At 37.5% G+C, this 66,761-nt stretch overlaps 1 protein-coding gene across 1 annotated transcript; it reads right to left on the bottom strand.

The window, feature by feature from the left end:
- Positions 1-6,555: 6,555 nt before the first annotated feature.
- Positions 6,556-60,934, bottom strand: DHX15 (DEAH-box helicase 15). Its single transcript, XM_020913309.2, has 14 exons — positions 60,685-60,934; positions 53,411-53,846; positions 48,436-48,629; positions 32,831-32,990; positions 30,964-31,182; positions 25,515-25,682; positions 17,237-17,323; positions 16,165-16,314; positions 15,663-15,771; positions 14,959-15,150; positions 11,909-12,031; positions 10,296-10,486; positions 8,305-8,474; positions 6,556-7,123 (listed from the first exon to the last, which is right to left on the bottom strand). Exons 1-14 carry the CDS (start codon positions 60,753-60,755, stop codon positions 7,006-7,008), a joined length of 2,388 nt encoding a protein of 795 aa, XP_020768968.1. The 5' UTR covers positions 60,756-60,934; the 3' UTR covers positions 6,556-7,005.
- Between the last annotated feature and the right edge of the window lie 5,827 nt (positions 60,935-66,761).

Raw genomic sequence — 66,761 nt, 5'->3', positions numbered from 1 at the left:
TGTTTCAGGCCCTGCAAACATCCTCTGGCATGTACGAAGAGAACATTCATGTTACTTACATCTTCTCGTTATATTCACAGTAGTATCAATGTTCACACAGGGGAATCTCTTTCTAGGTGATTTTAAGAATCCTGAGTCAGGGCCTAAGCAAGACAGACCTCTGGAAGGTTATCACAATAAATATTTCAGAGTTCAAGTAAAGAATGGAGCTTTACTCAGGACCCACAAAATATCCAATTATAGTTACATTAACAGCAATGGAATAGGAAAAGCTGCTCCTTACAGGCATTTCATTTAATCAACCCACCCCTTTGGCGAAGTATTATAACCAGTTCTCCCCTGATAAATGAGGGAGCAGTTTACGTAAAGTCACACCCAGTTATTTCAAATCCAATCAGCTCATTGCACATTCCTCAGCCCATATTCCTTGGACAACTGGATTTCTAGTCTGGTGATTAAAAAAGGACAAGGCAGTCTAGGAAGTTCTCCCACCACCAGTGAGGAAGGAACAATGCAAATATGAGAAAGCCACAGCAGTTAGATTTTTAAAATATCTGCTAATATCTTACTGCATACCAGGCCTAGAGTTAGGTAGGGACAGTGACATGTGACAAGGCCCTCGACCTTAAGGAACTCACATCACAACAGAGAAAAACAAGCCTTAAAATACTTGAGACTCCAAGGAGAGAAATGGGAAAGACAATCATCATAATGGCTCTAAATGATGGGGAAAAGCAGTTTGCTGTGAATATGTAGGAGGGAATATGATTCATTTCGGTTTGGAAATAATTCTTAATTCAAAAACTCTCTCATTCAACAATGACTAACAGGCCAGGTGGGGCGTGCAAATGACAGAAAATGTGTCATCCTACATGGAATATCCACAAGCCCATTGCAGATTACTGAGCGCCAGGCTAAACCTCAGGTGGGCCTGTCCTCGCCTCACTTCGGGGTATTTTGAAAAACCTTTCTGAACAATGGCTCTAGCTGGTCTGAAACACTAGGTCACACAAAACAGAGAGCAGGCAGAAATCTGGCTCTTTGGCTACCAGTTTGCAGTCTTTACCTTGAATGTATGTAAACTGGCTAATCCAACAACTTTGTAGATTCGCAATTCTTACCTACCCCTAACTGCACTATCCAACCTGTTTTATTTCTTGGTCTCTCACTCCCCAACTCCTTGATCAAATGCTCTATACTTGCAATCTTGGCCATTTCTCTCTTTAGGTGGCAACTGGGATCTCAATAAAATGACCTGAACGAAGCTTAGATTCACAGTAGGCACACCGGGCCATTTCATTCACTTGTACCCTAAACCAGCATTTCTGGGGGGGAACGGGGGGTGTACCACATGGTATTTGAGATCTTAGTTCCACAAGGGATCAAACTGGAACCCCATGCAGTGGAAGCACATTCAGGGAAGTTCCTAAACCAGCTCTTTTTAATGATTGCTTTATCATTACATTATCTTGTGCCCTCTCACTCTTATTCTTCTGTTTGGGTTCCATCTTCTTTGGTTTCAGTGTCCCCCACCACTTCCAATGTATCCTCTGTAGTGAACTTGGATCCACTTTTAACCTAGCCTTCAAAGCCCTCCCAACCTAAATTCACAGACTCATCTGTCCTCACACTAAAGTACAGACATCATGTCCAGTCAAGATGGAATACTTGCTGTTCCCTTAATATACCATCGAAAATGGCCCCGAATGCCAAGAGCACAAATCATGAAAAGAAGGAAAAAAGAGGATAAATGGTGTGTGTGTGTGTGTGTGGGCTTGACAATATTGACAAGTTCTGATTTTCAAAAGAAACTCTTAAAAACCTAAGATAAGTCAATAGGCTTCAAAAACGTGTAAATTACATACCTCACCAAGAACTTGGATCCAGAGTACATAAAAAACTCAAACTCAACAATAAATTCAGTTATAAAAAGAACTAATGATGTAACCAATCATTTCACCAGAGACATGAAAGGCAAACGTGTGCTCAGTTGCACCCGACGCTTTGAGACCCCACAGATTGTAGCCCACCACGCTCCTCTGTCCATGTCAGTTTTCCAGGCAAGAATACTACTTATCATTCTTACTCCAGAGGATAGTCTCAACCCAAGGACTGCATTTGTCTCCTGCGCTGGCAGGTGGATCTTTACCACTGTACCGCCTGGGAAGACCCATGAATGGCAAACAGGCAAGTAGAAAGATACTCAACTTCTCTAAAAGTTGGTTGCTAGTGGAACGCAAATGGAAACCACAAAGAGGGATTACATACCCACCTAAATGGCTGAAATTTAAAATAGAAATGGGTAGTTACAAAACACAAGATTGCAGAGCAACACACACTGACGGCAGGACAGCAAAGTAGCATAAGCACTTCGAAAAACTGCTTAGCAGTTTCTCATAAAATTAACCATGCACTTACCATACAACCTAGCAATGTCTACTAGGTAAAACATTCCCTGGTGGCGCTAGTGGTAAAGAACCCACCTGCCAATGCAGGAGACCTAAGAGACATGGGTTTGATCCCTGGGTTGGGAAGATCCCCTGGAGGAGGGCATGGCAACCCACTCCAGTATTCTTGCCTGGAGAATCTCCATGGAGAGAGGAGCCTGGTGGGATACAGTTCATGGGGTCGCAAAGAGTTGGACGCGACTGAATCAACTCAGCACACACACACATAGCCATACAAACACCTATATGCTAATAGCTTTACTCATAATACAAAGGCTGGAAATAACCCCAAATTCCAATAACAGGTGAATGCATAAACAAATATGATATATACATAATGGACTACTGAATATACTAATATACTCAACATGGATGAACCTTGAGAGCATGTCCAAAGAAAGTGTTTATGTTGTATACAACTCTGTGACCCCATGGACTGTAGCCTGCCAGGCTCCAACACGGCAACCAGTTTATGACCTTCTGGAAAAGGCTAATAGACTAAAAGGACAGAAAGTTTGTTGGTTCGCAAAACTCTTGGGGAATTGAGTAAGGGGATTAATGAACAAAGGGACAGAGGAACATTTTGGGAGTGATCAAAATGTCGAGTATTGATTGGGGTGATGGTTATACAACTGTATAGTTGTTAAGCTTCATCAAACTACACCTAAAAAAGATAATTTACTGTATGTAAATTTGTCTACAAAATACCCAGTGCCTACTGAAATCCTAGTATTTGATACACAACGAAATGTCCACCACAAAATTTTGATTATTAACCCCAAAGTTGTGAATGGCTGCCTAGAATCCAGCTTTGAGTGAAGAAAATGAAAAGATCTAAAATTTCTAAAAGGGAGATTTAGCATATAAACTTGAATTTCCAGCTTGGTTTAAAATACCATTAGGCACTGTCGCAAGACAGTGATGTGAGCTTATTTATCCCAGACCTTCACCACTTCCAGTGACTTACACTTAACCATTTAACTTACTGGGCTGCTTATTTACCTCTCTTTCCTCAATACTCGACTAATCCTTAAGCCATGTTTCCTTTCTGATACCTATCAGCTCTTTCATCTTTACCATATTCATTATACCTTGGCTTTATATTAGAGGTCTTTGAACACATTTTTAAAACTCCAACCAAACCATAATTCGAGACAACCTCTGAACTACCAATCTATTTTTATAGACTCACACAATGCCTTCCAGAGTTGGTACTTAATAAAATGAACATGATCAGTATTACTAAGCAATTAATAAATTCTCTGAAGGAATACCATGAAAATGTCTATTACAGAGAAATGTAAAAAAAAAAAAGTTATAAATGTAGCTTCCCCATTTTTATCATGAATTCTCAATCTGGTTCCACTTACTACAGTCTATTTTTAATTATAAATGAAGACTCCACCAAAAAAAAAAAAAAAACCTAGCATCTTTTCAAACAGAATAAAATAGGCCCACACATTAAAAGAATGCAAGAAACTTGCCAAATACAAGTAACTCCTAGATTTGGGTTAAATTTAACATATGACTGATAGCAGTATTTAAGAAGCAATTTTTAAAATGTCTAACTTTATAATAACTAGACACTGTAAATTTATAGTGAGATTCACAGAAGCTAGAAGGTTATGGTTGCGTGAAAGGGTAACAGTCTTGAGTTGCAATAACAGAAGAAATGGCATGTTTGGTCCCCTGGAAAATACAGGTCCCATTATACTCTGCACAGTTTAGACCACAGTATTGACTATAATCCAGAAAACTCCTAGCAGAAGTTAAGCAGGAATGTTCAAAGCTGTTCAAAGAAGAAGGCTGACGGGAAACAGGCTATTTAGCCTAAACAATAAAGATGACAGTTAACTCAAATAACTAAATGGCATCATGCAGAACAGCCAGACATCTTTAACTTTACTCTAGTAAGAATTAAAAACAATTGGTTACAGAGAATTGGAGAAAGCTATGGCAACCCACTCCAGTCCTCTTGCCTGGAAAATCCCATGGACGGAGGAGCCTGGGAGGCTGCAGTCCATGGGGTCGCAAAGAGTCAGACACGACTGAGCAATTTCACTTTCACTTTTCACTTGCATGCATTAGAGAAGGACATGGCAACCCACTCCAGTGTTCTTGCCAGGAGAATCCCAGGGATGGGGGAGCCTGGCGGACTGCTGTCTATGGGGTCAACGCAGAGTCATTCATGACTGAAGCAACTTAGCAGCAGCAGCAGTTAGAGAAACAGTATTCAGCTCAGCATTTCTAACAGAACTATTAAGATGTCTTCTAAAGTAACGGTGTCTCTAAAGTATCTGAGCAGAAGGGATGGCCATTAAAATCATTGAGAACAGAAGCACAATTGTTTCCAGGGACCTTACAAACCTAAAAATCCTAGGACTAAGTCATACAGCTTTTATTTTGGGGGATTCTAGCTAAATGGATTGATAACAGAGTGTATTTATTTTATCCTGTCCTATACCCAAGTTGTCATAACTCCCTCACCATTTACAAGCAAAGGCTCCATTTGCTGCTGGTCGTCCTTCCTTATGCTGCACAGTCTGTATCCACTGTTGGGTGAATCCAGGGATGTGGGACCTGGGTTAACAGAGGGCCAACTGCATCATGCCATTTAATACAAGGGACTTGAGCAACCATGGATTTTGGTATCCACAAGGGGCCCTAGAATCAATCCCTAACAGATACTGAGAACTGTATTCACAACAAAAAAAGTTCTATTTTACTATTTTGAGAGAGGAGATCTCTCAAGAAAACTTCAAACAATATTTTTCTGAATATTATGGGGGGATTTTAATATTTTGGTAGGCATGATAATAGGGAATAAAAATTCAGTTTGCTCTAATGACTCCATGTAGCCACTACCAACATATATTCACCACTTATCAGATACAGAGAATACTAGCCATTCCTAGAAACTCTGCCAAATAAATAACCAACAGTTTTACATGCTGCTCTGTAACTTGTCTCTGTAAGAAAACATAATGGTCAAACTCCAGATTTTAAAAAGCACAAGCTTAAACAATACATACACTAGAAAGCTATTTATTATAAAATCAGATAGATTTATAAAGATATGCAACTGATTTACCAACTGTATACTGTGGTATAATTTGATTAACAGACAACATAGGTATATATATGTTGCCAACAGTTAAACTCAGGATAAATTTGTAACTGATTTAAATAAAACCTAAATTATTATTTCAGCTCATAAATTACTCCACAGGAGCAAAACTAGGCACTTAATAGAAGCATCCCAGTAGTGTGAAAAATTCTTAACTTTCCCAATTAATTCCCTTAAACCATACTAAAAATATGTCTCAAAGTAGTATTTAAATTCCAACTATGTACACTTATAATCTACTTTCACATTTAAAATTTTTAATGAGTGGGATAGGTAGAAGAGGTGAGTCGGGCATTAATGAGTACAGTATGCATGCTTTAAGTATAAGGAACTGATACTAGGGACACTTTGATAGGACTCACCCCGAAGAATACACCTGACCCTAAAGATGGGTCACACCTACCCTCTCATGGGTCATCTGTGGATAAAATATTTTTTTTAACACGTCTATGCCTGTCACAGGGAAGGAAATTCACATTTTAACACACTATACTGACTTTGTACACTGCACAAAACATCCAACATTAAGAATTCAATAAACTGACCAAGATCTACAATATCACTTCCTATTGTCTACTTAACACAAACATTTGTTTCAGTGACTAGACTGCATAGAATGTCTAAGTAAAACAAAAAGATCTGCTAAAAATTTGGTAACAAAATAAATAATCAGTCTTATAGAATGAACTTCATGATGAAAACTATCATTATTCTGTCTTTGGGGATCCAATTCTGAGCTAAAAACATAACTTTATCCCATTAGATTAGATCCTAAGTAACCTAACAAAGTGCTACGGTATGTTCTTTAAAACATATGCTTTAATGACTACGTTAAAGAGCAGTCCCTGTGGAAAGATGCTGAATAGGGAATCACAGTACACTTACAGTTTAAGGAAACAAAAAAAAAACCCCACACTTGGGAAGAAAAGAAGCCATACTCAGAGAGACTAGAACAAAAATATTAAAGTGCTGTGGCCGAAATTAGTATAAATAGACTTTATTGAAGTCAGTGCCTCTGTACCGAGACAGAAGATTGTGTCTACATAAGCACAAGTTGTAACATTTCACAACTTCTAAAAGGAATGTCAACAATTACAACGATCATGCATACCATGGTCGATAATCACATTTTAGAAGCATTTTCAACCATTTCTAAAGAAATGCTTATAACATTGTTATATATAGAACTACTTTCAATAAACTGCAAAACATTGATCGACTTTTCCAGTATGAGCTACAGTGTCAACACAAAAGGGAGGCATAAATGTTTAATTTATGAAATCAGAATGGAATATTTACTGTAAAGAAAAATTAAAAAGCTTTCAAATAAAGGCCATTATTGAACCAACATGAAGAGCACAACTTGAACTTTTCAGTTCGTTCATCTTTTAAAGCTGTCCTCTGAATAACTTCAGTTCTAAGCATTGAATTTCAGTACTGTGAATATTCCTTGGATTGCAGTTTGGCAATGATGCGGTCCAACTGTCTCTTTGCTTCACACTGTGGGAAATTGCTCATGTCATAATATTGAGGGGCAATTTTCACCAACCTGTCCAGGAAGGGAAAAACCACCAAATTAACAATTAGAGTACTGGAGCTGCTGATAGGATAGGCATTATTCATTAATACACTGATAAATGCAAACCTATAAATCCAAGCCAATGTTAAAATTACAAACGCCTAATCCTTATAAACAGCACTTTTAGAAATGCGCGCATCTTAGTAAGCTGCACATTTTCTGATGGCGGACTTTTCATAAACTTAACAACAAAACCACTCAAGATAAATTCTTGTAAAGAAATACTCTTTCTTTTACACAGACATTAACATAAGGTCAGAGGTTTCTTCACTCAGGAGCACTATTTTGATCTCTCTCTAAAGTTACAATATTACAAGTTCCATACAAGGAACACCCTGATATTCAAATGACTGGATCTTCTCATTTTCCAAGTTTTAATAACCATAAATGTAACTCTGTACCCCAAAGAATACATCTGACTGAATCTTTTTAAACATTTAGCCATACAATTTTTTTTCTCAACAAAGCATTTAAGATAAAATGCTAATGTCCTACACAATTTAAGTGTCAAAAGTCACTGATGTGGAGGAAAGAAGCCTCAAAATATACAGCAAGTGACATCAACTAAAGTAAGTGCTTTTAGTCCCGCCATTCTTGGCTGACATTTTCTATCTTAAATTACAGAACAGATTCTGGCCCCTGAAAAAAAAGTCACAAAAGGACTGCAGTGGGTGGGTAATTTTGCTTAAAGTCAGTCAGTTCTGATCACATTTTGTGAATCAAATATGCAATGGTACAAAAAGAGGTGCAGTTTTTAATGCTTGCTTTGCTCTTAAAACACCAACATATAAATAAACAATAACTGAGAGCTGAAATACAAAGATGACTGACGACTGGAACCTGGAGACCAAGTTAATCATAACAGCAAGAGAATGGCTTCAAAGGTACTCTTCATGTTAGTCAAGTATAATTTTGTCTCCAAATTTCCCCTGCCCATACTAACAATTCTACCATCCTCTTCACAAAGGAATTATTCTTAAGAGATAATCACACCATTTTGTGCCCCAAATCTATACACAGGAGTATACACCCTAGCTGGGGAACACCTGAGTTTCCCAGAGTGAAAGGAAGAACAAGACAAGACTCTTTTCAGATTCCATTCTGAGCAAAATGATAAAGAAAACTTTTAGAATGAAAGACACTGAGCTTACCATTCGGGCTTGATATCTGTACACGTCCGGATGTAGTTCTTTGTTGTAAGAACAAACTCATTATAAAGCACCCATTCAGGCTTGTGGTCAAGAACAGTGGAGGGATGCAACTGAACCACCTGGTTATCTTTCACAGTTAAGTAATGCCCTGTTCGTTCTAAATGTGCCACCTGAAACCGAAACCCAGTAAATTAATACAATGCTTCTGACGTGCTAGTTACAAAAGTGATGTAAAGCTACCTATATAATCAGGGAAAGGCAAGCCTCACCTATTGCTTTTAATCTGATGGCTAGACTTATTTACCACTGCCCAATAAAAGCAGCAATCAGCAAACTACAGCAGGCTAAATCCAACTCATTGCCTACATCTTTAAGGGGTCTTAGCCAAGAACAGTTTATACACCTTTAAATGGCTGGGGACAAATATCAAGAGAAACACTTGGTGATACTGGAGTGGAAATCTCATGAAATTCAAAATGGTAAGTAAAGTTTTTTGGAACATAGCATGCCCATTTGTCCGAAGTTGCTTTTGCACAACAAGGGGAGGCAGAGCTGAACTGTTTCAATAAGGAACCTAATGAGCCCACAAAGCCTAATATATACTATTTGGTCTTTCTGCCCGAGACTGGTTCTTTAATACCAGGTGGGAACTATGTAGTAGATAAGCAATTACTAAAAGATGAAAATTCATGTTTAAGATAGAAAAATAGAGCAAAAGTGACCCACAATGAGAGCTTTAATAAGAAAAGGAATTGGGGGGTCGGGAGAGGAGAAAGGAGATGCATGTTTCTTGGCCTACATTTCTATATATAATCAAATATATCAATTGGATCAATATCATCTAGTAGTTAACAAATATCAAAGCAGATGACAACATGTGCTTTTCAATTCTAGAACTCTAGTAACAAAGAGCATGTATGAAAAACAGAAATGAGCAATTCATTAATTATTAACATATAATAGAAAATGCTTGAGTAATAGATTTAGGAGTGAAAATCCTAACTCTGATAAGCACTGAAACTTCAGAATAAGATGCCACAATAAACTTTCGGTTATTCTGATCTCAAACACAGACAAGGCATCGATCTCCTTTCATTCTGCCTCCATGCACTTAATGGCCACTCTATGTATTTGGCTCATTTGGCCTTAAGGCAGGCTACACATTACTTATTATACACAGCCAAAGGAAAGAATCAAAGAACAAGTGGGATATTTAAAAGATAACTAAAATCAACCTCATCTCAAATAATGGACTGATGTGCTTTCATTTTTTCACCAGAAACACTTTCATTTTGAAAAACATAATTGGTTTAATGTCCCTTAAACTATAAGAATTACCTGACAAGTTGTAACTTCAGCCTCCAATATAAAACACTTAAAACCAAAAGCAATATTTTAAAATTATTTTTCATCCTAAATCATTATTTCATATCTGACTTTCTTAGCGCCCAAGTGTCTTATAAATACCAAAGATTGCACTACAGGATTGTGCATAAAACAGTTGCTTATTTGAATTTTAGGGTGATTAGTTTCCATAAAGAGAGGAAAGTGAATTGTACTTCTGGATCCATCCAGGAAACTGTTTCCTTTCAGCATTCCAGTACAGTTATACATCTCCAATTAAGATCAAGATTCAAAGAAAGTCTTTGATACATTTATCCAAAGTCAAAATTTGCATTGAAGAAATAACTAATAAAACTCACCTGAAAACAGTCAATATATCTATTTAGTATAAAAAGACTCCATTATTTAAAAAGTGCTTGTAAAACTGATTTCTACATAACTGGATCCCTAACTATGCCATTTGGTAAACTTAGACATGTAAAAACTTCTCAGTATATTAGTTCATTCAAGAATCTGGACCTAAAATTAAAGATTATTTATAGGCATTCTTTAACCGAATTTTGTGTTTAAGTGGATTCCAAGTACTGCTTATAGAAGAGAAATATTAAGTAAGCATTTAATTATGTACTCCTGTACTGTTCACATACCTGCATAAAATACCCAGTAACCAAAGCTTTTCTTATATTAATATAATAGTCCCTGCTTGTAAAGTCAGTACTTCGACGAGGCAAATTAAATCTGTCCATAATTCTTGATAGCTGCTGGCGTACATTATCTGCTGACATCAGGGACCTGTAGTTAATGAAGTTGTCATAACACCACTGAACCGACTCATGATCTACAAAGTTGGAAAGAGGGAAAATAAGAGGGGACATGAATCATCCATATAGGTGTATTATCTAATTAAAAAATCAGTATAAGTAGCAAGTAAAACCAAAAAGGGAACTAAACCACATCATTTTAAAAAATTAATCACAGTCTTAATCAACTTTACTAAAAATGTGGAGTCAAGTTCAAAATTAAAAACAGCACTAAGGTTTTTAGCTACTGAATGACAAAACAATGATTTTGGAAAAACTATTTTTAAGTTATTTTACCCATGAAAATCTGCCTGGCTGTTTTCAATGGATAGTCTTAACAGGAGTGGATTGAGAGAATCTGGAAAAATGCCATGTCTTTCTCATTTTCAAAGAAAAACAGGCTTAGATTAAGACTATCAAATACAACTTCAAAGTTATAAAAATGAACCTCAAGAGACTATTGTCACATTTTCCTCTCATTTAATTTTTATAAATAGTGTATTCCTCATTATCACTGTTTTCCTTGTTTTCAAATAACTTGGAAAATGTTTTTTCATGTTGCTAAATATTCTCTGAAAATATGATATAAAGCTAGAATAATATTTCATCATGTAGCGATAGTATCACATTGAGCCATCTTTCTATTGGTGGGTATTTTAGGTATTTTTCATTTTTCTTTACTATCATAAAAAACTGTGAGATAAAAAACTTGAGTCATATCTCCGTCCAAAGAATACTGAAAGAAAATTTCACAGATTATCTATAGGTCTAAGGATATGAATTTGTTAAGGTTCTTGGTAGCATCAAATCTACTGCTTTTCATAAAGGTAACATGTATTTCTATTCCCGCCTCTGTGTTAAGACTGCTGCACTGCACGAGACCCACTCCTACACAGCTCTGACTATTTTTCTTTAGCCTTTGCCGATTTTATAGGTGAGGAAATGGTACCTCTCAGTAATGCACATTTACTGAACTGCAAGTAATGCTGAATAGCCCCCCACTCGAGTTTATGAACCACTTACAACCTGGTCATTCACATTTGTAGCCTATTTTCCTATTTCGTTAGTTTACTTTTACATAAGAGCTATTTATTAGGAAAAATATTAGACAGTAATAATTACTTAAGTAATACAAAACTATTCACACAAAAGGCAAAGTTTAAAAAAAGAAAACCATATCAAAATCTGTATGTTTGTGGTAAATTTTATACCAGCATTTCATTTTTACTGCTCTGTATTTCCAGCTTTCTAGTGCTTTCCTCCTGATTATAAAAATAAACAATGTTGGAAAAGATGGGCAATTTTTATTTTAAATGATAGTCAGGAGTTTTTTCTGAAGTACCTCTGGGTTTCTAATGTAAAGTTGTCACAGATAATAAATGAAAGTGAGATGAAGAAATACCTTATATGCTGCAAGTGACGTTTAGACAAAGAGTGCCTTCAATCTAATTTATACTTACTTTGTTTGAAAGCATGGTAGACATTCAGCAATGTCAGATGATCTCCATCTATGTGGGCAAATCTCATCTTGGCCTCATCTGCAGCTTTCTTGGCCTCCGTGGGACGAACAAAACACTGTGGGACTAAACAAGGTTGGTATGGGCCCAACACAAACGCCCATATCGATGAGTCACGCATTCACAGACAGAGGAACAAGGCCTAGCTAGGTCAGTTCACAGAGCATAGGGCAGGGCAGGATGGCCTCCAACTGCATCTTGGACTGTTTACTACCTTGATTTGGTACATCAACACCTAACCACATCTGTAAGACAAGAGGGTTTCAAAGCTACAGAGTACCTGATTATTTTTAACTAAATCTAAAAGTAGGCATCAAAAACAGCTATTCTGAAGGCCATCAAGATACTAAAAGCTCAACTTATTGAAAAAACCAGTGCCGATAGCTCTACCAATAACCAGAATTATGGTGTCAATAGCCTTTTAGCTAAACAAAATTTTTGTCATCCATTCAATCAGCTGAATTCCCCACTGCAGGACTAAAAACAACTTTCCAACCAGTCTACGGCCACATTTCTATCGTCATTCTTCCCTAGTGCTGTGGCTATTACCAACTGGTGGGTATCACTATTAGCACTGGTGAGCAGAAGCATATGTAACATAAAAAATACCATGAAATCTTGGGCTTTGATGATAGCAGTAGTGGTGGAAGGTTAAACCGCCTTTGAATTAAGAAAATTCAAAAAGGCTAGGAATATTCAGCCTAGTTTTCCAAATAAAGTCCCAAGTTCTTTTTAAAAATTGTTATTTGACTCGAAGTCCTCATATAAAAGCAGAATCCAATATTTTAAACGTTGACAATTAGTCTGAAACAGTCATTATGTCAGGGTCATCAAAATGAACGACAATATTTTTTTAGAGCCTCAATATTAAATCACATAAAACTTGAAGTTGTTACAAAGTGTGTTCTATATTTTTTGAAATACAACTTTCCTTAATTCACTTTAGCAATTCCATAGTTATAAAAGCAGTATGAAAATAAAAATACTTAACAGCTTGGGACTTTGTCAACACATTTTTAAAGCTCTTAAAACTTTGTCAAAAAAAAAAAATTATAAATCATCAGTTCAGATAGAAGATAATAGGAATAATCAACAAGATCAAATACAGTATCAAATTACTCTTTGCCATCCATACAGTTTCCCCTTTAAAATGATTCCAAAGAAGCCAAATAGAAACAATGACACATGATCACAGTAAATATTAAGTCTTGCTTAATGTAACTGAAGCAAGGTAACAGATATAAATACAGAAATCTCTCATAGCTGTGAACGTTAATGTGAACTAGCTACCAGTTAAATGATTGGGTTTAAGAAGCACTCAATAAGGCCCCTGATTTTTTACTATTTGTATCAGGACCCCCAAACTCCAGAAACTCCTTAAATGGTAAACAAAGCATTACAAACTAAGCAAACTGTTTTAGCTGCATGACTTCTTAACCCTTCAACACCCCCCCCCAACAAATGCCTTGCTTAATAACTAATACACATAAATGTTCACTCTCTTGATGTGCTAAAGACAACTAGTTATCCCCATGCTTTGCAGAACCACTACAAGAGATGTAGGTGGGAGATCTCAAATGCATCATAATGACCAATTTTTTAAAGGGCTAGCTAGTTTTCTAAACTCCAACAATGCTAACCCTATAGTATGCCCGATAAAAGAGAACCTAGAAAAATAAAAACTAGGTAGGTAACAAACACAATCTGTTAACTCTTACCCCACACTCTCTAAAGCTAAAATGTTGGGTTAACTACAACCAAGAGAATCTAACAAAAATCACATATATGAGAAAAGGCAGACAACAACCTACCACCACCTCCGCAAGAAACTACAATTTCATTAAAATGATTCAGTACTGCCCTGCCCATCTGCTCTGAGTCTGATCATAACTGCAAAAAAAAAAACATTTTTGCTAGTTCTTAAATTAAAAATTCACATCATTAAAACATACATCTAAACTAAGTAAAAAATTTTATTTAGAAATTTTAAAAATTTCTTCCTTTAATTTAATGTAAGAGTTTGAATTATTTGAGGTACTTAATTATAAATAAGACCAATAAACCACTCTATGACTGGAAATCAATTTTCCCCAGTACTGAAATTAGTATTATAGAGTACTTTGACAGTCAGTAAAAACTTAATACGCTTTCTATTTTTAGCTGTAAGAATCACTGTACATTTCTATGCTAATAATATTTCTCTGTTTTGGAAAATTTTAATTCCAAGTTACTATTTGTGAATTAAGTGTTACAGCTATTGATAAAAAACAGTAGTATTTGTTCAGCTCAATGTTCCTTCCGATTTTTAAAATTAAGCAATTTTACCTATTAAACGTATTTCTCTTATCAAGTGTTTTCCTGCCACTGTAAAAGAATTACCATCAGATTAGATTTTAAACCTAAAATTATACATTACTACTTCTATTTATTTGATACTAAGTTTAAAATAATTATTTGACTGCCACTGCAATACAATTTATACATGAAGAAAAAGCTTACTTTTTAAATGATAGCTTGGTTTGTCTCAGGCTCACTTAAATAGTGCCAGCTACTAGAACAAAGTTCTTCCTGAGCTTTCAGCAATAAACTGCAAAACTGATGGACCTACCAAAGAACTCTGTTATAGTATCTTCAGACTTAATTTTTTGGCTATAATGTGAGGCTTGCGGGATGGAACCCACACCCCCTTCAGTGGAAGCACAGATTCTTAACTACTGGACCGCCAGGAAATCCTGGACCTATTCTTTTCTTACTGATATTTTAATCTGAGCCAATGTTTTTTTACTACATTTTGTGCACAATGCTTTACTTTACTTTTGTAAACACTATATTATTATGAAGCTATTTTTCAAGATATTTAGCAAACAAAAGGAGTCCTTTAAAAACATCTATAAAATTCACTATCATACTAAGTACTAAAAAACAAACCCAAAAGTGAAGTCCACCCAAACTTTGAAGAGCTGGGTTTTTTTTAGTTCCTTTCCCTCTATTACCTGACAACATAGCAGTAATAGATAGGACCTCATTAGAACAGTTGTAGTCACAACTTGCAATAACCATTTTAGCGAGCTGTGGATCTAGAGGAAACTCGGCCATCATGGATCCCAATTCAGTCAGATCTCCATCATCATTTAAAGCAGCCAGATAATTCAAAAGTTCTAGGGCTCTCATCAGAGTTTCAGGAGCTAGGAAGAAAAGGCAATCTATTAAGACAAGCTGCCTTAAGAAGCAAAAACGTGACAAAGCACAAACTATTAGAGGCAATCTCATTTTTCATTCTACAGTGGACCAAATATAAAACTCAAACTGCCATCAAATTCAATTACAGAGATCTAGCAAACTATGAATCATGTAAAACTGCAAAACTTGCCTGTACAGTAGTTAAATGTTACCTTCTTAAGTACATTAACTGTTAACTCAACAATGTGTTTAACAAATTAATTTCCCTCAAAAAAAGGAGAAAATTTTTCATATTTTCATGCCCTGCCAATAACTCCCAAAATAATTTAGTTACCCTGAAAGATATGGGGAAAAAAGAGAATTTGTTATTTTTCCACTCTTTTAGATTTAATGCCAACACACAAAATTTCTCTTAATGTATTGCAAAGGAAAGGTAAAATGTATTTAATATATAGAAGGAATAGGGTAGTCAATTTTGGTTAAAAAGTTTGATAAAATATGCTTTGAGAATTTATACCTGGTGGATCCATAAAATCAAAATGCACCAAATCATCAATACCAAGTTTCTTCAACTGTAACACAACTGATCCTAAATTAGAACGCAAAATCTCAGGATAGGTATTATCCTAGAAAAATACAAAAACATTTGTTTTGTTAAATATCCCATAATCTTTATGCTCCAGAAAAAAAAAAAACATATCTGTTCTCATCCTTAGCTGTTTACTTTGGCATTTCTTCTAAACAACTGACTTAGACAGGAGAAAAGTATTTGTGGACTAAAAAGGAATCAGATACTTCCTGTAAGCTATCTTTATAGGGTTCGAAAGGTTACCATTGCTGCCCAATTCGACTTGGAACTATAACAAAGGGTTGTATTGGTAGACTACACCATAAATCTCAGGGAAAACCTGAACAGCTTATAGTGCCAAAAAAGACAAAGTAAGTGAAGTACTTTCCCTCTGGTACCAAGTTTAACTTAACCTTCCAAACACAGAGTAAGGACACAGTACAACCCTTACCTGCATCTCTGTCTTGTACGCTTTCTCTGTATAAAGTCGGAAGCACTTCCCAGGTCTGGTCCGTCCTGCTCGACCGGCCCTTTGCTGAGCTGAAGCTTTACTGATGGCTGTCACTAACAGGGACTCAACTCTGATTCGAGGATTATACACCTATTGGAATGTAAATAACACTATAATTCGTCCTCCAGTTAAACACAAAACTGTGATCTAACAGAAGTATCCAAAGCCCAAAGTTAACCCCAAAATAAACAAAGTAGCATTGATGACCAGCATAAATCATGCTGGGGCAGAAACAGAATTCATCATTCCTTAACTTTCTTTCAGGTATTCTGACTCCAGCATTCTGACAGCCTCAAGCTAACATGAAAAGTCACTTAACACAGAGATAGCTCTACTCTTCCTTATTTAAAATACTTTCAGTTTTACCTTACTTTTATATGGTGAATAGTGCTGAAGGCTTTTGCCTGAAAAAAAATTTATGTTCAGTGTGGATATTAAGAAAAACATTTTGAATTCAGTCCAGAGGAAGTCAGTTATATGCTGCCAATTTAGAGAATTGTTTTCCAACAAAAATGTGAATACTATGTACAAATTCTCCCAATTATAAAACATAATCAAATGCAATCAAAGATCTTAGGTAAGAAACAGTTTTATTTAGTAACTGAGTAATCCCTTAATTTGGCTAAAGTGCTTGGGTACTCAGTACTGTTGAACTAGAGGTTAACATAATACTTTTTTTTTCCCCCAAGTACTATGCCTGGCACATAATAGAAACTAATTTAGCTGACTGAGTAACTAATAGGCAAGGATGATAATCCTGTACTTTTTACTACTCCTTCATGAATATACACTCACATATAAAAACAACAAAAAACAAAGCATAGGATTATAAACATGGGCTTAGTATGTGAAAACCAGCTAGAACCAAAGGCTTGAATCACAGACTTCTGAAAATGAAACACAAACTGTAAAATAATTCTAAAAAGTAAACTTCAGGCATGAAACAAGTAAGCAATAAGTACTATTAAATTAATACTAATTTTATAAAGTACTATAGTACTAAAATATGTACCTTTTGTTTCGCAAATCCAGGATCAATTACAAACACCACACCATCTATTGTCAAAGATGTCTCTGCAATGTTAGTTGACACAACTACCTGTTTAGATATAAACAGTATTTAACTTAAACTACAAGCCAAGTACAATTCAAGTAAGATTAGTCATTAACTTATACTAAACAATCAATTACAAACCAGTAAATAAGCAGGAATTAAGTTTAATCTTTAAGAACCAATGCTATATAAAGACAAATTAATATGTAAGAATTCAAAGTTTCATTTAGTTCATCACAGCACCTTCCTTTTACAACAAAAAATCTTCAGGTTATTACTTGACTACATTAGGTTTTAATTATTCAAATAGCAGGACAAAATCAGAAGAAAATGACTGGTAAGGCAATAAGCTTATCTCAGAAAGTTCCCTGAGAAAACACTCCTTGATTAATATTCAAACTGTACAGCATGTCCATGTTTCAATACTTTCAGGCAACATTTACAAAAGATAACTGTTATCATCAAAAGTCAACTAAATATTTTAAATGAAACGGCATGTGGGGGTGAAAAATCTCAACTTAGAATTCAGTAAGAATTGGTGTATCATCAGAATTGATCATAGATGTTCTGAAAATCTCAAAGTGGGTGTCACAGCATACAAGGAATCTTAAGGAATGATTTGAACTTTTTATTGAAAGTGAGTAAGGTTCAAAGCATTTACATACTAACATGGATTGTTTTTTCATGTGGGTGTTTTACTGTATTTTAAATATGCTTTAGAAAATTAGGGACCTGTGACTGACATATCACATAATTTTCTTTTTAAGCAATGGAAAAATGGGATTTTCATTAGTATTTTTCTCAAAGCATCTGATTTGAGGAAGATTAGTGCCATTAAGGTGAAGATGCCTCAATATGCAAGCAGTTGACACAGAAAATGAATCAAGAGTCTGCTCTTAAAGCATTTATAATTTGTAAAGAAAGATTAGAGGTGGAATGGAAGTACAATGACATAAAAACTATGCCATAAAACTTTTAAAGGATTTATTTCCTAAGCAAAGACAAGGAAAACTTACTCAGAAAATGGCATTTAGGAGAGCTGCTGAAGGTAAGGTGGGATCTTCCCTGGTGGTTCAGATGGTAAAGCGTCTGCCTACAATGCGGGAGACCAGGGTTCAATCCCTGGGTCAGGAAGATCTCCTGGAGAAGGAAATGGCAACCCACTCCAGTATTCTTGCCTGGAAAATCCCATGGACAGAGAAGCCTGGTGGGCTACAGTCCAAGGGGTCACAAAGAGTCGGACACAACTGAGCGACTTCACTTCACTTCACTTCACCCACAAAGGAGAAGTGAAGAGCATTAGCAATAGAAGGTTCTGCTTAAACAAGAGCATGTGGATAAGAATGCCCTTAGGCATATATAAGAAAGGACTCACATTGCCAGGTAGTCTTGGAGGTTTAAAAGGCTACTAGAACATCATTAACAGGATGATATCATACAATTATTTACATGTCTAAAACCAAAAGGCTCCCTTTTTGCACTGATCAGCTGAAAAGAATACTAACTAGCAAATGAACAGTGAACTGTAAATGGTCTGATGCTAATGAAATATATTTTCCAAAACATTTCAAAGACATGACATTCAATAATTAGAGCTGAAGCAAGCATAAGGTCAGGAGGTGAACTTCAATAAGTATAACCAGAGTTTAATATTCTTCTACAATGTCAGTGTGTTGCAGTGGAAAGGTAGGTATCAAAGCCAGGAATCAAATCTAAGTAGCTAAGTAAGAGTGGGGAGGTTTTAACACACTCAAACTTCAATTTTCTTTTATAACTCTTGCATACTAGTCAGCTGAGACAGATCCCTTATAAACTATATAGAATCACAAACCACATGCTCGTTATTATATAAGAGGTCTTGTGGCTTCCTGGAATTCTGGGGTAAAAACTGTAGTTCTGGAAAATGTACATCTAAATAGAAGTATAAAACATATATTTTGGGGAAAAAATACACTTCATCTATTTCTTCTAGAACAAAATACAGTGTGATAAAAATGTACTGATGCAGACTCTTTTAAAAATAATTTTTGTACATAAAAATTGGTGTTCACATGTTATCTCTGGGTCTGTGTGACAAATTGTACAACATCTATAAGGAGGTGTGGATCTGTGATTCCACAGATACTAAGAATCAGGTAGTGTTCACACCAACTTTGGCAAGCTCTGTGTCGTTACTGTTGAGTCAACTGCCACCCAAAAGTTAAACTCTGAAATCCGAAGTGTTAACAAAGACTTAGAGAAACACAGCTTTTAGGTTTTTTCCAAATAATAAAATTAATGAGCTAGAAAGCTTTAAAAAGACAACAATTTTTTGAGTGGGACCTCCCTGACCCATGAGAAGTGGCTTTTGGGACAAAAAAGGGAAAAACTCAAACTGTACAACTTTGGGCTGCAGATACAATACTGGCTAAGGCTAAATAAAACATGTACACACGCACACTCAGCAAAAAACAAAACAAAAACAAAAACCAGACAAATAAATGATACAAGTTATCTAGCTGCCTTGGAAGCTTAACAGTTGGGTGAGGCAAGCCCTAAGTATTTTCTAGATGTAGTAAGTGGCACATGATCTATTTAGGAAACAGTCACAACACAAAGTGGTCCTGGAATTTGTCAAAGAATTCATATGCTATAAAGCTTTCTAGACTATAGCTTGGCAACAGTGTTCAAAGAGCCTTAAAGAGTGTTTAAACCTCAACGACAAAGGAATTATTTCAGATAAATAGCCCAATATATAGAATAAACTCTATGCTAAAAAATTAAGACAATGCCAATTCTCATCTTTCTATATTAAATGTGTTAAGAATAAACTCTCATCTAGATTTATCTCCTTCCCCCTCAATAATCTGCTTTTTAATGGAATTCACATTGATTTATTTCAATAATTCCATTTCAAAGTACTTGAGATGCTCTACTTGAATTCTATTTGGACACAATAATGCATTTAGGTTAAAGAAGTGTGGGTTTTTAGTCCCTAGGGAACTCGGTGGGGTCTCTAATTCAGTGAGGACATTAGCTTGTTTGTTTGTAAATATTCCAGCAGTACCACACCAAGTTATCTTCAGATGGTGGATCATTAAGCCTCTCTTTAAAATTAGAGAGACATCGCCACAAGGGCCATTTCTCTTTTTTATTGAGCAATGTATGCTCTGAGCCATGTTAATTAGTAAACTCTGAGATAAGATACAGGAAAATCAGCTATCTGTATGGGCAAAATTAATGAAAATGAAATAAAAATAAAAATCATTGCTGGATTTAATAACACCAAATCTATAAAACAGCAAATATGAGTCTCAGTCAAAAAAATGCATACGTAATTTATTGATGAGTAAATGTTAATGTATGTACAAAGCAACTGCAGCTTTAGCTTAAAGTCAAATATATGAATAAATATCAAAAATGATCAAAACAGGTAAAGTGTCCACCCTCAAAAATTTATGTATTGCATTCTCAACTTTTCTTGACTACTAGAAAGCTTCAAAGTCTACCATTGATTCTATGTGAGAGCACCACACAAAAAGAGCTCAATAACTATTTGTAAAAGGAATGCTAGTTAAGTACCCAATGCCCATAGAAGTTAACCTTTAATATAGCCTACATTTTAAAACTTTAGTACTAAAAGGCTGTTTTGTTAGTTTCATCACAATCAATTAGAAACTACTTTGCATAAAGTAATACAATGAGGAGTAAGACAACAGATGAAGTACTACTGTACAAAATGTGATCCAATATAATTGAACAAAAGTATGAATCAAATAGTATTTTAAGTAATTGGAAGTAGACTGTAAATCGCTAACTCTTCCTACATAATTTTATTTATTTCTGTGCTTCTGGTCAGTTTTTTTTTTTTTTTTGAGGACAGTTGATTTGCAATGTTGTCTTATTTTCTGCTGTACAGCAAAGTGAACCAGTTATAAATAGACATGCTGCTGCTGCTAAGTCGCTTCCGTCAAGTCCGACTGTGCGACCCCACAGATGGCAGCTCACCAGACTCCCCCGTCCCTGGGATTCTCCAGGCAAGAACACTGGAGTGGGTTGCCAATTCCTTCTCCAATGTGTGAAAGGGAAAAGTGACAGTGAAGTCGCTCAGTCAAGTCCGACTCGGTAGCGACCCCGTGAACTGTAGCCTACCAGGCTCCTCCATCCATGGGATTTTCCAGGCAAGAGTACTGGAGTGGGTTACCACTGCCTTCTCCATAATAAACATATATCCGCTCTTTTTAAGATTCTTTTCCAATACGGGTCATTACAGAGCACTGAGTTCCCTGTGCTATTCAGTAGGACATTATTAGTTACTCATTTTATACACAGTAGTGTGTACATGTCAATCCCAATCTCCCAATTTATCCCTTCCTGTAGTTTTAAATTAATGGTGAATATCAATCAGTGACAGCATTCCTGAATGAAAAGTTCCAATCCAGTAACTGGCACAGTAATCTTTAATTAATGAATTCATGATAGAAGAATTAAGCCGTGGCCTTTACAAAGAGGATATTACCAAAGTTATAGCATTTAAAAAAGAGAACAGGAAAGCAGAAACTGAATACCAGTTTTTCCTCTTTTCCATACCCTCATATAACCTGTGTGCATCTTCACTACCTTTCCTCTTTCCCCACAATCCCATCAATCCTTTCTCCTACTTTTAACTGGACCTGCCAGGCCCTGGCTCTGATGGTCACTTACTCATCTTGCCAGCCAGTCAGTGCTTGACCGTAGTGCATTTCAAATGGTCTCAGGTTTTCAACTAGTACTATCTCCCATAACCAGCTTCAAAATATATGACTGGATGAGTAAAACCTTCTCTATAAACTTTTATAAAAATCGTTCATTTCACCTTAAACATGCTGAGCTTCAAAGTGTCTTCCCTCATAGAGTATAATGGACCACTGCCAAGGGAAGCTCCCCCTCCCACTGGAGTCATCCAAGGAGGCTATGAGAGTGCTCCTTCTGACTTCTAAGATAAAGCTGACTCATGCCAGGAGATAACATGATTTCCCAGCAAGAGATCTTATAGCTTTAGCTGAATGAAAAACATAATTAATTAGTGGGTGATGAAGTAGCACTGTGGCTCTTAGTTTTGATTCTGAATTAAAAGCTGGAGATGAGATCCCAAGGTAAGCCAAAGCCTTGAAAACTCCACTGGCCTCAACATCACACACATATACAACTGCGGCTGAATCCCTCTTTTTAGAAAGACAAAATTCTTCTAAATATTCTAGGATTTACAAGAACATGAAAAGCAATAGCTTAAAAAACAAAACAACTAATTCTATTCTGTGGGCTTAAACTGTTGAAGAGTCTACAAAATGTACCGTGTACAGAACTGGCACCAGACTGAACCTAAATTGCCAGTCTGCTAGTATTAAAGCATGAAAGGAGTTCAAATATGAAGTTAAGGTGGACCCCATCAAAGTAACTCAAAATGGAATGAAGAGAATTACATGAAAAGACAACCATGGTAAACCTTGCTGTATTAACTCCAAGATAAATAAAATCACCATTTTAAAATTAAAAGCAGATATATGAAGTACCCATGATTTCAAAAAAAATTAAACCATCTGCATGGAAGATGCACTAACTCCACTTTATTATAATGTTTAAGAAACAAATACTTTTATACACATCCACTGACATAGAATGAAGTTTTAAAAAAAACTAGACAATGAGTACTTTTCTGTCAACAAATCTCCTTTAAAATTATATACTAAAGTTATCAGTTAAAATTTCAAAAGTTTCCCCCAAAATTCGGAATGCAAATAAACAGAAAATATTTTAACATGTTCTAGAGACAGCATTACGACAAAAATAGTTGCAGCATTCAACATAATGAAACTAGGATCAGACTTTATTTTTTTTTAAAGTAATGTTCACAGTTTTTGATTTATGATTAACTCAAAACCTGATTACTACCCCCCATCAATCTCCTGTTAATTTACACTCCATCCACTAGGCTCATGGCTCAGACGGTAAAGCATCTACCTACAATTCTGGAGACGGGGTTCAATCCCTGGTTTGGGAAGATCTCCTGGAGAAGGAAATGGCAACCCACTCCAGTATTCTTGCCTGGAAAATCCCATGGACAGAAGAACCCGGAAGGCTACCATCTATGGGGTCACGAAGAGTCAGATATGACTGAGCGACTTCATTTTCACTTTCAGGCTCATGTTGCCTATCTTTTCAGTAAGTTCTTTCAGTTTGAAAAATGTATCTGGTTCATTTAACTTTTAGACAGTCAAGTAAATAATTAACCATGATATATTTGAATATCTTTTTAATTTTTCAAAATCATCAAAACTATTAAGCAAAGACTGAAAAAATACAGCCAATTAAAAAATTTTGACTCTCCTAGGCCTGTATACAGAAATAAACAATGAATTCCAAATTTGATTGACAAGTAAGTCATAAGAGAGTAATATTTCCCAACATTTTTTTCCTACATTAACAGACTCAAGTGTATAGTGGCTGCTACAAGGGATTACTCTGTTCTAGAAATGTTAGTACCCTGTATATACTCAGTTTAATCCCTGTCAATCATCTCTCAAGGTGATAAAGGTAATCATTTATATCCACTTTAAAATATAGATTTTAAACTTTAAAATCAGATTAAGAATCAGAGCAAAAATTACATGCAACTTTAAATAACCTTATATAAATGGCTGGGATTTTTAAAAACCAAGCTGACCCTTATTGTTCTAGTGGTTTTCAAACCTTTTAGAGCAATGCAATCTTATTTTCAAAGGATCTATCAGAATCCCCATCTCAAAAAATTAAAGCATAGCTGCCTGTATCAAACTCAAATATCCATCATATCCACTGCCCAACAAAGCATGCAGAAACAAGGTTGGAAAACCCCTGGCCTCAGTTCCTGTGCCAGGCAGATCCATACCAGTGGGATCCATAGTTCCTACCCTCAAGAAATCCACGCAATTTATTCAGTGTTATTAGTGCTACTGTTACCAGAAATCTGTGCAGTCAACAGACATGATGCTTCAGTTAGGTTGGTTCCAAATCAGGAAAAGGAGTATGTCAAGGCTATATATTGTCACCCTGCTTATTTAACTTATATGCAGACTACATTATGTGAAATGCTGGGCTGGATGAAGCATAAGCTGGAATCAAGACTGCTGGGAGAAATATCAATAACCTCAGACAGGCAGATGACACCACCCACATGGCAGAAAGCGAAGAACCAAAGAGCCTCTGATCAAAGTAAGATAGGAGAGTGAAAAAGCTGGCCTAAAACTAAGATCATGGTATCTGGTCCCATCACTTCATTGCAAATAAATGGGGAAACAATGGAAAAAGTGAGAGACTTTATTTTGGGTGGCTCCAAATCACTGCAGATGGTGACTGCAGCCATGAAATTAAAAGACACTTGCTCCTTGGAAGAAAAGTATAACCAACCTCGTCAGAATATTAAAAAGCAGAGACACTATTTTCCAACAAAGATCTGTCTGGTCAAAACCATGGTTTTCCCAGTAATCATGTATGGATGTGAGAGTTGAACTATAAAGAGGGCTGAGTGCCAAAGAATAGATGCTTTTGAACTGTGGTGTTGGAGAGGACTCTTGAGAGTCCCTTGGACTGCAAGGAGATCCAACCAGTCAATCCTAAAGGAAATCAATCCTGAATATTCACCGGAAGGACTGATGCTTAAAGTGAAATTCCAATACTTTGGCCACCTGGTGCAAAGAACTGACTCCTTGGAAAAGACCCTGATGCTGGGAAAAATTAAAGGCAGGAGGAGAAGGGGATGACAGAGGATGAGATGGTTGGATGGCATCACCGACTTGATGGACATGAGTCTGAGCACGCTCCAGGAGCTGGTGATGGACAGGGAAGCCAAGCGTGCTGCAGTCCATGGGGTGCAAAGAGCAGGACATGACTGAGCAACTGGACTGACTGAGAGACAGAAATTCTAGAAGCCGAGGAACTGAAGCCAAGTGAGTTAAGGGGAGAAAGACATCTGGCCACCTTCCTCACCCTAAGCAACCTTGCATTTGCTAAGGAAGAATTTCCCAGGGGCAGGGTAGCAGTACCTGTCAAAAGATATGCAGAAGTGTACACAAATACATTTCCTTCTATTTACTTGGAAATACAGATAACTATGTAGCACACAATTCAGGTTACGATCACTGTAACTTACTCCTTGAATCATGATTCAATACAATTTGATATCTCACAGACAAATCTCTCAGTATCAATTCAATGTTTATAGAGAACATTTCAATGTTACCTTTCTTCCAATTGCTCCATTCTGTTTTTTTGGAGGTGGAGGCTCAAAGATGCGTTGCTGCTGCTGAGGTGGGAGTGTGGAATACAATGGAATGATTTTGATGTCACCGACTTCAGGGCCCAAATCATCAACCTCGCGCTTTATTCTCTTACAGGCTTCATCAATTTCCTACAAAATAAAAGTTGAAGTGTGCAAACAAAATGAGTACACACTGAAACATTTTAAGTATTTACCATAATCGTAGTTCTATGCAGCTTATTTTAGTAATCACAATTAATTCGGCAAATTTCATTGGCATTTCAAAAATAATCCAAGAAACTTTGATTTCTCTAGTCACATAAACACACAATTGCCTTATTGGCATTCTACACCCTTTTTCCTTAAGAGTCAATGTCCTAATTAAGTCTCAACAAATTGTACCAAAATTGAAATTTCTCACTCAGGAATATTTAACTGCACTCATAACCTTTTCAATTTTCACAATCTATAAGAAATTGATGTGCAAGATATTTTAAATAAGCCAATTAGGCTTTAATGTCACGTATCACTAATGCAATTATATGGAAGATTTGCTTCATTGTGGCTAATGAGAACACACACCTCAACAGTATCAACATAGATATTTAAGAACTAGGTTAACCCAAGAATCTTAAAGCCTCTTCAAAAATTTCCCTAATAAACAAAACAATTCCAACGCACTTGCATTTAATTCCAGGTTTCAAGAGAGGACACAGTGAATACTGGGAGGGTGTGAGAGAGAGAAGTAGGTGAAGGCTCTAGGGGATGGCAAAGGGACTTTAACATGGGAAGGGAGCTATACTTAAAATTTTACAGAAGCTTTAATTCAGTTAAACTCAGAAGTATGGTAAATGATTTGGCAGTATGGCCAATATCAATCAGAAGTTACCCTTATCAACAAATTATCTTTTATTCAAAAACAGAACAATTTAAAAAAATTTACCAAGTAAACTTATTGTATATTATAATCAAGCTAGAATAATTTTCCTTAAAATGATTTTTTAACTGAAGTGCAACTTTTGTTTCCGTGGTAAAAAAAAATAAACTTAAGAACAAAAAAAAAAAGTTTAGATCAATTTAAAACATATCAGCTTTCTGGAGTATTGATAAGCTCTTAAAAACTGTGACACAGAAAATTACTAAAGAGCTTATATACCAATTTCCTTTGAGTTATACAGTTTCCAAAAGAAATGAAAGCTTGCTATTCATTGAAAAAAAAAATATTTTTACCAAAAAACTGCTTTCAAATGCTGTATCTAGATTAGAATGCCCCCTGCTGGTACACAAAAACAAAATTAGATCTTAAAAAAAACCACAAACACAATATAAACCCAAAACTATATACTTCTCTCTTAAAAAAAAAATATATATATATATACTCTTTTAGGAAAATTGAAGCCAAATTCAGAATATTTTTCAATTCTGTTAATTCAGAAGTCACCAAATACCAGATTTTATATAGAAAATTAAGAGCTCCAAATCATGCATTTGCAGACTCTAGTAACACTGTTATTCCAAATTTATTTGAAACAATCTGCTAAGCATGTATGGAGCTGAAACAAAATCACTACTGCATGTGATATAAAGACAACTCTAAAGAGTGAGGGAAAAAAAATCCCACAGTTTATGTTTTTATGTAGACAAAGTTCTAAACATTATTTTTTTAAACTTGGCAACAAAATTTTCCCTAAATTTAATTGAACTTTCAGAGTCAACACTGACAGTTCGAAAGACAAGAAAGCTCATAGACATTCATCAGCACAATGCAATCTTCTGCCTAGTCATGAACTGAGACAGAAGTTCAAGAGTTTCTCAATTAAGCAAAAGACTTTCAGCTCCAAAAGCATCAACATCTGTTAGCAAATGAAGTTAGACCCTACGAAAGAACTCCTGCATGTTGGACTTACCTGGTGGCTCAGACGGCAAAGCGTCTGCCTGCAATGCGGGAGAGACCTGGGTTTGATCCCTGGGTTGGGAAGACTCCCTAGAGGAGGAAATGGCAACCCACTCCAGTACTCTTGCCTAGAAAATCCCATGGACGGAGAAGCCTGGTGTCCATGGAGTCACAAAGAGTCGGACACGACTGAGCGACTTCACTCACTCACATGTTGAAAAGACTAATTTTACTTAGTGAAATTAAAGAAGAAAAATGTATTGCTTAAAGAATGAAGAGTTCAACATCTTCAAGTATCTACTTAAAACAAGTCATATTTCAATTACAACCATTGTTATCAAACTTGGTAGCACACAGCTCCTCTAGGGAGTTCTACTAGGAACACCTGGTTTAATGGATTAACAACAACAACAACATCAACATTCACGTTTTCCAAACCTTCACTAATTAAACCTGGTCTTCCCCTCCTAAATTAACTCAAGGGACTATAGAAACACTATTGTTTACATGGTCAAAATGGTAATATGGTTGTCATTTTTAAGTTTTGAGATAGCTAAATTTTATGGATACGATTCAAATTTATGGAGATGGGGTACAGAACTCCCAGAATCTATCACTTATCTGACCAAATAAAAATAACAGGCTCACAGACATGAGGAAGAATAGTACTGCTACCTTTTCCTCAAAGGTCTTCAAGTTCCTCAAGACTAGCTAATCATATAAAAGAAACTTAAAAATGCAACAGGATACATGAGATAATTGGGGCTTATTCCTTTCCTTTCCCCAGTTGTGGGAGAGCTGCCAAAATATCAGCCACAGAAATTCAACTCATAGAAAAGCATTTCAGGTCCTCATCAGAAGGCCATCTGATATTTCTTATAGAATTCTAATGTGCTTGACTATCTGAACATAATGATTATTTTGAATAGCCATTTTAAAAAAACATGCTACTCACTCAAGAGAAAATGAGAAACTAGGGACCAGACACCAAAGAACAAAATGAACACAAATGCCTCAACACTGCAAAATATAAAAAAATTCTTCGATTCAAAATGCATAGACTAATAGAGAGGTTTATCTGTAAAAGTGAATTTGCAACACACCGTATTTCCCAAAGAACAAGTATGATTCTTTACTGGAAATGTTTGCAAACTGGGGGAGTGTATCTACATCTAATGGGTAAAGGCCAGAGACACAATAAGCACCTCACTACGCATGGGGTTACCACAGCAAAGAATTAATCAGCCTACAACATAAATAGTGTTGGAAAAAACAGAAATAGTTCTGGGAAAAAATTCAAGAATAAAAAGATTACTAATCATTTATAGTTCTTAAGGCAACAATATTTAATTAAATACTATGTATCAAGCATCCCTGTAGAACCTGAACACCAGTTAAGAGTTCACATTATCCTGGCGGTTAGGCAGTCACATACCAGACCATTGATTTTGGTATGTGAAAAAACTAGGGCAATTTCCCACTATACTGTGTAGGGTGCTGTCACTAATGTACCACGGGCATAATAATAGCTAAAACATTCACCTGGAACAGTGACTTTTAACCTAAGGGAACAGAAAAATGGCCTTCAGAGCTTGTTAAGGATGCAGACTCTTACAGCATTTCATCCGCGAATTTCATCTGTTTCAGCAAGCCTGAAACAGGGTTAAGAACTTGCTTTAACAAATTCCCCTACCCAAGGCAGGCAATCCACTGACCACACTTGAGAAAAAAATGTTCTAGAGCAAGGATCAGATCTCTTACTATAAAGGGCCAAAATTTTTTAAGCTTTGCATCCATATACCACCTCTGAAGCAAATTCTTTGTTTTCATGTACAACCCTTTAAATACGTAAAAACAATTCTTAACTAGCAGACCACACAAAAACTAAAAGAGGATCAAGCACATGTAACTAAATTAATTAAAATTCTATAAAATTAAATTCTAGTTCCTCCTCTCACTAGCTGCAATGCAAATTCTCAAGTCCATTATATTGTTGCGGCTACAAAAACTAAGATTGTGATCTGGTTTCATCACTTCATGGCAAATAGATGGGGAAACAATGAAAACAATGACAGACTTTATTTTGGGGGACTCCAAAATCACTGCAGATGGTGACTGCAGCCATGAAATTAAAAAACGCTTGCTCCTTGGAAGAAAAGCTATGACAAACCTAGACAGCATACTAAAAGGCAGAGACATTACTTTGCTGACAAAGGTCTGTCTAGTCAAAGCTATGGTTTTTCCAATAGTCATGTATGGATGTGAGAATTGGACTATAAAGAAAGCTGAGCGCCAAAGAATTGATGCTTTTGAACTGTGGTGTTGGAGAAGACTCTTGAGAGTCCCTTGGACTGCAAGGAGACCCAACCAGTCAATCCTAAAGGAAATCAATCCTGAATTTTCATTGGAAGAGCTGATGCTGAAGCTCCAACTTTGGCCACCTGATGTGAAGAGGAGCTAACTCATTGGAAAAGATCCTAATGCTTACAAAAGACTGAGAGTAGGAGAAGGGGGCAATAGAGGATGAGATGGTTGGATGTCAACACTGACTCAATGGACATGAGTGTGAGCAAACTCAGGGAGATAGGACAGGGAAGACTGGTGTGCTGCATTCCAATGGGTTGCAAAGAATCAGACATGACTGAGCAACTGAACAGCAACAACTATATTCAACAGTATAGATATAAAACATTTCCAGATGTGAAGCAAGTTCTAATGGAGTAGCACTGTTCTAGAAACTTACTTGGAATAGACTCTCAGATCAGACCCTACACCTGACCTAGCGAATAAAAATCTGCAAGATTTCCAAATGACTGGCATGTATATTAGGTTTGAGAAGGACACTAGAAAATTCACAAAGCCTATTACAACAAATGACAAGCTTTCAGAAAACCTCTGAAAGAGTTTCTTTTATCCAGATAACTCACTGAGCTTATTTAAGCCATCAAGAATTTCATAGCACACCTGTAAACATCCTGATGGAAATGAGTTTAGAAGATGCTGCATGAGAGAATAAAATTCCTATCTTAAAAATGATGTAAATTCTAACTAAAGAATTTCAGTGATTCCTTCCAATTCTCAGTAAACACATGCAGGAAGACAAAAACAAAATACAAACATTTGTTTAGATGGTAGATTGGCACCTGAGTTACCCAAATTCACTTACAGACTAAATTACTGCCCAGAGTAACCAGATTTCATTCATGTCTCAGCAGAATGTCAAATCAGCACAAAAACACTTGCCACTCAGGTCTCTCCAAAGTTGAGACTAAAACTGCTAAATCTTTGAACTTCTAAAAGCATTTAATTTTCTCAGGATATCAACTAGAACACAAAGGCTAATGGCATACAAGGGTATATTCCTAGAGTACATAAATAAAAGGAGCTATATATTTCATATATAAATACAATCATGCTGAAGAAAAACTTTACAGACATTGGGATGAGAAATACATGGTTAATATATGTTGGGTTCTTAAGTTTAAAGTTGTTTCCTAATAGAAATAATATAAATAAGGAAGCAAATAATGACAATACCTCTTGACCAGTTAAGAAAAGCAGCAGATCTCCTTCCTCCTCTTCACACATATGAATCTGAATCACGGTTCGAATTGCCGCTTCAAGATAATCTCTCTCTGGTTCGGGAGTATAAAAGATCTCAACAGGATGTGTACGCCCAGGAATAGTTAAGAGAGGACAGTTATCAAAGTAAATCTGGAATTTTCCTGCATCCAGAGTAGCACTCATAACTATAACCTGAAAAGAAAACAGTGCATTATCTGAAGCTGTCTTCAAAGGCTGTAGAGAGATGAGTCGTGTTTACTGCCCCATATGTATCAACTACTGTGTCTCCAGTGGCTCAGACAGTCAAGAATCGGCCTGCGATGCAGGAGACCGTGGCTCTATCCCTTGGTCAGGAAGATCCCCTGGAGACAAGAAGGGCTACCCACTCCAGTATTGTTTCCTGGAGAATTTCAAGGACAGAGGAGCAAGGTGGGCTACTCTATGGGGTCACAAAGAGTCAAGACATGACTGAGCAACTAACACTTTCACTTTTCATATATCGATTATGCCTTAAAAGTTGTGATAAAAAAATCAAATATAGAAAAGCTGAGCTACAGTAAATTTACATTTTTAAAAAGTAGGAATAAACCTGGTATCCAATAAATAAACTACCATATATTTTTATGAAGCAACACCTTAAAAACCAAAGTTTATAAAATCACATAAAAAGAATTGATAAGACATCAGTATGTAATATGATTGTTTCTATGCTATTTAAAAAAAAAAACATGACAGCCTTGCACACAGGGAAAAAGAAGCAAAAAAAATAAAATAAATCAGTGGTACAAATATTTCTCCATTCTTCCAAATCATCTTTACTAAGTTCTTCAGAAAATTTTCTGAAACAAACAGGTTTTCTATACTACTGAAAAAGCCACATCGACAAAAGTCTGTTCAGGTGCAGGCTGCATGACTGTGCGGTCACCCTCTCTTTATTTAAACTACACATGACAAAACCCATTAAATAGAAAGCTCTCCCATTAAACATTCCATTATAGAGTTCTTAAGTTCTACTTTTGAGTTCCTCCCTCGAAATTTCAATAGCTTATAACATTTAATCAGGAACAGTACTCATAGTTATTCAAATATATTCTTCAAAAGTTTAATTTTTAAAGTCAAATCAAACTCAGTATCAATTTTTTTAAGACCCAGAATCTTTCTCCGCAGTGTACAAACCTCTGTAACACATACAATAACACTCAATACTAAGTTCCAATGAACTGCACACATACAATACAAAAAGGGAACTTCATAAAATTTGGGAGACAAAAATGTCCACACAGTTAGTCAGTTTTAAGCCCTTATCAACACAGTAACACTGGCCAGGGTTTAACTGGTATAATGGATGGTGGGCGGGGGGCTGGGGGCAAGAACCAAGACCCTAGGTTAGGGAAGGCATTTCTGAGGAGCACTATGTTGTGGATACAGTTATTCCACTCTCCGGCATTATGAGTTAGAATGATTGAGTTTGTGTTAGGACAAGAACAAAGATTTGATCCTTAATGAAGGTGTCCCCTGTACTTAATAAAAAGCAGGGTGAGCACAAGGTTTAAAAACACCATGACATAAAATCACTTGAAATGAAACAAAAAACTGGGTGGACTATATAATGAAAATGATTAAAAACATATTGCTAAGAACTGGAAGTATATTTAAAATCTAAAACAAAGACACAGCAAGAGAAATTAAAAAGAATGTATAAACCACTGCTGGTACTCTCCTTATTTGCTTTTTTAGGTGATTATTTTGATAGTTGTAGTGATCAGCATGTACTCCCTTTTAAATATATATATTTTCACATATAGGATTTTTAAAGAACCAAACAAATAAACTAACTCACCTTTAAATCTGATCTCTGTCTAACAACCTCCTTCAGAACACCCATGAGAATATCTGTAGCCAATGTCCTTTCATGAGCCTCATCAAGAATTATTACACCATAACGCTCCAAGAGAGGGTCATTCATTGCTTCACGAAGTAGCATCCCATCAGTCATATACCTATATTGACAAATAACGTGTTGGTTATTTAGTGCATTTAAAGTTCAAGACATAAATATGAAATGCAAAGACATCAGATAAATATAAATTAAACCCTTGTCCAAAACAAATGTTATTATTTCATAATCAATTACAAAATCAAGCTTCCAGAGAAATTTTTTAGTAAATGTATCAAACAAGTTATACATTATCAAATTCTGTCAAATGAAACTATTGTTAATACCAAAATGCACTGAGAAACAATGTTAATCTGATAACAGAATTAAACACATTTCACACAAATGCCAAAGTGAAAATGGTCACTTAAATAAATTTCTTTAAAAAAAAAAATTTTAAATGTTCAACTTGGAAAAAAAAACCCAAGAAACCATTTTAAATTGCTTTATCGCATTACAGCACTAAAATGTTGTATTTCTTTAAAACTGCACTAACTTCCCACTTAAGCTAACAGGTTCAAAAGGGCTGAGAGAGCATGAGTCTACCATCTTTTTTTCCTCAGCTCTGATTCAATAAAATGATGGTAAAGAATCAGAAAAAGGAATCCATTATGCTGTGGAAATGCTGATAAATTATGGAAAAAACAAGGCATACAGCATTATCTGTATCAATGAACCAAAGAGGAAAACTAGGTTAGGGATGGTTTGAGAGAAGACAGCTAATACAGAATCCAGGCACTCAGATGAAGGGTGATTTGAAGAATGATTTGTATGGGTCAGTGAATCTCCTGTCTGTTCCATTCTGGCTGCTACTGTCACTAAAACAAAACATCCTGCATTTGGCACTTGGACAAAATGAAGTCTGCTTGCAAATGCTGAAGTTACAGGCCATCCAGTTAAATACAAATCCATGGTTTTATTTACATAATTAAAACAAGTATAAAAATCTGAAGCCATCATTTATGACTTCACTATTCTGGCTCTATTTTTCACAAATTAATCTAATCTTTCAAGGACCAACTTTGTATTTTTAGCCAAAACCATCTGTTGAAGCACTGAGTTCAACAAAATGACAGTGTATAACCCAAATGAACCCTTCTCTTTATTCTGCCTAAACTTAGTTGTAAATTAAGACTTTTGGCAAAGAAATACATCTTTACTTCATATATTTTATACTTCTTTCTTCTTTGGTCCTATTTTAAAAAGGAAATGATCACATTCTTGACATTGGCACAGCACTACCTGCAAGATTATTTTATATTAAGACCATGAAGGCAAAAACAGAGCCAATTAAACTATGCCTCAATGCCTTACCCACAGTGCATGAATCAACTACTCTAGTCTCTAGATGTTTTGAAATATCTTGATCAATGAGGACACTTGGTAATTTCTCCTGCCTGCAGGTGTTATTACTGACATAAGCTAGGCAGTCCTTGTGCACATTATCTCAGGAGCAGAACATTAACACACTTTCATCTACTTGTGGATAATTTCCTTAGTTTCAGCAATACTCCCATCTTTTGCTTTGCAAGGCAAAAAACATGGATTGGTCACTCTTTGAACAATATCTGCTTTAACACTACCAAATTTATACCCTGTTAGTTTCCAAGCCTACTCAATTCAACATGGAATTTTAGTATACTATTTTTGAAAATACTGTAATTAACAAATGAACTCAACATATCTAGTTCCAGATACACATACTATTTATGTAAAGTGACAAAATGTACAGCTAGATCAAGTTCAATCATTGACAACCACCTAACTTCCACCTGTAAGACCCTCAACACTGTAAAATGCATTCTAATGTCACATATTAAATTGTGATTAAAAAGTCACTAAGTATCAAACTTTCACTTGAAAACCCCTTTAAAAAACCCCTTTATTTTGATTTTTCCTCAACAAGCTTCAGACCACCACGTGATGATGGCATCCAAAAGCAGAGCTGGTCCAAACACTCATCCTTTCACATTTTTCTGAGAAGAGGGCAACGATTAAAAATGGCAGCTTAGAGTTAGAATTAATGAACTATTATTTGCTCTTTTATTAACAATTATGCATTATCACCTGTACCAAGTTAAATGGCCAACTAAATCCAAATCCTCAGACTTCCAGATTCTAAGAATCAGAATTAACATAATTAAATTTGCTGCTTTCCCATGGAGTATTAGCAGTTAACTTTTCCAGGGCTTTAAAATCAGTGGAATAGACCACTAAGACTAGGTATCAGTGTACCGATTCCCGGTCCCAGGCCCCTCAGACACTGACATACTCTCCCCAAAGCCCCACGACTTTCCTGGTGATGCAAGAGCTGAGAATTCGCCTGCCAACGCCGGGAACACAGGCTTGATTCTTGGTCTGGGACGATTCCACACGCCCAGGGGCAAATAAACCCAGGCACAGCTAGTGAGCCTGTGCTCCAGAGCCCAAAGAGCGCAACTACTGAGCCTGAACACCCTAGAGCCCTTGCTCCACAACGAGGAGCCAGAGCACGGCAACAAAGGGCAGCCCTCACTCGCCACGAGAGAAAGCTCTCGTGCACAAAGAAGAAAAATTTTAAACAAGCCCAGAAAAAAAAAAGTAGAAAGCTATCACCTGATGATTTACTAGATACATGAAACCCTTTCCCAAAAAACCAAAGTAACCTGATAGAATACAAAAAGGGCAGAACCAGGTTCTGATAGCCCTATTTTTTTACCCAGATCAAGTTTTTCTACCTTTCATAGTAGCAATTAAATATTTACTCAGACTGAGGGGTGAGCCATAAAAATAGGGCGTCACAATAATAAGCTGTAATTATATAATTTTGAAGTTTCATTAATGGACTGGTAACCAAAATATCCCAGGACAGCCAAACTCTACATTTTACTAGGTATCCTATTATCCACAATGTTTCTCTAACTGTCCTGCTTAAAAAGTCATCAGTATCATCTAGGAACTTGTTAGAAATACAGAACTGGCCTCACTTGGGATCTACTTGATCAAAAAATTTGCATAGATAGCAACCTGTGTTTGCTTTCACATTTTCACATTTTGATGCTTGCTAAACTACAGGAAAGTGTTAGTCACTCAGTCGTGACACTCTGTGACCCCATGAACTACAGCACACCAGGCTCTCCCATCCATGGATTTCTCTAGGCAAAGATACTGGAGTGGGTAGCCATTCCCTTCTCCAGGGGACTTTCCTGACCCCCAGGTATCCAACCCGAGTCTCCTGCACTGCAGGCAGATTTCTTTACCATCTGACTTAGTACTGTTTATTTATATTTACTTTAGACTACAGAAATGAAGTTAGACAAAAAGCAAATTCAAGCAATTTTTTATTCAAGTTCAAAATGGGTTGTAGAGCTGCAAAGACAACTTGCAACATCAACAATGTGTTTCACCCAGGAACCGCTGAAGAACGCATCGTGCAGTAGCAGTTCAAGTAGTTTTGCAAAGGAGACGAAGCCTTGAAGATGAGTAGCACAGGGGCTGGCCATCGGAAGTTGACAACAACCAAATGAGAGTAATCACTGAAGACGATCCTCTCATAACTATGAGATGCTGTCGAAGAACTCAACTATGACCATTCTATGGTCGTTCAGCATTTGAAGCAAACTGGAAAGGTTTGCTGAAAACGCCCGGTATGTGGGTACCTCATGAGCTGACCACAAATCAAGAAAACTGTCGTTCTGAAGTGTTGTCTTCTCTTATTCCATGCAACAACAGCGAACCATTTCTCAATCATATTGCAATGTGTGACAAAAAGTGGATTTTATACTACAACCACCAAAGACTAGCTCAGTGGTTAGACCAAGCAGCAGCTCCAAAGCACTTCCCAAAGCCAAATTTGTACCAAAAAAGGTCACAGGCACTGTTGGGTCTCTGCCCATCTGATCCACTACAGCCTTCTGAATCCTGACGATACCATTACATCTGAGAAGTATGCTTGGCAACTCAATAAGATGCACTGAAAACTGCAATGCCTGCAACCATTAGTCAACAGAAAAGGCCCAATTCTTTGTCACGACAATGCTCGACTGCAGCTGCACAACCAACACTTCGAAAGTCAAACAAACTGGTCTACGAAGTCTTGTCTCATCCGCCATATTCACCTGACTTCTCACCAACCAACCAGCACTTCTTCAAACATCTTGACAACTTTTTTGCAGGGAAAATGCTCCCACAACCAGCAAGGAGGCAAAAAGTGCTTTCCCAGAGTTGAAGCATGGATTTTTGTTTTTACACTACAGGAATAAACAAACTTACTTCTTGTAGGCAAAAATTTATTAATAAAGATGTGTTTGAGACTAGTTGCAATGATTTAAAATTCACTGTTTAAAACTGCAATGGTATTTAAAATATTATTTTTTCCACTCATGATCTTTTAAATTGAAGTATAGTCAATTAAGGGCTTCCCTAGGAGCTCATCGTTTCAGGACAAATAGATGGGGAAACAGTGGAAACTGGCTGACTTCATTTTTGAGGGGCTCCAAAATCACTGCAGATGGTGATTGCAGCCAGGAAATTAAAAGATGCTTACTCCTTGGAAGTAAAGTCATGACCAACCTAGACAGCCTATTAAAAAGCAGAGACATTACTTTCCAACAAAGGTCTGTCTGGTCAAGGCTATCTACGGTTTTTCCAGTAATCATGTATGGATGTGATAGTTGGACTATAAAGAAAGCTGAGTGCCAAAGAATTTATGCTTTTGAATTGTGGTGTTGGAGAAGACTCGAGAGTCCCTTGGACAGTAAGGAGACCCAGCCAGTCCATCCTAAAGGAAATCAGTCCTCGGTATTCACTGGAAGGACTGATGTTGAAACTGAAACTCCAATACTTTGGCCACCTGATGCAAAGAGCTGACTCATTTGAAAAGACCCTGATGTTGGGAAAGACTGAGGCAGAAGAAGGGGATGACAGAGGATGAGATGGTTAGATGGTATCACTGACTCAATGGACATGAGTTTGGGTAAATTCCGGGAGTTGGTGATAGACAGGGAGGCCTGGTGTGCTGCGGTTCATGGGGTCGTAAAGAGTCAAGACACGATTGAGCGACTGAACTGAACTGAAGGAGCTCAGATGGTAAAAGCATCGCGTGCATTGCAGGAGACCCAGGTTCAATCCCTGGATCGGGAAGATCTCCTGAAGAAGGAAATAGTTTCCCACTCCAGTATTCTTGCCTGGAGAATTTAATAGCCAGAGGAGCCTGGCGAGCTACAGTCCATGGGATCGCAAAGAGTCAGACACGACTGAGCAACTGACAGACACATAGCTGATTTACAATGTTATGCTTATTCTGCTGCACAGTTAAGTGATTCACTTATATATACTTTTAAAATAGATATTCTCCATTATGGTTTACCACAGGATATTGAATATAGTTCTCTGTGCTATACAGTAGAACCTTGTTTATGATATGCATTTTAAAACAGCACCATAAAAATGACTGTCAACCAGGTAGCAATGTCTGGAAAGCTGAGAAAAGCATCTAGATTCCAAAAAGAAATACAAATGGCTCATAAGTACATGTAAAGATGCTCAATTTCATATAAAAGAAATGCAAGTTAAAATCATGAGATCTCACTTTTTAACTTACAATATAGACAAAGATAAAAAGGTTCCACAACAAAGTGTTGGCAAGGCCATAGAAACAGATACTCATTTGCTCATCCCTTAGTCAGAGTAGCTAAAATATGGCAACAGCTAATAAAATTCCAACACACCCTTTGACCCAACCAGTTTCATTTTTAAGAAACTCATTTCACAGATATATTCACCTGAATATGTGTGAAAAAATGTGTGTACAAGATTATAAGAGAATACTAAGGACACCAACTGATTTTAATAAAAGAAACTGTAAATTCTGAGTGTCCACCTAAGGAATTAAACTATGCAGCCATTAAAACAAATGAAGCAACTTTACACTGTTGTAGAACAATCTCCAGTAAAAATATAAGTGACATTAGCAGCCATGTGTCTTGAACCAGCCCTACTATTAAAGCTGAAGTTTAATATGTTCTGAAAATCCTAGTTATGAGCTGCTATTCCAATCCTGTTAGGATTTTGGTTACCTTTCAAAGTATAGGCTTTATTTTGGCATGACTAAACATGCAGATAAATCAAAACTGTTTCTAAATGCAAATCAAAACCACAATGAGGTACCATTACACACCAGTCAGGATGGCTGCTATCCAAAAGTCTACAAGCAATAAATGCTGGAGAGGGTGTGGAGAAAAGGGAACCCTCTTACACTGTTGGTGGGAATGCAAATTAGTACAGCCACTATAGAAAACAGTGTGGAGATTTCTTAAAAAGCTGGAAATAGAACTGCCATATGACCCAGCAATCCCACTTCTGGGCATACACACCGAGGAAACCAGATCTGAAAGAGACACGTGCACCCCAGTGTTCATCGCAGCACTGTTTATAATAGCCAGGACATGGAAGCAACCTAGATGCCCATCAGCAGACGAATGGATGAGGAAGCTGTGGGACATATACACCATGGAATATTACTCAGCCATTAAAAAGAATTCATTTGACTCAGTTCTAATGAGATGGATGAAACTGGAGCCCATTATACAGAGCGAAGTAAGCCAGAAAGATAAAGACCATTACAGTATACTAACACATATATATGGAATATAGAAAGATGGTAACGATAACCCTATATGCAAAACAGAGAAAGAGACTCAGATGTATAGAACAGACTTGTGGACTCTGGGAGAAGGCGAGGGTGGGATGTTTCAAGAGAACAGCATCGAAACATGTATATTATCTAGGGTGAAACAGATCACCAGCCCAGGTTGGGTGCATGAGACAAGTGCTCGGGCCTGGTGCACTGGGAAGACCCAGAGGGATCGGGTGGAGAGGGAGGTGGGAGGAGGGAACGGGATGGGGAATACATGTAAATCCATGGCTAATTCATTTCAATGTATGACCAAAACCACTGCAATGATGTAAAGTAATTAGCCTCCAACTAATAAAAATAAATGGAAAAAAAAATAAAGAGATATTTAGGAAAAAAAAAACAACAAACCAAAATTTGCTCAGCATGACCAAAAGAAATACCTGTTATCTATTTCACAGAACTAGTACAACCCAAGTAATTAGATTTACTACCTTACAAATACTTATACATAAATAATTCTATGCAGCTGAAGAATGAGGATAGAGAGGAATTAACAACATACACAGTGGTTAAGGACATATCCTTTTTGCAAGACAAACCTTGGTCAAGTCCCTGCTTTCTTACTGGAACTTTCTTAAACAAGTTCAACTTCTTCTAATGCTCTATTTGAAAAATGAGAATACAATAGCTATCATTCAATTAAATAAAAACAACATATATAAACCACCTAAGTGCACCAACTGCCTGGCACTTGGTAAGTATTCAATACAGTAGAACTGTACACTACACTCTTAACTAACCTTCACCTAATGAATGAATCCTTGGGAAAATCAATTTTACTCTACAAACATATTAGAATATAGCCACACTTCTGCCCCTGCCAACTGGGCCAACACAATCATATATTACACAATGATAACCTTTTAGGGCAGAAAAGAGAGTTGTATGTACATATCCTAAGTTATATGCTTCAGAAAAGCTTGAAAAAGATAAATCACATACAAAAAAACCATCAAATGTGAGGTAACTATAGAGGAGTGAAAGGCGAATTCCAGAAGACTGAACTCTTAAAATTCCAGAAAAGCAACACCCCTGTATTTTGCAAGTGTCTCAGTTTAATCTCACTTTAAGAACTAGACATTTTACTAAGTAATGGAACTACAAAGGGCCCACATTCAAGGAAATGGTGCTAATTCTATATTAACAGATTGATAAATGAATGTGTAAGTTTTAGGTTAAAATAAAATGCTTAAAGTTCACATAAAATTTCTATTTACCATTAAGTTTTTAGACGAATCCACTACAATCCAGTCAAGTGACGTCTCTATTAAAGAAAAGCTACCCACAATAAAGCACCTACACAAACAGGTTTATATGTGGTAATTTCTTCAAACTTATAATGGATCAAGACTTCTGAAAGAGATCATGACCACAAGCAGTACTTAATGCAATTTTCTACATGTAACTTATTTTTGTTTAAAGCCCCTATCATGCCCCTATCAGCAGAATACTTCTCTGAATGACAACAGTAAGGAAGAGACAAATGACAAGGCTAAAACAGCTTGCATTTATCAGGGATAATATTAGAAGACAGAACCACATATAGTCATTTTATAAATGACTTTTCACCACCAAATATGATGAGTCTAAGTACCCTATCCATCCTTCACAGTGTCAACACTATGAAATGGTTGATCATCCCCCCCCAAAAAAACTAACAATTTTTAAACATGTTTAGAGTGAAAGCTATTATACTTTCTGAACAGCTACTGATAAAACTCATCAAATTACCTTCATCCATCAAAATGGCTGTTTTCTTGTATCAATTAGTACTTCCATATGACATGGGATCAAAGAGTTGATCATGTATTTTAAATAGTATATACAGAAGTCAGTTTAAAAAATAAAAGTTGTTTTACCTCTTTCAGAGGGTTTCCCTGGTGGCTCAGACGGTAAAGAATCTGCATGTCACGTGGGAGACCTGGGTTCAATCCTTGGATTGGGAAGATCCCTAAAGAAGGGAATGGCAATCCACTCCAGTATTCTTTTGCCTGGAGAATCTCATGGACAGAGCCTGGGGGACTACAGTCCATGGGATCACAAAGAGCTGGACACGACTGAGCAACTAACACACCTCTTTCAAGTGATCTGGCTATTCCCAGACTCATCTCTAACTTACACAGCTCACATACAATCCCCTAGCGCAATCCAGGTTTACATCACTGTGTAGAAAAATAAAGGTGGCAGCATCCAATCTGATTCGAAGGTGTAAGAAACTGCTGTGTTCCAACAGCAAAGACATCACATTATTAAATAATGGTGAGTAAGAATGAAATCAACTATTCAGCTTTTTCTTTCAATGTCCAATATTTGTTTAATGGGCTATTAAGTTGTTAGAACATAAATTCTTATTAGAATTTTGAGTTATTTCTCTAGGCCTAGAGTGCCATGAGAAACTCCTGACATTAAGCATGCTATAAACCAAAGCAGCATGAGAATGTCTCCTCTACTTAAAATCCAACTTATCCACGTAGTTAACTTGCCTATCTAGGTCTCTCCATCCCTCTCAGCTCAGATGAAGTACATCCTCTTCTGTGAAATCATCTACACAATCCATGTGACATTCAAACTACCTTAATTGCTTCATAGCATACGTCTTCTATCAAGTCAGAGAAGAGTCAACAACACTGACATAGTTCCTTAATATACATAATGCTCCTTTCATTTGTAAAGGGATAAAGATTTATATAGGTTGAAGTCTGACATTCTCAGCAAAAGCATTACCCAGAATGAATAACACTAATCTAACTATAACCACAACACTATATATAGCATTATATTGGTTACAATGAGAACAAACTACTACTAGATGTAAACAGTCACATGGAAAGGTACCATATAGTACTCTGAATAATTTGGAATCTAAAATGTTTTAATGCAATTCTAATACTTAAAAAAAGCCAAACAGAAAACATCATATCTTATTTACCAAATACAAAGCCAGAGACGGGGGAGCCTCGTAGGCTGCCCTCCATGGGGTCACACAGAGTCGGACACGAATGAAGCGACTTAGCAGCAGCAGTTTTAACTTACATGCTGAAGATCAGCAGCCTAAGCATACACCTTTATTTTGGCAAACAGCCAAAATACATTTGGTATGTTTCAGAGTTAGAGATCTAATCAAGCAAAAGAAACACCTAAGAAATTATCGAGAAATAAGGAAACGATATGGCAACCCACTCTACTACCCTTGCCTGGAAAATCCCATGGACGGAGGAGCCTGGCAGGCTACGGTTCACGGGGTTGCAAAGAGTTGGACCCGACTGAGCCACTGAGCACACGAGGAAACTACATCATTTTTTCAGAACACACTGCTCATCCCTCACATGCTCATCCCTTCCTTCCGAAGGAACGATCTCTTGTCTTTACAACAGAATTTACAGAAAGCTAGGATGGACATGCATGTTCTGAGTATTTTCTTAAAAGATGTTGGCATTATAAACAAAGAGAGACTTCTCCAACCAATCCCGTGCTAGTGCTTTAAACATAAACACAAAGGTCAAATGTAATACTGTATGCAGACCTTTAGGAAACCAAGTTAGCTTTGTATTAATTAAAAGTCAACAGAATTTTTTCTACAGTGACAACAGTGATTTTTTTTAGTTTCTATGACAGGAACTGCTGAAGTGGTAAATAACCACATTTATTCTTTACAGCTACTCCTTTCTGAAGATCCAGTAAAACTACCTTTCCCTAATTCAGATACACTTGAATTAGAACAAAGCCCACCATACAACAGATGCTGGATAAATTAGTTTATAATTGATGTTTATATAATCAATAATCTCTAAAGACCAGATCTGCTTCCACATCTTACCTTCAGCCCTAAAAGAATATTTAGATTCATTCATTCATTTCATACTGACAAGTAGTATCAATGTTTAATTCAAGCTAAACCCCCCAAATTGTAGTTCAAATACTGTATTAAAAGGGACTTTATTAAATTAGCTTTGTAAGTCCATTTTAAATTAACCAGTGAGCTGGTTAATAAAATACAATAACTTCTCACAGTGAAAATATACCACCACTATCCGCAGCAGCAAGAGAAGAAATGTTGACTTAACACTTGCTGTGTTACAGGTAACATTCTAAGGGACGCACACAAATTACATATTTGATCTGAGAACAATCCTAAGATGTAGCTGTTATTGTCAGCTCCATCTTCTGAAAAAGCAGTAAGCTCAAGGAGGTTAATTAATGTGGACAAAATCACAGCCTGTATGTGGCAGAACCAGGACACAACTAGGCACTATGATCCTTGAGTCTGTGCTCTACAATCTATTTCCTTTTGATTCTTTTCTCAAGTTTTTAGAACAAGACTGCCTTGTTAGAAACCCACTCTGGAAACTCTCAGTAGTCATGCAGCTGGTCCTTCGAACTGTTTCCTGAGGTCCCAAAGAAGCTGCTATGGCAATGGCTGGTAAATCCTCCCCGAGTAGCAACCTTAGAGGTTCTGTTATACTAGGCTCTTTTATTTGTTATGTACTTTTAGATTCTCTCTCATCTTCTCACCTCGACTGCCTTTTGGAAATTAAAAAATTCCCCAAGTTTCTGAACCATGTTCTCTGAAATAATACTTCTTTAGCTGGTTTGTTCCAAACATCTCTCCCTCAGGTTTTACAAAGGGTTTATCACATCTTAAAACCCAGGCTGTTTATTTCCCTCATCACTCAATTAGATTTAGACTATGTCCTATCTTAATTACTCTCGATTTTCCAGCAGCTTGTCCTTAAGTTATGTAAAAGATAAGCATCTTGAGATGTTTATCTACTCTTACAGAGCTAACATCATGTATCCTCCAAGAAAGAGCTGCAACACTTTCTGCTTCATACACACTATCCCAGATTGAGTTCTTAGCCTTCTGACAAATTCCAAGACTGAAATGAAACTGATACTCAAAACCAAACGATTCAAAATAAAAGGCAAATTACATACATTAAATCAACCTATCACTGTACCTTCTCCACCAAGGCAAGTTTAAACAATCAGGGAAAATGTCTTTCTGTGAAAACTCCACACCCTTTCCACAATTATGTTCACTGACAGTCTACATTGCAGTGACAAATTTTCACACTCCTCTGCTGCCCCTTCCATGTCATATTTAAAAAAAAAAGGATTCATGCACAAGTATACCGTACAAACTCCCATCCCAATGGGTTTAGGTTCCAATCAGGTTAAGAAAAAGAATCAAACCAATCTTTGATTACCCATACTGTCTATAAACCAGTCCTGAACCATCTAAAAACTGATCTGCCTTAGAAATGCTGACTCACGAGTGAAGTAAGCCAGAAAGATAAAGAACAATACAGTATACTAACACATATATATGGAATTTAGAAAGATGGTAATGATAACCCAATATGCAAAACAGAAAAAGAGACACAGATGTACAGAACAGACTTTTGGACTCTGTGGGAGAAGGCGAGGGTGGGCTGTTTCAAGAGAACAGCATCAAAACATGTATATTATCTAGGGTGAAACAGATCACCAGCCCAGGTTGGGTGCATGAGACAAGTGCTCGGGTCTGGTGCACTGGGAAGACCCAGAGGAGTCGGGTGGAGAGGGAGGTGGGAGGGGGGATCGGGATGGGGAATACATGTAAATCCATGACTGATTCATGTCAATGTATGACAAAAACCACTACAATATTGTAAAGTAATTAGCCTCCAACTAATAAAAATAAATGGAAAAAAAAAAAAAGAAATGCTGACTCACACAAATCAGTGTAAGTAACATGAAGACTACAGTGCCTTCAAGCAAAAAGTATGTTTTTTTTTCCCTTCAGAAAAAAGGGTTTTAAAAAATGATGTTCCATGTGCCTAAAAAGTCTGTACCCCTATTGCTACTCCTGGCAAACCATTATTTTTACTTCAGTTCTTGACAGAAATTCTGCATTCTCTTTTCCAGCCTCAAGTGAATTCTCCAATCACGCTTTCAAATACACTCCAAAATTCTTTCAGAGCCTAATCACAATTTGAAATTTGATATTTACTGTGTATTTGCTTTATGTGGACGGGGCCAGTTTTAGTTTTACTACTATACCTAGCACTGCCCAACACACAGAAGGTACTCTGTTATTAGCTGACTAAATAAATAACTAAGCATCACTTGCCTAAGTTAAAGTTACTAGGTTCCCTCAGTATTATGATCTCTCAGTAATTTTGTAGTTTGAGGAAAAAACAAAAAGGAAGCATATCACCTGAAATAATAGTGAAATTAGCTACCAAAATAATAATGTAAACATTAAATATTTTAACTACCTCATTGAGGTACCCCCCCCCCCCCCGCCCCAATAACTTCCATTCCAAGACGGCCAAAGGAACATACATACAAAAGATGGGAGCAGGCAAACACACAACGAATTATAAAAACCAGTTAGCAGTGGTGGTTTTGAAAAGTAACTTGCCTACTGGGACTGGATAGCTATTTAAGGCTAGTCTAACACAGTGTGCACAAATTTACACTAGATCCAATCCTCTAAATAGAGCAATATTAAGACCTAGAATGTAGACACATATGTGTCCCAAACACTGAAGAAACTATCTTTGGACCATTAGCTATATAAGGATGAAGCTAAAGTAGTCTCAAAGAAATTAATTAGTAAACCAGTATTTATGTAGTGCACACAATACATCAGGAAGGACATGGTTAAATTCTTAGCTCCTCAAACAATCTTTAAGAGTTAGTCCTCTTTACCATCCTTCTGTGGTGAAAATTAAAGGCTTCTTCTGGCTACAAAGTAGATCCATAGGCATTTTATATTACACATGAAAACAGTTAATGGAGGGCTCAAATAGTTGTCTGATGTATTCACTCTTCCTACCCAATTAACTATGTAACTAATTCTCATTAAGTTTTTAGCTATTTTGAACATCTGGGTTCTCAAGAAAGGAGTTGATAGATGACTTCACAAAATATATCTAGGGATTCATAAGACACTGCACTTAATAAAGCACTTCCATTAGTTAAAACTACCACTTACTCCATCTAATAGGATGTGATATCACTTAAAGACAATACTAGGTTACCTTCTAGCTCTTCAGAAGATTCCAGGAGAAATTCCCATAAGCTTACCCTATTAAGAATTAAGGTTTCTTTTTAAATTTAAATAAAGCCTCTAGAAACCATTCCATAGAAAACATCACAATGCCAAAGATAGAGCTCTCAAATCTGTTGTCATTCATTTCCTATTAACTGAACCAAAATCTTTCACAAGCATGCGTCTTTTGAAAGCCTACCACTTTCCACTATAAACATTTACACATTTTTGCCCTAACACTGCATGTAACTTTCTCATCTCCCAATTCCTCAATTCTGCTCTCCCTGCTCAACTATGGCTTACTTTAAAAAAAAAAAAAGAAAAATTCAATGCACAGTTAATCAAATGTCATGTTATTGTTTCTCCTAAAGGTGAGCAAAACCTGCACTTTATTATCCTCAATTCCTTGACATTATCTAATTGTAAAGTAATAAAAAATAAGTTCAGATTTTATGTTATGCTTTTGCCAATTATACTGTATTTACAACTAATAAACACCATGACTGTCACTAAAGATTTATTCAATAAAGATTAAGGTTTAAGTCAAAAACACACCTCATAAAGTCATAAAGACAAGCTGACTGAAGTAAACACTTAAGTTCAATTGCTATTAATTGAAACTAATTAATAAAGCAATTATTTGGAAATCATAATAAAATAATAAATTAAAGAAACGGGAAGAAACTGAGATGGAATTTGAAAGGTGACAAGGTTTTGATTATGGAAAAAAATTTTAAGTTGTGATAGCAGTTACATTTAGAGAAATCTTATTTTTGAGACAGATGCACTGAAGTATTTACAGATCAAAAGCATATAATGCCTAGGATCTGCTTCGTATTTGGGGGGACACAGAAATGGGTTGAGATATGGATGAAACAAGATGAGTCAACTTTGAAGATGCAAGACAAATAAATATGAGTTCATTGCAGCATTATTCTACTTTTACACACATTTGAAGTTTTCTGTAAAATACACAGCTTCCCCTGTAACGCTGTATGTACCTCTGCATCAAAGACTCCTGTCACTGTCTGTGTAACATCTCACCCACCACTGTCTTTTAAAAACAACCTCAGGGAGAAGACTGTATCAAGACAAAGAACTCATTTTAAAAAAACAAATGAACTATCATACACATACACACAGAATAAACAAAAGATTTTCAAAAGAATTACCATCAGGCAACAAACATCACACTACTTATGCTGAATTCAAGTGTGAAAGTATTAGAAAGACGCTCAATATGGTTGTCAATCATATTAGAAAGAAGCTCAATACGGTGTAACAAAGAGGTTTTTGGGGAGACTCTTAATAGAGTATATTACAAAAGATTGCTCCTTTTAGTTCAAAACACATCCATGGTTAACACCTGTGTAATTAGTATTAAAAGCCCTCTACCCAATAAATCATATTCCTTCCCACACATCCTTCTTTCTAAAAATATTTTTCCATCGATTCTCGGTCTTTTGGCTAAGATCAAGTGTAGAAATATTTTTCCTTTACTAAGATATATCATCTACCTTTCTGTCATATTTAAATGATACACTTCACCTAAGATATAGCACCAAGTAACTAAAATCTGACCTGTGAACTTCACTGTCTACTGAGCAGCTATATATATTACTAATAAAAAAAAAAAGAATCCATATTAAAAGTCATCTAGTAAGCATAAGAAGGTTTAATCTGGATTATTCTAAATCTGGACAACCTGACACTCCACTAGCAATGTCTGCTATCTGGTGGCAGAAAACTAAAAGCAGAGGGGAAATAGTGTCCATTTTTAAAGACAGTACTTACTTAAGAATGGTTTTTGCACTACTGCAGTCTTCAAATCGAATGGAGTAACCAACTTCCTGGCCCAACATCACATCCATTTCATCAGCAACTCTCTGAGCCACACTCATTGCAGCCACTCTCCTGGGTTGGGTACAGGCAACTCCTCTTTTGGGTCCTGGTAATGATCGCATGTACTCCACACACCACTGTGGAATCTATCAAATAATTTCACATTTAAATTAATTCTACTCTGCCTACACATCGAGTATGTTTAACATGAAGTGTTTTATCTCATTCTAATAATATAAGACAAAATTCAATTCAGGCACACCACAATTATTTACGACTCAAACTTTGAACAGCATGAGCTCTCTGAGGCGGGGAAGGTCCCAGAGAACACGGCTCTGATGTCAACCACACCTCAGTGAGCCAGGTACACTCAGCTGAATATGCTGGATGGGGGTCAATGTTCCACCACCAAGCGTTTTTCTATACACGGGGGAAAAAAGTCAACTTAGGAAAATTCTAAGTTTATAACAAATGTTAGTTCCCAAAAATATTCTAAGAAACCTTTAACTTAAATTCTTAAACAATTTAAGTTACAAAGTAACACACACAAAAGTAGAAATCATATCTATTTGTACTTATAAAGCTGTATCTCTCAATTCAATTCAAATTTGTTATGTTAGGGATTTCCCTGGCAGCCCAGAGGTTAAGACTCCACTCTTCCAATGCAGGGAGCACAGGCTCTATTCCTGGTTGGGGAACTAAGATCCTACATGCTGCAGAGCGCATTCAAAATGTTAAAAAGAAAAAAAAAAAAAAGAGCTAAGTCAAGAGAATCTAACTCTTATCCTTTTCCCCTCAGAAGTACACACAACGGTAACATCCTAAAGGTTAATTTTAGGAAGATCTTAAAAGTTAACTGTCAATCTCAAACTCAACAGAACCTAGAGAAGTAACAACAGCACTTCCCTGAAGGAGCGCAATGAAGGTACAGAAAGGGCGGGGGACCAACAAGTTTAAGCAGCTGGTTGTTGCCATGATGCCAGTGCATTTCCTGGCTGTTTCATTATCAACAGAAGCTCAGAGATCCTCTAATTTAATGGTTCTTTCTCTACGCATTTACCTGAAAAAGAACCATGGGAAAAATCTAAGTGCTTACTACACTAAACTGGAACCCACTGCTACAAAGACACAATGGGTCTCCATCAAAGCCCTCAAGTCTATCTGGTTTTAATGCTACAGGAAACATGGGAGTTTTTCTGGTACAGAATTTGTACAGTGATATTTGAACAACACTGGTTGTTGTACTATTATTGCCTTGTAGACAGGTTTTCTGCAATTTTGGGATAACCGCTGTCATTGACAAGTATCTGAAAGGGGAAAGGAGAGATTATGCTGCTTCTCTAGGAATGTAAATACGCATATCTTTAAAGGACTTAAAACGATCAAAAACACTAAACTAAAATAGAAGGGCATCTCTGGGCCTGTAAACCAACAGATCAAAGTTTATGTGGCTTTCCAGAAAAGTTTTATATGTATCTTCATTTCAGCAAACTGCCTACAAAGGCAAAATGTACTTCAAACGATCAAACAAAATGAAATTCAAGTAAACACCCATTGGTCAATTAAAGTTACTAAAATTAATTCAGAACTCTCAAGGCAAGAACATTCACAGATTTTTAAATTCACTCTACTGAAACAAATAGCTTACTCACACTTTAAAAATAAGATAGGAACAACTCTGGCTAATTCATCAGTTTTTGAACTTTTGATCTCAGGACCTCTTTATACTTTTAAAAACCCAGGATGCCCAACAACTAATACATTCCTTGTGTTTGGAAATTAAAACTGAAAGCTTGTTAAAATATTTATTAATTCCTTAACATTAAAAACCCATTCTATGTTAGCGTTAACAGTTTCTATGAAGAAAGTAAATCCTAAAAAACAAAATTTAGCGAGAGTACATTGTTGTAGATCTGCTTATTGCTAATGTCTAGCTTAAGAGAAGACAGACTCTGCTTCTATTTTGAATGTGCTACAATATTTGTTTTGTTTGAAAAAAAAATCTCAGGAACTTTCAAAGGGTTTCTAGACAATATTTGGACACTGGCTCCATCAATATACCTATCCATATTTCTAAGAGTAGCAGTAAGAAGGGAAGTACATCATAAAATATGCTTCTGACTTGCTCAAGCCAGGTATCAGTTCTAAGCTATTCCTTCCCTCAGCTTCTTCCCATCCTCCATTTGTGACCATCTACCTAAAAACTGATCCACAGCCCTCAGTCTTCTTGTTTTATACATCATCTTGAGTGATTTTATTTATTTATTCTTCTGACACACATCAAATGTCAATCCCAACCCTAGTCCTACACCTGACCTTATCATTTCACTTGAAGGATGGCTAATTTCTTGGTATCCTGAATCCAACAAATTTAAAACCAAAACCACTTCTCACCTTCCTCCAAGTACTTAAAAATCCCTCCCTGTCTCCTACTCAACAACAGTAACATCTTAACTCCAATCTTTTTTTTCTGGCTACACGGCATGGGAGGTCTTAGTTCCCTAAGCAGGACTGAACCAATGCTCCCTGCAGCGGAAGCATGGAGTCTTAACCACTGGACTGACAGAGAAGTCATCAACCTGCCCTTTATTCTCCATTCTACCACCCTATACAAAATCAAATTTTTATGACTTCCTACAAAGCCTGTCATCAACATTCTCACTAGACAGGACATTTCTGTAAAATTCCTTGTCATCTCCCTTCAACTTAAAGGTTCCGCCGGCCCCTTGATCTACTGCAAGAAAGCTACAGTTTTGGTCTCCCCAGCCCCATCTCCCTCTCCAAACACACACTATACACTCTGGCCAGGGGACTTGCTTTCTCTTCTCTCTAAATGTATGCCCTTGCTCATGCTGTCCCTCTGGCTGAATTAGCTTTAGTTTTTTATTTGGTTGTAGTATATGCACACCAAATTGCAATCTGCAAAGTCTTCAGTATGAATCTCTGTCAAAAGTTAAACCATGGTAGATCTTGTTTGGAGAACTTCATTTTCTGATAGGCATACACACAAAAATTACTCAAAATGGCTGACAATTCTTAACGGTTTTGAGTCAAAATTTAGTAGGAGTATGCCAAAAATAGTATTTGCATGAAATTATTTGAAGGGTTCTCTTCAAATCCCCCAAATGCCCTGCAACCTTAAGTATCCAAGTTATCTTAAGTATTAAAAACAAACAAAAAAATCCCAAATACCAACCCAAATAATCACAAACCTCTTGTTTTGAGTTCACCTGACCTTCTTCTCACTAACTGCTTCTAAATGAGCTCATCTCAGAAATGTTAACCATAGAAGACCCCAGAAGAGCAATATGAAATAACTTTAGCTATGAAACAAAGGTACAAAGTTTTAGATATTGAACCCAACTATATCTACTATGTAGTCTAGGGCAACCTACTAAACCTCTCATAAATCTATATCTCATTTTGCTCATCTGTAAAATGGTGACGAACAACTTTCCTGCATGGCTGCTGAAAAAATGAGATGATACAAAGTACACAGTGCCTGGCTTTACCCAACTGCTGATTAAACAAGTGCTGTTAAACAAACGACATAAACCACTGAAATAATTATTAAAAACATGAAACTAGTTAAGTTCAGAGTTATATCTTTCCATGTATTTAATTCTTTAAATTTCCAAAAGGTGATAAAAATAAACCAACAGTTTTGGTTTCTAACATCAACACTACATTTCCTCCACTTTAAAAGAAATATCCTATTTACGAAAGCTCAGTCTTTTAAATAACAAAAATTTCACTTTGGTTTGCTATTGTAGTATTCAAAATGTCTCCATGAAATAATTAATAAATTGTGTCATTATGTAACCTTAATAAAAGGTTATCCTGTAAATGCAGTACACTCAAATCTGAACACCTATCATAGATAAACAAACATGGAAAAACAGGCCAGTAGGAAACAATGTAATTATTTCAGCATGATGAATAATAATTAAAATCATTCCAACATTTTCTTGAATTTTCCAAATTTTCTACAATAGCCAAGGACTTCTACTTTTGTAAAATCTAAGAAATTTTCCAACAGGTCAGGATCAAGCATCTGAAAATACGGTTATCTCACTTCTCAAGAGAATGCAAGTTAAAAATTACACTGAAATACCACTTTCCACCTATCAGATTGGCAAAAGTTCAGCAGTACACTCTAATGGTTTCCCACATCTGTTCTAATACATGCTTATGGAAGGGTAAACTGATATGTTGCCTATTGCCTATGGAAGGCTATTTGGCTGTATGTACCAAGATTACAATTAATCCTCCTCTGACCCAGCAATGTCTGGAAATTTATCTTAAATATATACTAGCCCACGCAAAACAACCATCAGAAACAGCCTAGATGTCTATGACACAGGCCTAGCAAATAAGGGCTCATCCATGTTTGAGAAATATCCTAAGTATATTACTAACACAACACTAATAAGTGTGTTTAGTTCAGGGGTGGGGAGGATAGGGACACTACTAGATGGAGGTCATAAGTAAAGAGACTTTACTTAGCTCTTCTACTTTTTTAAAAGAATAGGTATCATTCACATAGTTGAAAACAATTACAAAAACAAATGAAAATGACAAAAATCACTCCAATGGTTCAGATCTCTTCACCTTGGCACCCCCAAGTATGCACCACTCCAAATTCAAAATGGGTAGGAGAATATCACTGCCATAATTTACATAATAAAACTGGGAGAGGGGTGGGAATCAAAACCAGTACTGCTGTTTTCCCAGAGAGACTCAGGAAAATAGGTGCTCTCCATAGAACCTCCACCCTGTAAGTCACTAAAAAGTGCTAAATACACAAAGCAGCTATGCCTCAAAATATTCTGAAAGCCCAGCCAATGAGAGTAACTGCCAGGACCAAATTCACATTTAGTAAACACAAACATTAGTAAAGTACGCACCATGGTATGCAGTAACTCACCTGTGTTGTTTTACCAGACCCAGTCTCACCAACAAGTACAAAGGACTGATGTCTAACCAGAATATCTGTAAACCTATCCTTGTATTCCCAAACAGGGAGCTGAAGTCGTTTCTTCAGAATATCATAGTATCGAGGCGTGTGGGGTAAGTTGGTAAATGGATTAATGCACTGTGGGAGTGATGTGTGTCCTGCATGGCCGGTGTGTGTTGAATGCGCAGAATGTGTCGAATGTGTTGAATGTGCCGAGTGGGTTGAGTGAGCTGAATGGGAAGCTTTTAAAGGTGGTAATCCAGCACTGATAAGCATAGCATTTGTCGAAGCTCGCAATTCCTTCTCCTTTTCTTTTTCCCTTTCCCGCTCTCTATCTCCTCTATCTCTTTCTCGGTCTCGATCTTTAGACCGATCTTCCCGGTCACGGTCACGATCTCGATCCTTCCTAAAAATAGGAAAAAAAAAAAATCTTACAATTCAGATTCCAAATTCTATGCAAAATGTTCACAGCAGCATTATAGTCACAAGAAAGTAAATGTCCAACAACCAAATAAACTGATATAAAACTCAAAAGTATTAGAAACAATGAAAAAGAACTTTTAATCAAGGATTCTCCATGCCTCATTCATAACCATCTTTCCCTTCTTTGATGATGATTCAAATTCTGGTAAGAACAGTCTCTCTCCACCTTTACCCATCAGCTAAAATAACATAAGAATTCGTTTTGCAAGTAAAATCCTTTGCTTTAGAAGTTAAAGACTAAGGGCAGTGTGGGGAAAAGGCAGGGACAAATTAGGCAAAGAGAATGGCATCAGTCCTTCCCAAACTCTCCTTCAGGTCATGTGAAAATGTATTTCTGCACTGAAAGTGTATTCAAAACTTAACAAGAAATAAATCTTTTATTGCTTCTGCTTCAAAGATAACTCCACCTCACATTACAGTCACACAAATATTGAGTTAAAGAACTAGTACGTTTGCTTTCTTTAGTTTCCAAATTTTGTTCAAAAGCATATATTACTCTCTAAGAAAAACTAAAACTTTTTAAAAAACTCTGCTTTTCACTGTTTACTCTTGCATCTATCATTAAAAGCAATAGTAAAACATTGGAAGTACTCTGTAAAACCTATGTATACGTTAATCATCCATAAAGTGAAAAGCAGCCCATTAAAAAAAAAATCATTGGTTACTATTAAGTTATTTAAAATTACACAAATGATCACTATATTAATCTTGGGTCATTTAGTCAATTCTATTATCTACTTTTAATTACTAACTGTTGTGTCTTAGTCACTAATTTGGGTCCAACTCTTTGACTAGAGACGATCCCTAATACAGTAAGAATTTTTAAATTATCTGTGTTTATTCATTCTACTCATCTAGTGTGTGTGTGTGTGTTCTCAGTCGTGTCCCAATCTTTGAGACTCCATGGACTGTAGCCCACCAGGCTCCTCTGTCCATGGAATTTTCCAGGCAAAAATACTGGAGTGGGTTGCCATTTCCTACTTTTGGGAACTAATCTAGTTTACTTCAGACCAAATTCTACAGCAGACAAATGTACAAGGTATTTGGGCTCAGACCTGAAACAGTGAGGCAACATGGAACCATGAAACAAGCTGCTAAGTATGTCACTGTTCCTTATCCACAACACACAAAAGTCATGAATTTCCGATGCCCCAATTACCGGCAGCAGACAAGGGAAGACCAATCATTCTCTGTAATAGCATATCGGCTGGGCAACAGTTACTCCCCTTAGGAGAATACAGCTAAAATGCTGAACCCAGCATGAGCTAGGATGGTTTCCCAATTACAAAAAATGATAAGCTGACCAATTTTATTTGTTCTTGTCCTTTCAAAAATAAAATTCTATTTTACAGAAACTTGCCTAGAGAGAAAAATCTTATTATACATACACAAATATTCACACACACACACTTTTCACATAAAATCTTTTCATAGATGTATCTATAAAAAGTGATTTCTCCCTTCTCACATCCCAGTGTTCACGTTTTACAGAACTATAAGATATACAAGCTAAAATTGAAACTTCTCATCCCATCTGGCATAAAGAGAAAGAAATCAAAGGAACCTAAAGGATAATCTACCTAACATACAAAATGAAGCCCCACCAGTTCAGAACTTAAGCTTCCTGGCCTATCTTCGAAATAAACCACCAACTATCCTTTCTTTGGAAGTCTGCATTCAAATGGGTATATCTTTCCTTTTTTCCTTTGCTTTTCGCTTCTCTTCTTTTCACAGCTATTTGTAAGGTCTTCTCAGACAGCCATTTATTTGTATCCGGTCCCATCACTTCATGGCAAATAGATAGGGAAACAGTGGCTGACTTTATTTTTGGGTGCTCCAAAATCACTGCAGATGGTGATTGCAGCCATGAAATTAAAAGACGCTTACTCCTTGAAAAGAAAGTTATGACCAACCTAGACAGCATATTAAAAAGCAGAAGACATTACTTTATCAACAAAGGTCCATCTAGTCAATGCTATGGTTTTTCCAGTAATCATGTATGGATGTGAGAGTTGAACTATAAAGAAAGCTGAGCACAGAAAAATTGATGCTTTTGAACTGTGGTGTTAGAGAAGACTCTCGAGAGTCCCTTGGACTGCAAGGAGATCCAACTAGTTCATCCTAAAGGAGACCAGTCCTGGGTGTTCACTGGAAGGACTGATGTTGAAGCTGAAACTCCAATACTTTGGCCACCTGATGCTAAGAGCTGACTCATGTGAAAAGACCCTGATGCTGGGAGGGATTGGGGGCAGGAGGAGAAGGGGACGACAGAGGATGAGATGGTTGGATGGCATCACTGATTCAACGGACATGAGTTTGGGTAAACTACAGGAGTTGGTGATGGACAGGGAGGCCTGGCGGGTTTTTCAGGGGCCTTCTTCACCAGAAACTTCATTACCAAAAACAACCACAACAGAGGAAGAATAAAATACATTCTGAAGACACAAAGATTAACTGCTGACCACATACTGGGGTTTAACTCTGATATAAATGTAAAAGGAGCACCGAGATCACAATTGCATATCCACTGGAAAAGTATAAGCCTCAGTGCACTAATCTGCAAAGTGAATAGTATTAATAGTCTCTTAGATTAAAACAAGAACACAAATTCAATCACCTTGAAATGTTGCCTATGATTCTAACTCTCTACCTTCAACAGGACAGGGAAGATAAAAGGGCAAGTTAAGGAGGGCTCAAACTCACTGCTTCATAAGTATATGTAGGACATTGTATATATGCATGTTTTCTTTTTTAAAACAGGTACTTTTACTATCAAGGAAGTTTGTTATTTAGAAGATTTACTAATTGAGATCTAATGCTTAAAAAGCCAATTATCAAAGCACTGCAGTATCATCACTTAGCCACAACATGACAGGAAGAGACACGACAGGACAGTGGTTGAGCACACGGTTCAGTATTCTATCTCAGCTTAATCCTCAGCCTCAGCACTTAAACTAACTATATAACCAGTTATTTCTTTCCTCATCGATAAAAATCTCATGGGGTAAAGCAAGGATTAAGTGAGTTAATATGTGTAATGTGCTTAAAATAGTGCCTAGGACATAATAAATGCCCAATATAACATTGGTTATCATATTTTTAATTTAAAATACCAGGTTAAAATTCTACATGGAAAAACAGAAACACTCTAAAGATGTAAACTGTTTATCCAAGTATTTTAAATAAGCACTGCTTTTAATCTGGCATTCTCACTTTCCAAGGATATATTGGACTTTTAAGATATATTAGTAAGTACACATAAGGATGCTCATCACACTTTTTACTTGTAAGGTTGGAAAACTATCCAAAAAATCAGTGAACAGGAAATTGGTTAAATAAATTATGATACTCTTTTACAAAAGGAATACTATGCAGCCAGTGAAAAGAATAATGTATATCTATTCTACAGCCTATGACACATTTCTGGGTGAATAAAAAAAAAAATCAAAGCCTAAATAATACATATTAAAAGGCAGCAACAGAGAAGCAGACATAGAAATCAGACTTGTGGATCCAGTGTGGGAGGGAGAAGCTGGGATTAGTTGAGAGTAGCATGAAAACATATACAGTCCCCTCAGTAAAACAGCTAGCCAGTAGACATTTGCTGTGACACAAAGAAGTCAACCCAGTGCTCTGTGACAACCTAGGGGGTGGGATGGGGTGGGAGATGGGAGGGAGGCTCAAGAGGAAGGGGACGTATGTATGCCTGGGGCTGCCTCATGTTGATGTGTGACAGAAACTAGCACAACGTTGTAAAGCAAGTAGCTCCCAATAAAATAAAAAGGAAAAAGATCCTACTGCTATCAAATATTATAGTTCATACCTGTGAATAAACATGCAGAGATAGAAGAAAACAAATTTTCATCAAGAGGTTAAATAAAGAAAGGGATGAAGGCATCTGAGAATTTTTTGCCTTTTACTTTACATTTTTATGAACGGACATTTCTTGTGTTCCCTGGGGCAAGTTACTTAACCCCACCAACATCACAGAACTTCAGCGAAAAAATACATATATATATATATATATACACACACACATATAGTACCTAAAATATTTTGGGAACTACATGTATTATTTTATCACTATATTTGCTTCACATTTTTAACAGAAAAAACTTATCAGGTAGTAATAAAAACAAATACCAAAATGAAAAAGTCCCTATTTTCAAAAATTTTTTCCATACTTCAACAGTAAGTTGTCTCTTGGTTAATAATTTTACACAGAAAATGTTGTGAATAATGGGAAAAAGAAGGTCTATATGTAACAGAAACCTTCAACGTCTCTACCCGAGTCCAAAACTAAAATATAGCAGGAGTAAACAAAGCCAAATATAGTTTAGGAGCATGAATCTGAGTATAATCTCTCACTGAAATTACCTTCACGTCTCAGGAATGGGGAAAAAGGGACATCCATGTCTGACAGTGGAGTTCACATGACTGGCAGGCCTACTCTCTCAGGTACCTGTTAACTAGTAGGGCTTTAATAAAAATCTGCAAGGCTGCATGACAATCAACAAAAGTAACTTTTAAAATTACTAAATGGGGTGGGGGTGGGAATCCCAAGCACTTATGCACACTGTAAACTCACTGCTAGAGAAAGTTCTATGAGAAATGACATTCAGGTGACATAGTAATTACTATACAAATGCCCCACCAAAATATCTCAGAACTTGAGCTTTATTTCAAAGATGAACTCTCCTTCATCTACAGGTAGATGTCATTTATAACACCCAATAGAATCATAAGTTCACCATCAAAGACCTGAAAAGCTCATATTTTTACTAAAGATGCCAGATTTACAAGAAAAGGGGTGCAAATCCATGTCCCTACCATGGGACCACTAATCCCAACCATCTGAATGGTGCACATACATCCTAATATGAGTAAATGAAGTCATTCACCTAGAGTGTATTTTTTTTCCAATTTCAACTCTGTGAGAGATATTAAGATGCTAAGTTGCACCTTACCCAGATGACAAGCAACTTATTTTTGCTTCACAGGAACAAAGAACCAAGTGTTCCCTACTTTACTAACCCAATATAAACGTCATTAAAATAGGCTGTAATGACTGAACTAGTTATAGTCTGTGTGCCGTATTGGAAAAAGCACGAGGCAAAATGAAAATCAAAAGATCAAGGTTCTAAATTCAGCTGTAAACTGAAAGGTTCCACAAGCCACCTAAACAACTCTGGGTCTCCATTCCTCATCCCTTGAGTGTAAACAATTATACTTTATTTCAAGTCATTTCCAGGTCTAAAGAGTTTGTGACTTGTCACTCAAAGTTGAGAGCTAAAATTCTGCTGTGCAGGTTGGGGCGGAGAGGGTCCACTGCAGAAAACGACAAAGCTGACATGTAACACTACAAACTAAAAAATTCACAAGATTAAAATTTTACATACTTATACTTTCTGTATTCAATACATGAAAAGATATCAAAAAGTACACCCTATTCTGGCTTATACTCCCCAGACACCTCAATCAACCCAAAGGGAGTGAAAAGAAATTCAAAAAAGTTATACAGACTTGATACAGCGATTCTGCACAAGTATACACACAATAAAATGCAAAATTATGCAAAGTATTGAAGATATCCAGACTTTCAAGTCTCTGCCTGAATTACTCGAATAAATCTCTGTCCGTCAGGAAAGAAAGTACACACTGGACAAGAACTTATTTTCATGCAATTGCGAAAAGTCAACTGTTAAATTCCTCTGCATTTTTAAGAAAAGGCTGAGTAGAAAGAAATCTGAAAACACCTGTGTATTTCAACTCCCAAGCAATCTCCCCAAAGGCGACATTTTGCCGTTTTTTAAGTAATAGACACTTTTGAAAAGGGTCTTCTTGTTTCAAAACCTACCTACGAACGAGCGTGGGGAAGAGGGACAGAAAACAAGAATTCACAGGGAAATAATAGAGAGAGAGAGAGAGACTATCTTCTATTATCTATTCCAGGGATAACCCTGTAACTACTGTTTCGGCCAAAGCAGGAAATAAAGGAGATGGCGGGAGCGTGGGCAGAGAGCGGAAGTTTGCCTAGTATCTACTTTGAAGTGTTTGAATGGACCGAGGCACGCGCTCTCCCGCCAAAGTATAAACTCAGCGGCCCCAAATCACCAGCTGCTGCCCATAAGGTATATTCCACAGTTTCTTTTCTCACGTCTGGCCCTCTACTTTCCCATCCCCCAGTAACTCCTCGTCTGCACGCCACACTCAACTTCCACCACCCCCACCCCCGCCTACACCAGAATCCACGCGTTTCTCTCACTTTTCGGCCTCCGCTTCTCCCCTTGTTGGGCATTCAGCCTCCCCCCAAGGCCCTCTCACAGACCCCGCTGCCCGAGAAGTACCTAGTGCCCTTGGAAGCGACTACTCCTGCCGCGCCCTCCCCCACTCTCTGCTCCGGATCCAGGCCTTACCAGGAGCCCAGACCACGAGGTCCGCGGTTCCCTCCCGTCCGCTCCCCTCGAAGTGACTCTCGCTCGACTCCGCCCGGGGAGGAGGCGCCCCAGTGACCACGCCAGGCCTCTCCGCTCTCCCGACAGGGCCGGGCGGCGGCCGCGCCACTCAGCTCCCCGCGCCCTTGCCCGGCCGAACGCCGGGAGTGGCACCGCTCTCCCGCGCCCCGCCGCCAATGACCCAAGCCGAAAGGGAAACAAAGTGTCGAGCCCCGGGGTCCGCTCAGCCTGGCCCTCCCTGGCCCGTCCGCCGCCGGGACCCCAACAAAGCCCGAGCCCTTGCCTCGCGCCCCCGGCCTGGCTTACCCATCGGTCCCCGCACGCTTCTTGCCGGAGGGGTAATCCTCCCCCAGGTCCAACCGGTGTCGCTTAGACATCTTCGAACTCTTCGAGCAGGCGGTTATGAAGGAAGAAAAAAAGAAACCCTGGCGGCTTTATCGGCGCAGTCGAGGGCACCTACTAAACTCTGGCCGACCCCCACCCCTCCCGCTACAACAGCCTACACAGTGCGGCCGGAACCAGGAGCTAAAATGGCGGCGGCGACGAGGGCTGGGCCTGGCGCGCGCGCTTCCGCGGTATAATGTGCGTGCGTGCGTGCGTGCGTGCGTCTGTAGTGCGCGCGCACGCAGCGGAGGCGGGAACTCCAGCCCCGCCCGCTGCCTCGTAGACTCGCCCTTATTCCTCCGTGGCTGTCTTCTCACTCTTGCCACCGCTCTCCTCACTCTTGCCACCGCTCTCCTCCCTCTTGCCACCAGTTTCCGCCCTCTTGGTGGGTGCTAGACGGGTTGAGCCCTTGGGTCTTTCATGCCCCTCTGATTTTGGAAATTGAGAAAAGAAAAAGTCTAATCCTGGGTAGGTGGTTCTTTCCATCTGTATGACCCTGGCATTAGGGGGGCAGAGCTAGGACTGGAACCCAGTTATAACTCCAATCTGGAACTTGAAACCGCTGAGCTCAGCTGCGGTGAGGGAACTGAGGTGACAAAATGTCAAGACTTAGCGTAATCAGTTTTGCCTTAAAAAAAATTTTTTTTTGTATCAGATTTAACATTTTAACATTTAACATTTAAAGTACATTTAAAGAAAAAAACAAGAAAAGGACATTATGCATTCAGTCTATTGATGTTTTTACTGGAATGGGGAAAGTTGGCAGTAAAGGCGTAACTTTTTCCTGTGTGCCTGTTATGTCCTTCTAAGGGATTCTTGCCCACAGTGGAAGATATATAATGGTCGTCTGAGTTAAATTCACCCATTCCAGTCCATTTTAGTTAGCTGATTCCTAAAATGTCAGTGTTCACTCTTGCCATCTCCTGTTTGCTACAAATTTGCCTTGATTCAGGGACCTAACATTCCAGGTTCCTACGCAATATTGCTCTTTACATCATCGGGCATTACGTCCATCACCAGTCACATCCACAACTGGGTGTTGTTTTTGCCCTGGTTCCATCTCTTCATTCTTTCTGGAATTAGTTTACTGATCTCCAGTAGCATACACGGCACCTATCAACCTGGGGAGTTCATCTTTCAGTGTCCTATCTTTTTGCCTTTTCATACTGTTCATGGGGTTCTCAAGGCCGGAATACTGAAGTGGTTTGCCATTCCCTTCTCCAGTGGACCATGTTTTGTAAGAACTCTCCACCATGACCCATCCATCTTGGGTGGTCCTACACGGCATGGCTCATAGTTTCATTGAGTTAGACAGGGCTGTGGTCCATGTGATCAGATTGGTTAGTTTTCTGTGATTATGTTTAGTTCTAAAAGGTCTTGTAGGTCCATAGTCAACAAAAGAGTCCAAAGTGCAGTACTTGGATGCAGCCTCAAAAATGGCAGAATGATCTCTGTTCATTTCCAAGGCAAACCATTCAATATCACAGTAACCCAAATTTAGGCCCTGACCAGTAATGCTGAAGAAGCTGAAGTTGAATGGTTCTATGAAGACCTACAAGACCTTCTAGAACTAACACCCAAAAAAGATGTCCTTTTCATTATAGGGAACTGGAATACAAAAGTAGGAAGTCAAGAACTACCTGGAGTAACAGACAAATTTGGCCTTGGGGTACAGAATGAAGCAGGGCAAAGGCTTAAAGAGTTTTGGCAAGAAAACACACTGGTCATAGCAAACACCCTCTTCCAATAACACAAGAGAAGACTCTACACATGGACATCACCAGATGGTCAATACGGAAATCAAATTGAATGTATTCTTTGCAGCCAAAGATGGAGAAGCTCTATACAGTCAGCAAAAACAAGACCAGGAGCTGACTGTGGCTCAGGTTGTGAATTCCTTATTGCCAAATTCAGACTTAAGTTCAAGAAAGTACGGAAAACCACTAGACCATTCAGATATGACCTAAATCAAATCCTTTATGATTATACAGTGGAAGTGACATATTCAAAGGCTAGATCTGATAGACAGAGTGCCTGAAGAACTATGGACTGAGTTCATGACATTGTACAGAAAGTGGTGATCAAGACCATCCCCAAGAAAAATGCAAAAAGGCATAATGGTTGTCTGAGGGGGCCTTACAAATAGATATGAAAAGAAGAAAAGTGAAAGGCAAAGGAGAAAAGGAAAGACATACCCATTTGAATCAGTTCAGTTCAGTCGCTCAGTTGTGTCCGACTTTTTGCAAGCCCATGGACTGCAGCACGCTAGGTCTCCCTGTCCATCACCAATTCCCAGAGTTTACTCAAACTCATGTCCATTGATGCGGTGATGCCATCCAACCATCTCATGCTCTGTTGTCAATGCAGAGTTTCAAAGAATAGCAGGGAGAGATAAGAAAGACTTCCTCAGTGATCAATGCAAAGAAATAGAGGAAAACAATAGAATGGGAAAGACTAGCGATCTCATCAAAAAAATTAAAGATACCAAGGGCACTTTTCATGAAAAGATGGGCACAATAAAGGACAGAAATGATGTGGACCTAACAGAAGCAGAAAATATTAAGAAGAGGTGGCAAGAATACACAGAAGAACTATATAAAAAAGATCTTCATGACCCACATAATCACGATGGTGTGATCACTCACCTAGAGCCAGACATCCTGGAATGTGAATTCATAGTGAAGCATCACTATGAACAAAGCTAGTGGAGGTGATGGAATTCTAGTTAAGCTATTTCAAACACTAAAAGATGGTGCTGTGAAAGTGCTTCACTCAATATGCCAGCAAATTTGGAAAACTCAGCAGTGGCCACAGAACTGGAAAAGGTCAGTTTTCATTCCAGTCCCAAAGAAAGGCAATGCCAAAGAATGCTCAAACTGCCACACAATTGCACTCATCTCATATGCTAGGAAAGTAATGCTCAATATTTTCCAAGCCAGGCTTCAACAGTATGTGAACCATGAGCCTCCAGATGTTCAAGCTGGTTTTAGAAAAGGCAGAGAACCAGAGATCAAATTGCCAACATCTGCTGGATCATCGAAAACACAAGAGAATTCCAGAAAAACATCTACTTCTGCTTTATTAACTATGCCAAAGCCTTTGACAGTGTGGATCACAGCAAATGGTGGAAAATTCTTAAAGAGATGGGAATACCAGACCACCTGACTTGCCTCCTGAGAAATCTGTATGCAGGTCAAGAAGCAACAGTTAGAACTGGACATGGAACAACAGACTTGTTCCAAATTGGGAAAGGAGTACGTCAAGGCTGTATATTGTCACCCTGCTTATTTAAGCTTATATGCAGAGTACATCATGAGAAATGCCAGGCTGGATGAAGCACAAGCTGGAATCAAGATTGCCGGGAGAAATATCAATAACCTCAGATATGCAGATGACCACTCTTATGGAAGAAAGTGGAGAAGAACTAAAGAGCCTCTTGATGAAAGTGATAGAGGAGAGTAAAAAAGTTGGGTTAAAACTGAATGTTCAGAAAACTAAGATCATGGCATCTGGCCCCACCGCTTCTTGGGAAATAGATGGGGAAACAGTGAAAACAGTGACAGACTTTATTTTGGGGAGCTCCATAATCACTGCAGATGGTGATTGCAGCCATAAAATTAAAAGACACTTGCTCCTTGGACAAAAAGTTATGACCAATCTAGGCAGCATATTAAAAAGAAGAGACATTACTTTGCCAACAAAGGTCCATCTAATCAAAGCTATGGTTTCCAGTAGTCTTGTATGGATGTGAGAGTTGGACTCTATAAGAAAGCTGAGTGCTGAAGAACTGATACTTTTGAACTGTGTTCAAAAGTGTTGGAGAAGACTATTGATAGTCCCTTGGACAGTAAGGAGACCCAACCAGTCTAAAGGAGATCAGTCCTGAATATTCATTGGAAGGACTGATGCTGAAGCTGAAACTCCAATACTTTGGCCACCTTATGGGAAGAATTGACTCATTTGAAAAAACTCTGATCCTGGGAAAGATTGAACGTGGGAGGAGAAGCAATGGACATGAGTTTGAGTAAACTCCGGGAGTTGGTGATAGACAGGGAAGCCTGGTATGCTGCAGTCTATGGGGTCACAAAGAGTCAGACAAAACTGAGCGATTAAACTGACCTGAACTATTGTGTGCTTCTGCAGTATTACCCCTTCTGCTATTCTCATTCCTACAGTAAGCCTGTAAAGTAGGTGTTATTTTATAGACATAGATGCTAAGGCTGAGAGAGGTTTTGTCACACAGCCATTATGGCTGTCTCTAAAGCCATGGCAAACTGTTGGGGTAGAATGACTATGACTTTTGTGACTCTCTCCCCGCTAAGAACCTATCTGCTTGCTCAGTTACATTCATCCCAGAAGAAGTGCGCATGGAAGAGATCTGTAAAACAACCCAAGCCAGGTGAATATAAATAAAAGACACATTTTTCATTTTCACCTAGACCTGTATTAAACAATGTATTCACTGTTTTGTTCTACTACCTTCTTCCATTTTCCAGGCAAATTCATAATTCCATCTTCCCAAAACTTTTATCTTTTTGAGCAGAAACTGTTCCAGGTGACTTGTACAGTCTTCTAGGGAATTGAAATTTTTTCCATTAGGAGAATTTTGTAAAGGCCAAAATAAATGGAAATCCAAAGGTACAGTGGCTGGTGAATATGGCAGGTGAATCAAAACTTCCCAACCAAGCTGTAACAGTTTTGCCTGTCATCATCAATAAAGGTCTGTCTAGTCAAGGCTGTGGTTTTCCCAGTGGTCATGTATGGATGTGAGAGTTGGACTATAAAGAAAGCTGAGCACAGAAGAATTGATGCTTTTGAATTGTGGTGTTGGAGAAGACTCTTGAGAGTCCCTTGGACTACAGGGAGATCCAGCCAGTCCATCCTAAAGGAGATCAGTCCTGGGTGTTCATTGGAAGGATTGATGTTGAATCTGAAACTCCAATATTTTGGCCACCTCATGTGAAGAGCTGACTCATTGGAAAAGACCCTGATGCTGGGAAAGATTAAGGGCAGGAGGAGAAGGGGACAACAGAGCTTGAGATGGTTGGATGGCATCACTGACTCAATGGACATGGGTTTGGGTGAACTCTGGGAGTTGGTGATGGACAGGGAGGCCTGGTGTGCTGCGGTTCACGGGGTCGCAAAGAGTTGGAGACGACTGAGCGGCTGAACTGAACTGAACTGAAAGAAATATGTGGTCTTGCATTATCCTAATGGAAGATTATGTATTTTCTGTTGACTAAGTGGAGTGCTGCTTTAAGTTGGTCTAATTGGGAGCAGTACTTGTTGGAAATCATAATTTGGTTTTCTGGAAAGAGCTCATAATAGAGGACCCCTTCTTAATCCTACTAAATACACAACGTCACCTTCTTTGGATGAAGACCAGCCTTTGATGTGGTTATTGGTGGTTTATTTTGTTTGCCCAACAATTTCTTCCTTTCAATATGATTGTACAGTATCCACTTTTCATCTCCCATCACAATCTGTTTTAAAATAGAACATTTTCATTTTGTTTATGTAAAGAATCATTTGCAGAAATACAATCAAGAAGGTTCCCCCACCTCACCCAGCTTAACTTATTTGGAACCCAAACATCAAAGCGTTGAGCATAACTAAGCTGGTGCAAATGATTTTCAATATTTAATTTGGATATTTTGAGTATGTTGGCTTCCTCCTGCATGGTATAACGTTGATTCTTCTCAATGTCTCATTCTCCATCAACTTAAAATAGTCTACCTAATCATGGAGAATGCTGCTGCTGCTAAGTCGCTTCAGTCGTGTTTGACTCTGTGTGACCCAATAGAGGGCAGCCCACCAGGCTCCACCGTCCCTGGGATTCTCCAGGCAAGAACACTGGAGTGGGTTGCCATTTCCTTCCCCAATGCATGAAAATGAAAAGGGAAAGTGAAGTTGCTCACTCATGTCCGACTTCGCGATCCTGTGGACTGTAGCCTACCAGGCTCCTCCATCCATGGGATTTTCCAGGCAACAGTACTGGA

The sequence above is a fragment of the Odocoileus virginianus genome, chromosome 21, assembly GCF_023699985.2.
Source record: "Odocoileus virginianus isolate 20LAN1187 ecotype Illinois chromosome 21, Ovbor_1.2, whole genome shotgun sequence".
Taxonomy (NCBI): Eukaryota; Metazoa; Chordata; class Mammalia; order Artiodactyla; family Cervidae; genus Odocoileus; species Odocoileus virginianus.
This window is presented reverse-complemented; position numbering and strand designations above follow the sequence as displayed.

Bases quoted from the DNA above. Each gene is read 5' to 3' on its own strand.
- DHX15 (XM_020913309.2), bottom strand. From the start codon at position 60,755: ATGTCTAAGCGACACCGGTTGGACCTGGGGGAGGATTACCCCTCCGGC. The intron at 32,991-48,435 runs GTAAGTACTGTC...TTGTCAATATAG, and splicing joins AGTGCAAAAACCATTCTTAA to GTATATGACTGATGGGATGC. The intron at 15,772-16,164 runs GTAAGGGTTGTA...GTATTTTTCTAG, and splicing joins CGTACAAGACAGAGATGCAG to GATAATACCTATCCTGAGAT.